The 69,000-nt window shown below is 36.2% G+C and overlaps 11 protein-coding genes and 1 long non-coding RNA gene across 15 annotated transcripts in view; 1 reads left to right on the forward strand and 11 right to left on the reverse strand.

Moving 5' to 3' along the window:
• Nucleotides 1–10,745, reverse strand: part of LOC114526486 (cubilin-like) — a 15,117-nt gene extending 4,372 nt beyond the window's left edge. Inside the window, exons 1-12 of the mRNA XM_028548100.1 lie at nt 10,697–10,745; nt 9,902–9,952; nt 9,074–9,403; nt 8,544–8,885; nt 7,317–7,682; nt 6,889–7,251; nt 5,749–6,102; nt 5,232–5,582; nt 4,228–4,605; nt 4,088–4,123; nt 3,207–3,323; nt 98–427 (exon numbers count right to left, since the gene is read on the reverse strand). Coding sequence (XP_028403901.1) covers nt 98–427; nt 3,207–3,323; nt 4,088–4,123; nt 4,228–4,605; nt 5,232–5,582; nt 5,749–6,102; nt 6,889–7,251; nt 7,317–7,682; nt 8,544–8,885; nt 9,074–9,403; nt 9,902–9,952; nt 10,697–10,724 — 3,046 coding nt within the window. The 5' untranslated portion in view covers nt 10,725–10,745. The remainder of the gene's footprint in view (nt 1–97; nt 428–3,206; nt 3,324–4,087; nt 4,124–4,227; nt 4,606–5,231; nt 5,583–5,748; nt 6,103–6,888; nt 7,252–7,316; nt 7,683–8,543; nt 8,886–9,073; nt 9,404–9,901; nt 9,953–10,696) is intronic.
• A 570-nt stretch (nt 10,746–11,315) lies between these two features.
• LOC114526404 lies at nt 11,316–16,695 on the reverse strand. The gene is made up of 7 exons (XM_028547998.1): nt 16,373–16,695; nt 15,066–15,299; nt 14,258–14,653; nt 13,638–14,006; nt 12,655–13,147; nt 12,173–12,232; nt 11,316–11,792 (listed from the first exon to the last, which is right to left on the reverse strand). Exons 1-6 carry the CDS (start codon nt 16,446–16,448, stop codon nt 12,178–12,180), a joined length of 1,623 nt encoding a protein of 540 aa, XP_028403799.1. The 5' UTR covers nt 16,449–16,695; the 3' UTR covers nt 11,316–11,792; nt 12,173–12,177.
• Nucleotides 16,696–18,564: 1,869 nt separating this feature from the next.
• LOC114526399 lies at nt 18,565–22,829 on the reverse strand. 2 transcript variants are annotated; one of them, XM_028547988.1, is made up of 7 exons: nt 22,768–22,829; nt 21,758–22,003; nt 21,186–21,572; nt 20,631–21,008; nt 20,370–20,499; nt 19,991–20,062; nt 18,565–19,602 (listed from the first exon to the last, which is right to left on the reverse strand). In XM_028547988.1, the coding sequence occupies exons 1-7, from the start codon at nt 22,796–22,798 to the stop codon at nt 19,476–19,478; spliced, it is 1,371 nt and encodes a 456-aa protein (XP_028403789.1). In that variant the 5' UTR covers nt 22,799–22,829; the 3' UTR covers nt 18,565–19,475. The 2 variants fall into 2 exon arrangements, with proteins under 2 accessions (XP_028403789.1, XP_028403791.1); XM_028547990.1 differs by lacking the exon at nt 22,768–22,829 and adding an exon at nt 22,270–22,331.
• Nucleotides 22,830–24,506: 1,677 nt separating this feature from the next.
• Nucleotides 24,507–25,063, reverse strand: LOC114526487 (pectinesterase inhibitor 10-like; the record flags this gene model as incomplete). Its single annotated transcript, XM_028548101.1, has 1 exon — nt 24,507–25,063. A coding segment is annotated over exon 1 (531 nt), but the record flags the coding sequence as incomplete, so codon positions are not given.
• A 3,129-nt stretch (nt 25,064–28,192) lies between these two features.
• On the reverse strand, nt 28,193–29,256 carry LOC114526282. The gene is made up of 3 exons (XR_003687334.1): nt 29,088–29,256; nt 28,867–28,944; nt 28,193–28,680 (listed from the first exon to the last, which is right to left on the reverse strand). It is a non-coding gene; the product is annotated as an uncharacterized LOC114526282 (long non-coding RNA).
• A 1-nt stretch (nt 29,257) lies between these two features.
• LOC114526280 lies at nt 29,258–32,362 on the reverse strand (the record flags this gene model as incomplete). Its single annotated transcript, XM_028547837.1, has 5 exons — nt 32,040–32,362; nt 31,020–31,262; nt 30,337–30,726; nt 29,788–30,153; nt 29,258–29,454 (listed from the first exon to the last, which is right to left on the reverse strand). Coding segments are annotated over exons 1-5 (1,449 nt in total), but the record flags the coding sequence as incomplete, so codon positions are not given.
• A 531-nt stretch (nt 32,363–32,893) lies between these two features.
• On the reverse strand, nt 32,894–37,361 carry LOC114526488. Its single transcript, XM_028548102.1, has 7 exons — nt 37,150–37,361; nt 36,105–36,341; nt 35,293–35,676; nt 34,240–34,620; nt 33,721–33,868; nt 33,310–33,390; nt 32,894–33,170 (listed from the first exon to the last, which is right to left on the reverse strand). The coding sequence occupies exons 1-7, from the start codon at nt 37,235–37,237 to the stop codon at nt 32,894–32,896; spliced, it is 1,596 nt and encodes a 531-aa protein (XP_028403903.1). The 5' UTR covers nt 37,238–37,361.
• Nucleotides 37,362–38,555: 1,194 nt separating this feature from the next.
• On the reverse strand, nt 38,556–41,880 carry LOC114526281. The gene is made up of 6 exons (XM_028547838.1): nt 41,676–41,880; nt 40,939–41,340; nt 40,135–40,512; nt 39,625–39,793; nt 39,256–39,324; nt 38,556–38,975 (listed from the first exon to the last, which is right to left on the reverse strand). Exons 1-6 carry the CDS (start codon nt 41,803–41,805, stop codon nt 38,708–38,710), a joined length of 1,416 nt encoding a protein of 471 aa, XP_028403639.1. The 5' UTR covers nt 41,806–41,880; the 3' UTR covers nt 38,556–38,707.
• An 873-nt stretch (nt 41,881–42,753) lies between these two features.
• On the reverse strand, nt 42,754–46,043 carry LOC114526490. The gene is made up of 7 exons (XM_028548103.1): nt 45,956–46,043; nt 45,450–45,677; nt 44,787–45,194; nt 43,989–44,333; nt 43,469–43,580; nt 43,330–43,368; nt 42,754–43,257 (listed from the first exon to the last, which is right to left on the reverse strand). Exons 1-7 carry the CDS (start codon nt 46,041–46,043, stop codon nt 43,038–43,040), a joined length of 1,440 nt encoding a protein of 479 aa, XP_028403904.1. The 3' UTR covers nt 42,754–43,037.
• A 494-nt stretch (nt 46,044–46,537) lies between these two features.
• LOC114526279 (cubilin-like) lies at nt 46,538–53,454 on the reverse strand. 3 transcript variants are annotated; one of them, XM_028547836.1, is made up of 10 exons: nt 53,431–53,454; nt 53,277–53,327; nt 51,351–51,590; nt 50,688–51,074; nt 50,011–50,379; nt 49,367–49,723; nt 48,658–48,838; nt 48,211–48,270; nt 47,867–47,902; nt 46,538–47,647 (listed from the first exon to the last, which is right to left on the reverse strand). In XM_028547836.1, the coding sequence occupies exons 3-10, from the start codon at nt 51,493–51,495 to the stop codon at nt 47,365–47,367; spliced, it is 1,818 nt and encodes a 605-aa protein (XP_028403637.1). In that variant the 5' UTR covers nt 51,496–51,590; nt 53,277–53,327; nt 53,431–53,454; the 3' UTR covers nt 46,538–47,364. The 3 variants fall into 3 exon arrangements, with proteins under 3 accessions (XP_028403637.1, XP_028403634.1, XP_028403635.1); XM_028547833.1 differs by lacking the exon at nt 53,431–53,454 and having other exon boundaries at nt 53,277–53,382; XM_028547834.1 differs by lacking the exons at nt 47,867–47,902; nt 53,431–53,454 and having other exon boundaries at nt 53,277–53,382.
• A 775-nt stretch (nt 53,455–54,229) lies between these two features.
• LOC114526332 (G-protein coupled receptor 143-like) lies at nt 54,230–59,322 on the forward strand. Its single transcript, XM_028547915.1, has 8 exons — nt 54,230–54,730; nt 55,987–56,105; nt 56,182–56,270; nt 56,750–56,842; nt 57,442–57,548; nt 57,980–58,085; nt 58,269–58,368; nt 58,668–59,322. Exons 1-8 carry the CDS (start codon nt 54,499–54,501, stop codon nt 58,947–58,949), a joined length of 1,128 nt encoding a protein of 375 aa, XP_028403716.1. The 5' UTR covers nt 54,230–54,498; the 3' UTR covers nt 58,950–59,322.
• Nucleotides 59,323–62,371: 3,049 nt separating this feature from the next.
• Nucleotides 62,372–68,961, reverse strand: LOC114526215 (non-specific lipid-transfer protein-like). The gene is made up of 18 exons (XM_028547735.1): nt 68,827–68,961; nt 68,406–68,460; nt 68,248–68,319; nt 68,106–68,170; nt 67,814–67,877; nt 67,545–67,609; nt 67,130–67,256; nt 66,736–66,799; nt 66,471–66,557; nt 65,985–66,138; nt 65,635–65,686; nt 65,238–65,333; nt 64,898–65,005; nt 64,574–64,718; nt 64,335–64,422; nt 63,851–63,986; nt 63,542–63,618; nt 62,372–63,002 (listed from the first exon to the last, which is right to left on the reverse strand). Exons 1-18 carry the CDS (start codon nt 68,869–68,871, stop codon nt 62,907–62,909), a joined length of 1,596 nt encoding a protein of 531 aa, XP_028403536.1. The 5' UTR covers nt 68,872–68,961; the 3' UTR covers nt 62,372–62,906.
• Nucleotides 68,962–69,000: the final 39 nt, after the last annotated feature.

Raw genomic sequence — 69,000 nt, forward strand, 5'->3', positions numbered from 1 at the left:
TTACTATAGGCTTAGCTTATTTTACTTAAGCATTCTTTATATCTCTTATTCAATGTCAAACAAGGTATAAAATGAATTTAAAAATCTAAAATCTAACCGTCCATTTTGGAGACATTCTTATAAGATGCAGTAAATCCTTTATCTCCGCCTATTGCATCTGTGTGAAAAATAATCAGCATACGACGCCCTGTGGAAAACAAACGTATATCTCCTTTACAATATCTTCCCAAGCTTTTTGTTCCATCAGAGCCATCAAAGATCTCAAGGTAATCACAACTACAGCGGCTGCATTCCTCCAGTTCGAGATTTTCAGCTGTGAATTGAATGATTGTGTTGCTGTCATTGGATGTGAGAACCCAAGAACAGTTTAGATTCGGTGGATACGTTTTTCCATAATCGGGACTTTGAATAACTTGGTTTGAACATTCTAGATATTAAGTAGTAAAAATATTTGTGATAGGGAGCTTTTAATTAGATCAAAGGCAGTGGCGCCGCCAACTCGATAGGTGGGGAGGGGGAGGGGCATATTCATATATTCGTTTTGTACATTAGGTATTAGTTTCTTTTCAAATTGATTGTTTTTATGGTCAGTTAACAGGAGTACTGTCGGCGCCATTGTGGCGATTATTCGAAGCATTTATTTATAACCACTGTATGTAAACAATTCAAGTGGTAATACTGGAGAAGACACGTCGCCTAACGACGGTTGAAAAGGCATGCCCAGTTAGATTTGGACCACAAAGAAAACGGTGACATTCATAGAAGACAGTGGACACTTTCATCCTTAATTGGCTCTCTTGCAGTTGATTGCACAACCTCGTATCTCGGGTCGGTTAAATTGCGTTTACATTACGCAATACATTTGTTGTTGTTGCGACAAAGTTCTCTCCTCCCGCGAATAAACACCGCATCTCGAGTGCTTAAATTTTGATAAACGCCGTGGCGTTTACTCAAAAAATTACAGTATACTATGTTCCCCATGCTGGTTACGCCACAAATACCACAAATCCAAATTGATTTAGAAACTAGAGTACAACTAAAATAATAAATTTAACATCCGATGCAGTTTTTGTTGCAACTACCAATAAATTTGTGGCTTGGCAGATTGCATGCTATTTGATTGAAATTAGGTAAATTACGCGTCCAAGATGCAAAATTTTCTGGTGAATTGGTTTGAATGAGACATTTTTTTAGCAAATATTTGCATAATTTTCACGAATGTCTGTTTGAAAAGTGAAAACCACGCCATCTTAGATTTTTCTAGAAAGTCATTGCAAATGTATATTCTTTTCACTCCTAATCTGTAGATTATCGGAACCGCTGTTTTGTGTTTACTGAAGTGTTTAACGTACGTCTACTATGTACGATCATCTAAAATCATCAGTCAGTCAGATGATGATGATCACACGATAAAAAATGTAAAAGGCATATCTTTAGTCTGAATTGGAAGTATTCTTTTGTAACAATATTAATTCTAATTTTAACATTTAAATTTTACTTTAATTTTGCAACTTACCGCTACTTCCAACAGCACTTGAAGGACAGTGGTGAAGCAAAAGAAAAATAGCTACAAAGACAACAATTGCTACATGAATTCGATCACAAGTGATTTCTTGCGATCAAGGCGTTTCTATTGTAACTGCATGTATGAGTATAATACGGAGAGTATATAGTACAACTTTTTCCTGGGATTTTATGGGATTCGGAGTCAGTTCTGGTGGCTACAGAGAAGATCGATATTAACTTGAGACACAAAAACAGCGTCGCTCAAAGAAATCTGTTTTGATACATGCATACAGTCTGTGATTAGACAATATAGAAATATTTTTTGTGCATGCATGGCTGCCTTTGTTATGTAAGGCCTATTTTACGAATAGTTGTGAAATATCACTCATGTCGACAGCTTGGCGTAAGGATAGTGAGATTTAGCTACATAGAATACTAATGAATTTAGCTATATGTAGAATACTATATATATTTTGGTAGCGAATTGAAATTGAAAGCAAAATTCTTGAAATTTTTCCATAACATCGGATCAGGTAAAACAGTATTAAAATCAAAAGTAAAAGAATTGAATGGAGTTTTCATCAAGTATATATAAGTTTAAGTTTTGAAGAAAAATAGCCTCATGAAAAAATATTTCCAATAAAAATAAACTTGTGTTTGAGAAAGCGTATATGATATATTGGTCAGTATTGAAAGATTTCTTTGCACTTTTAGTCGCAAATAACTTGATCACTAACTTACCATTTAGAACGAGGACCAAACTGTCCATTTTAACCGATTATTTTGTCGAATAAACTTCTAGACGTTTCTTATCAAACAATTTCGTTCCTGGTCTTTGTTCTATCAACTTGCTTTCACGACAGTTTAAGTACGAAAAGCCCAGTAGGAGGTTGTTAGCATATCTTATAGCATATGATAATCATTTAGGTATATGGGTATAAATTAAGAAGTTTGACGAGGACATAGGGCGTGAAACTGTGAGTTTATTATTTAATCAATATAATCCAAAACTATAAACTTGTGAATTGAATTGTAATTGTACAGCAACTACTCTAAATTCCCAACACGTAGAGATTATGAAAGTGTAAGTGGTTACTTTTGCTCCGAATAGTATAGCTACATAATTTATATAATTACCCGGCTGAAATACCGATATACATATATACATATATACAGCTATATTGCTTGAAAGCGGTTTATTTTGTGACGCGTGCGCGTGAATGATATATTATATAAAAATGTCAATTGGGCTGGAACCAGTTGTATAAAACTCTAAACTAAAATGCATGCATGTAGTAAACGCATATATTCCTGATTGCGATTGATTTATGCATGTTCTTTGCACTATAGTTCCAAATATCATCAGCTCGGCCCGTTAGAGCTGTACGTGCAAGGATTCTAAAGCCCAGGTAAAACGTCGGCGCATGTTTTCACGTACTACTGACCCTAAAGATTGGTCTCCATTTCCTCTTTTTTCTATACTCTCAAAGTTAAGTTTCGTACTTTGTCCAATCAACCATTTGAGGAGCGTATAAAGTTGACTAATTATATTATAATGTTCCGATAAGTCTTTTTTAAGTCGGAGCTAGCGATAGTCGAGCGACAGCCTTTGTTGCATGAGCGACGTTTGACCCGGGCCGGATTCTTATAAAATGGCATTTTATTTATGTGCATGATTTCTTTTGTTTACTAAAAAATACGATGGATTAAGTTCATTAGGACCCGGCATATTTCATTTCGGTAATAGAACGTAAGCAATGCGACAAGCAAGAGGGTAATAATACAGCCTAGTATAATTCCAATAATAGCTCCAGCACCTGTAAAATTACGGAATAATTTAGTATCAATAATAATAATCGATTCAAACTTAGGATAGATGAAGCTGAAGATTGTCCTCTCTTCGTCAAAGAAATGAAATTTTCTGAATTTTTTTTCAGTACCATGCAAATAGCAGTTTATTTTCATTTCTTCACTAAAGGGACTCAGTTTCATGCCACTTAATTTGTTTGCTTCACTTTGTCTTTTTCTAGTCTAAAGAAAATTTTTTAGCGTCGTAGAAAATTTTTGATTTCACGGCATGCAATGCCAAACGACCCTTCCGGTAATTACGTCACAACTTTACCGTTTCCAGTTTAGAACCACCTTAAATGAAACGGATTTCTTTCACGAGCTATGTGCAAAGATGTACAACATCTTTCTTCAACACATGCATCAAAATAATTTTCATTTTGACCATTTTGTCTTATGACGTATTTTCACATTTATTGGTCAAAATGAAAAATTCTTTTGACGCACGTGTTGAAGAAGGATGTTTTACATCTTTGCACATAGCTCATGAGAGTAAAACTTGAAATTTGTTTCATTTAAGGTGGTTCTAAACTGGAAACGGTAAAGCTGTGACGTAATTAATGGAAGGGCGCATTAGATAGCAAAAAGCAACACATCATTTTTAAAATCTCTTTTAACAAAGTTGAATTTTTGAAATGTAGCTATATTGGATGCATCCTAAAATAATCATTCACTAGCGTTTGGGGATTAGGACGCGAACCAAGATATATTCAATGATGTCTGATATACCAACCTAATGAACTCTCTGATTTCGTGCCTTCTTTTGCATCTATAAAATTATATACGTAATTAGTTTTTATTCAACTGTGCAAACTTACTGTGTTATGTACTGTAGTCTGTAGAGTATATAAAAAATTATAAAATAATATATACCTGGTTTTAACATTAACTCATAATCAGCTGAAAACATTGGCCTTTCATTTGCATTCAAGTTAGAATCTACCCAAAGCATAACATAGGTCGACGAACTGCTGATGATGATCGTTTGAGAAATCATAGTTTCACAGAAACGACCGAGTGATGTATTCGTCGGATATGAGCCGTTAAAAACTTCAACAAAATGGTTGAAGCATGTGGAGTTATAATTACTGATAATAGAAGTGGTCCGGTATGTCAGGGTAAGACGAATGTTGTATTTCCTAGGCGCTTGTATCAACCATTGGCAGAAGAAGATTTGATGCTTTCCGTACTGATATCTCGGGCTTTTCATGTTGCCAGTACTCTTTGTTAGTGTCCCTGTCCCGTCACAGCCTAAAGAGAAATGTTTATTTCTAGTTTATTTCAAGTCTGTTTTATCGATGGAATATCGGTAATATCACCTGAATTAAGTCTGATTAATAATTAGTCAATTCACCTTATCGTTCTGGCTAGTGCATGTTCTAAAGGGTCCGAGGGGGATTGCTCGATCTGTCTTTGATTATATGTTTTTCGAAATGGTAAGCGTACTGATGTTTCCGTGTTTATTATATTGGCCGGGTGCCAAGGTAAATCAGGCTAGCAGGAGGTGGCGTATACATACAACGTGCATTTGGCGCCACGAAGGCGAATATCATAGCCGTATAGCGGGAGCCGTAGTCAAATCTAAAGTTCCCTATTATAAAAAGCGCGAAGAACGTGTGAATAAAAAAAAGTAGAATTCTAAGAAAGTAGAGTCCAAAATCAGACTTTTCTATGGGTATGAAAAGGAACGAAAAAAGATAGAAAGGATTGAACAATTGGCATTACACGATCTTGAATTTAATTATGAGGGGGGCGGATGTGTCAATCCTCCGAACTGAATCTTGACATGCTTGCAAGCTCAGCTTTGGACTGAAAATTAAAATTTCAAAAAAAACAACAGTTGTAAGATCATAGATGAACTCAGACAGATACGTAACCCGTATTCTTCTTAATAAAGCGAAATGATGCCTTGAATCCATTCGAGTCTGATTTTACGTCTGTTTGAAATTCTACTTGCAATCGTGGACCAGAAGTGAATATGAAATCGGGGAGGTCGTTGCTGGACCATCGTTGGAAAGGAAGCCACTCTGATGAGGGACCTGAATCGTAGAGATTCAGAATGTCCTTGTGACCAATTCGCGAATCAGGATCGAATTGAAGTCTGATGACATCATCAGATTGACCGTTAATACGCCGTATACAATTCATGTTGCCAGGGCATGGATTTGGATAATTCATGGTGTGAATATTTCCATTGGTGCCATCTTTTGACATACTCAATGGACATACTAGAAGTTTGAATATAGTGAAAAGTTAACAAGAATCATTGCATGAAAGGGATTCCATCTCTTCTGTGCATGTTCACCCATGCATGTTATTAGATACGAAAAGAGGCAATGTAAGAATCCTGGATATATATTGATGCATTTTGGATTTGCCACAATAATTACCCACCTTCCTCGTCTTTAATTGAGACATATTTAGCGTGAAATCCTCCACCAATAAAATCGAAATTGCTTGTGAAGACAATATGTAGATCTCGCTCTCTTGAAATCACATTTAAAGATGACGTGCACCAATCTCCAAGAGCTTTGCCATTTGAAGAATTACCGTCATACATCGTAATCTTATCACATTCACAACGTGCGCAATCTTGTAGATTAAGCGTTGATGCAATAAGATAAACTTTGTACCCTGGATTAGCGATTATCGTCCATTCACACGACAGACCTCCCGAATAGTGATTAGGGAAACCTGGACTTTGTATTGAACCTGAGGCAGAAACGCGTATTCCACTTCCTGGACAAACTAAAAGACAAAGTAAAGAAGGTTAAAGGAGCAAGTAGGGGATGGTAAGAATATTTCTCATCCAGATTCGGATTATGTCATGAATGATAGCAGGCATATAAACATCGTGTTAAATTAGGTTCTGTTGTTCTCATACGACTTAAGGCCTGGTTACATATGGTGCAATTTTTCTTGCAACTTGCAATGCTATTCTTCTTTTGACAGATGTAAATTTGGCAACTCCCGAACTTTTGTCAGCCTCTTCACTAATTTACAACTCTCAAAAGTAGAATTGCATTGAGAGTTGCAAGTAAAAGTGCACCGTGTAACATGGCCTTTAGGTTCCCGCAAGACCGACCATAAATGTGAGACCTCCCAAATTTGTCCTGTTTCCTCTGTGAAGCAGTTTCCCTAGTTTTCATCCTTTTAATTCCTTCACGTATTTGAGCTGGCCAATTTTCCAGCCACGATTTTTATGAAACGGACGGGCATTCATATAGCACCTGATATATTCATATATCATTATATGTATATATATATTCATATAGACGGGCATTCATATAGCACCTGATGCGTCATATAAAACCTTATGCCCCAACGTTTGGAACAGAAAAGCCAATACAAAGCTGTAGCTTTATCATCTAATTTAGAGCAAATATCCTGGAACCTGAGAAGGTGTTAGAAATAACAGGGAAATTATTCATTTTCAGAAATTATACACATGAACATATGATAATGTTCGGGAATAATTGATAATGTTCGGGAATAATGTTCGAGTTATGGCTGCAAAATTGAAACGTTATTCACCTCTTGATTCTGGAATAGCCTTATAAGTAGCTTTAAAACCTTTATAGGACCAAAATGTGTCAGTTTTCATCACAATGTACATATTTTGACCACTGGAGAGGAGCTCGGCTGTATTTTTACACCACCTGCCAGACGACTTGCTTTGATCTGTTGTACCATCGTATATTTCAATATAGTCACATGCGCAATCTTTGCAGTCTTGAAAATCAATATTTTGTACGCTAAATCTGATAACAGATCCGGGTTCAGTTTGGATTAGCCAAGAGCATTTCATGTTACCCAAATAATGTTTGGGGTAAATTGGGCTGGCGATTGACTTTTCCATGGTTGCGCTTGCTCGAAGTATTCCATCCCCATCACAAACTACAAAAAGAGCCAAACAATTACTAACACAGTGGACAGAATATCGCGTATTTTTTAACACTTGCCTTTATCCTTAGGAATTGACTCGTATGTTCCTTCAAATCCTTTACTTCCTTTCCACGATTTCGAGGTAAATTCCACCAACAACTGGTTCGTACTTGAAATCAAATCGACTGTTTTGGGTAACGAACACTGAGATAATTTTTCAATTATTTTTTTAGCGAATTTAGTGTCGCCATCGTAAACATCAATGTAGTCTTTCGACGATTCTGGAGTTTTACAAGACGGGAAGGAAACTGTAGCAATTGTTAATCTAATCTCGTGGTTTACTGGAGCTTGAAGTGTCCAAATACATTGAATATTTCCTGGGTAATTCAGAGGATATGCATAGGTTTTTATTTCTCCTCTATTTTCTTCAGGTTCTGGGCAAACTACAAATAGAAAGAGGAAAAATTAAAAGGAAAGGTAGATTAGTTAAATTTCTATTTCCTTCCAGCGTATTACAATGCACGTTTAAGCGGTTATGCGCGGACCATTAGTAACAAATTACATATCACTATCATCTTCAATCTTGTGAATACATCACATGCAATAATGTACATTCATGATAATCATATATATTCTATCAAATTATGAGTTATAAAACATACTATTGTTGGCTCTGATTGGTTCATATATAATTTCCAGTCCATCAGTTTCTGCAAACTTATTTGTAATGAATCTAACAGTTATGTAATTTGAACTCGACACGAGATCTGGTTTTTCCTTTGTCCATTCACCAAGCTTTGTACTAGATTCTGTTTGACCATCGAATATCTTCAACAAACCGCATGTTTCACAACCACCAAGATCAATAATTTTCACAGTTATGCGAATAAAGTAGCCATTGTCGACTCTTAGTTGCCAGAAACAAGACAAAGTATTTGAAAGGGAAATGTATTTGGACTTGTAGTCGTAACTCTTCAAAGTACCATTAGAATTTTGTGATGCGTGAACATTGGAACACACTAAATGCGAATACACGTAGACACTGTTATATAACGTAAATAATTAGGGGACTCGACATCGCCAACTGAAAGGCTGTTAGCAAAAGTAGAAAACTCTGCACAATATCCTTGGATCTCATAGTTATGTTCGCCTGCACTGACCAATTTTATTTGTGTTGCCGGGCGAAAGTCTATATTTAGGAAATTTTTTAAAATTTATCAAGTGATTAAAATCACTTGATAACTAAATATTTTAATGACACAAGCTTAACTTAACTTATGTCCATTACATCACAAACATTATACCTTTATTTTCTTTAAGTTTTTCATAATGCGCTTCAAAGTCATGACCCGAGGAGCGGTATTCCACGACGAATTTAATTAATAAATAACTGCCATCAGAAATTAAATATTTCGGAACCTCGGGATGTGTACACCAGGTTCCAAGTTTTACATCCGATGAAGATTTCCCATCATATACTTCTACACTTCCACAACCACAGTCTGAACATGCGGATTGAAAACTTAACTTCGAAATCTCTAAAGCAACTTTGCTGTGTCCTGGCGATGCCTTAACTAACCATTCACACATTATGTTTCCGTACGCTGGGTATTGAACTGTGATCAGTGAATTGGCTCTTGAACACACTGCCAAAAGAAGTGAGTCACATAAATTAGAGGCCATGCATAAATTAAGTAGCAATAAATTCTATAACAATTCATTTGTGATAACTAAACCGAGCTAGTCAGGCAAAACAGTCCATGATGCTATCAGGCCTTTTCGCGTTTATTCTTAATAATGTCAAACAAGTTTAAAAACGAATTTCAAATCTAACCGTCTGTTTTAGAGACATTCTTATGAGATGCAGTAAATCCTCTACCACTGCCTCTTTTATCTGTGTGAAATCGAATTAACATATTACTCCCAGTGGAGAACAAACGTATATCTCCTTTACAATATCTTCCCAAGCTTTTTGTCTCATCAGAGCCATCAAAGATCTCAAGGTAATCACAACTACAGCGGCTACATTCCTCCAGTTCGAGATTTTCAGCTGTAAATTGAATGATTGTGTTGCTGTCATTGGATGTCAGAATCCACGAGCATCTCAGATTCGGTGGATACTGTCGTCCATAATCGGGACTTTGAATAACTTTATTTGAACATTCTAGGAATGAAATAAGGGAAAACATAAACTATATGTATATAAAGGTCATGCAGAGCTTTTGTTGCGCGTTGTCAGTTCATTGAATACCATGCAATTGATCACTGCCCTACGTCACAAATTCAGTTTATCCCCTGTGAATGACTAGCTTAAGTGCATTAGCAAATTGCGTAATCGCTTTATTGCGATCTTTTAGGACATTATTCTCAATGTAAACATCATCTACAAATTTCGTTGACTTTTCTAGCCTTTTTTTAATTTCTCTAGTGAGGGGTGTTTTTATTGCATGAAAATAACTTTCCGCTATTTCAGTTGTTTATTTTGGCGTAATTATTAATTGTACTCTAGTACAATTAATGAAATAACTGTACTCCTCTTGGCCAATCAGCATCTAGTAATTTCGTCATGCTAACAATACGTTTTTTAATCACAATAGGTTAACGAGGAGAACAAGGAATTGGTCTTTGTACCACCTGGTATTCTACAACTTTTACAACTTACCGCTTATTCCATGAGCACTTAAAGGGCAGTGATGAAGATAAACAAGAATAACTACAAAGACAACGAAAGCAACTCGATGAGTTGGAGTGATTTGTTTGCCCATTGCCATTGGCTGTCGGGATATTCATTATCAGAATGTTATAATACAAGATATATGAGTATTGAGTAGACTGATACGGGAAGTGCATGCAATACAACTATTTTATTGAATTTTTTAAGATCACGTTACTCAGTAATCTGGCTACAGAGAATGATCGACTGTATATTAACTTTCTGTACAATGGCAACAAGAAAATTAATTTGATTGTTTACAGTTTTAACAGCCGGACTTTTGCATGCAGTCAGTGATTGTATATGCATGGCTGCCTTTGTTATTTAAAGGGCCCTTTTTTCACGAAAAAATTGTGGAATTATATGTCGACAGATCGCGGTACAGATAGTAAGAGAGAATACTAACAATTTCATTATATTATGGTAACGCATGGCTGTAATAATCGCACGCGAATTGATCATGAAACTGAAAGTAAATTAGTAAGTTAAACTGAAGTAAATTCTTGAAATGTTTGCACAACATGATCAGGTAAACGAGTATTAGAATCAAAAGTAAAAGAAATTATATAAGAAATGGATTTCTCATGAAGTTTTCCTGCGATCTCTAAACTATAAGTTTCAGTTTTAAAGGAAACTAGTCTAATTGAAAGAAAAATTTTCAAAACGTTGTTCGAGAAAACGTATATGGTGTTCGGAAATTTCTTTGCACTTTTATAGTCGCAAATGACATGATTAATAACTTACCATTTAGAACGAGGACGAGGCTGCCCATTTTAACCAACTATTTTGTCGAAAAAACCTCTACACGTTTCTTATCAAACAATTTCGTTTCTGATCTTTATTTAATTAAACTTGCTCTCACGACAGGCAGTTTAAATACGAAAAGCTCAGTAGGAGGTTGTAAGAATATGCTTAATATTCTAACACTACTTAACATGATGACATTCAAATCGACATGCGGAGAGACATTCTTTGCATGTCAGTGAATTGCGAAACTTCGCGCTTGTGTCGTGAGTGTTGATGAGGATGTAAGACGTGAAAGAGACAAACCTTTTGGGTATATAACAACGTTTGGGTGTTCTAGTACAGCACATCTTTTGGGAGTGGTAATCCAATAACATATATGTTAGGCCAACTGTGTGTGTGCTAGGCCAGCACACCTTTTGGGCGCATTTAATACCTGAATGCAACGTCATATGTTTTTCCACTAAGGCGCCTGGGTACGAGGCTGGTGTTATCCGGTTATCCGGGGCAGAGACGTTTTTTGGTGGCGCACGTCTTAGAGAATAAAATATTTTAATTCTTTTTTTATTCCATGAGAATTACGAGAGTTTATATATATAAGCTGAACATGGCATTAATTTGATGAATTTACCAATCACTCACTACATTATTTATAAATATAATCGATTTCCTGTTACAATTAAATATTTTACTGATAATTAGGTATAAATTGATTACTTTGCAATGTGAATGAAGGTTACTGATAAATATTTGAAACAGAGAATCCTTCCTTGTATGGCTTGCCTCTAATTAACTTGTTGAAACATTTTTCTAAATGCGACGACCCTCTCTCTGTGGCCAGGATTGGCGACAATGATTTTCATTGCTCGTCAGCCTCGTCTGTCCTGTCATAGCTAATATACGTAGCTATATATAGGGTTGATATTGTGGAGTTCGCTTCTATGCGCTATATTCACGATGATGATAGAGCCTTTGGCTTTGTGGATGATAGAAATGACATCGTTAAGTTCGCTGCATCACGTACCCATGCAGGAATACGTTTGAATGTCTACTTTCATGGTGCGTTCAATACGACCCTACGTTTTCTACGGTACACCTGCGAAATGGGAGAATTTGAGTGATTAGAGCGCCATGGTTGAGGCAAATGTTAGAGAAGAATTAGAGGAAAATTAGAGAAGAATTATTAAGAAATAAAATTAAATGTCAATCATCTCGTGGTTATTCCACGTGTAATGCACAAGCATCTCTACACTCTCTATGTAGAAAGGGCCGGAGTATAAAAATAACCACAGAGGAGTCAAATAACATAGAATATTTCTCAAAAGCAGAACTTGTAATCCAAATAAGCTGGACTTAGTGCAAATATATATGAGCTAAAACAAGAACCTTTGGTTACTCGAATTATATTATATAGGCTCATGTCAAGCACAGAGTTAACTAATATTCAACAATGTTGTTATTCTTTCATTTAAATACCTGTTTCATACTCTTGTCCCATTTTTGTCATTTATTGGAGCGGTGTCTTTCTTTTTGTGCCTTCAAAAAGAATAACATCTTTCGATCATTTTTCATCATTCATAGATTGCTCAGCCATGTCAGTGTTCATGGGCATTCGTGGGCATGAGGAATATCGATGTTGCTAAGAGTATAACTTTATAAGAGTTGTAACTTTATAGGGAGTAAACATGAAGGATATAACAAACGTATCCGTAGCCAATCTCAGGGTCTTCGCGTGACAGCAGGCCTTGAAGGGATCGGAGTTGATCATGCAATCGCCTTTCGATTTTCATGCTGGGGGTGAGTGTGGGTATAAGCGTAAATAATATGGGTTTCCGAGTTCCGAAAGAAAATGATGGGCATGATATAGAGAGGGCTATAGTGATTATTATCTAGGAGACGGATTGTATGTGTTAAATAATTATCTACAGTCAAACAACAATGACGAAAAAGATGCCCACCTTCTCCAGTAAAATATTGTTCCAACAACCACCAAGAGTATCAAGGCTGCAATGACTGGCAGGCCTATTATCATATGAATAATCGAGATTTCATTGCTGGAATGTTGTGCTTCCACCAACCCTGTTTTGTACGTATAAGGCGTTGAAAACTCTGTAGTTGACAATGGTTTAGGTGTAGCAATTACAACCTTATTCTTCGTTAAGATTTCTTTGGCTTCTCCTGGAGGTTTTATACCCGTACTGACTGGTGTAGTTAACGATGTTTCTGTACTTAGGTATTCAATCATATTTGATGATTTTCTGGTTGTAGTCGTTGTAGTCGGCATTGATTTAGATGTAGCAATGAAAACTGAATTAGTCTTCATCAAAATTTCTTTTGTTGCTGCGGGAGTTCTTATTTCTGCAGTGATTGGCGTGGTTAACGATGTCTTTGTACTTGAGTATGCTTTTGATGATTTTCTAGATGCAGTCGTTGGATTAGTTTCTTGTATTGCTGCATGTAGAAAAATGAAAATATGCAACCTGATTATTATAAGTTTCAAAATTCAAATTATAGTCTGGTATCAATTGTATTTAATCATTACTTTGACTGGCGTGGTTTTTAATTTTGTAAAAGTTCATTAAGGCGGTTTTCCACGAGGCTGATCGAATTATTCGATCGAGCGAAATGTTTCGCCTGATTTTCTTTTCAAGTGTCAGACTGATTCGACCGTATAGCGGCACAGAATACTTATCTGAGACAACTCCATTGTTCAGTTTTGCGTAAGTGTGATTCGTCATGATTCGTCACTCAGCAAGTACCGTAAATAGAAGCATTCAAAAAACAATGAGTTGTTTCGTGATAGCGGATTTGTTTGACCATGGATAGTAAAATCAGTCTTTTAACTATCCATGGTTTGACTAATGTCCTGTCACAATTAGAAAACCTCCATCTAGTTGAAAACCGCCTTAAACTAATATTTCTCCTCATGTATAAACTATACCTTCGTATTTCGCGTGAAATTCCAAACGTTTCTTCAAATCCTGAATGACGCATTTCGCGCCAGTATTGTTGCCAGATTTGAGGACAATGAAAACGCGATTGGTCACAGATTTCACCCAAGCTCCTGAAGTAGCATTCTCTCCACAAAACCTTGCTAAAAGTGCTGTTTCCTTTGCGCTTTTCCCTTCATAAATATCGAGGGAATTTTCTTTGCAGTTGGGAACAAAGAGTTTTTGAAAACTCAGTAAGATTTTTTGAGGCTTATTCACTTTTATTGACCAGGAACAGAACTGAAAATCGGGATAGGAATTGTTCAAAAAGTTTGGCGATGAAAATGATCCACTTTGATCCCTCAATTTGTGTTGGCAACCTATAATAAGAAACACGATATTATGAGTCGATTTATTCTCTCGCCCCACAAGTAATGTGTATTTAGATAAATATACATACATGTCATGGCAGTATAAATTTAGTATGAAAAATTTAGTATAAAATTTCTTATGAAAAAACATAATTATATCCACTTCATTTCAGTCATGTGTATGACTTTCATTTCGTTATATATATCCTGATAGGAAAACACAAACTCAAAGGCTTTAATATAGATAGAGTATAGCGTACCTTCATAATAGCAATAATATACTTTAGGCAAACTCTTCGATTTATCTGTAAAAACATGATGTCCACTGAATTCATCATAGTTGTTCTTATCCTCAGTGTCATATACGATATATTCCAAAGAGCTGACAGCCCCAACCACACGCTGACATTTTTGTGATCCGTACGGTAACAGATAGAATGGCTTTTTCGTTGGCAGTTGAATAGATTTGTGCCATTTTCCTTTTGTGTGACAGCAATAAAGCATTCTCGTTGATGGACCAAAGTACATGCCATCAGGAAGAGTTAAATACCGATGATATTTATTTTTATTGTTAGTCTGCTCATCGAACCAATGTATGAAACCCTTCGTCATGTTTGGTGGACAGTAGTTTGAGTTCCTGTAGATGCAGTAAGAACCTAAAATGCATAAAAGAAGCTATTTTTAGTCTGATTTAATTAACATCGAAGGAGGACAACAGGAACAAACTATGCACAAAATATTGATGATTCGAGCAGCGAGCGCCTATTGGCTTCATATACTAAAGAAAAAGTGGAACTGACTTCCTAAAGATTTAGAGTTGGGAATACATAAACATTAGACATATAGTTTGCCGTCTCGAAAACATCGGCATATGCTCTATATAACAAAAGTTATTTAAAACTATACCGACTCAATTTGAAGCCAAAATGTTACGGATTTCGGAAACGCTTTTTAAAACCTTTTATGTTGTACGTTTTACAAAATGAAAACACAATTAATGTCTTCATCTTCCGAAGCTATTAGTGCGTATAATGAAAAATCTGTCTTTCGACACCGTAATCAGCTTACCATTTGGCCATGGTTCCTGTACTTCATCTGCGTTAGAAATCGTGCAAAATTTTCTTTTTATATCATTCTTTCTCATTTCTGCGTCCATGTTAAAACTGGACGAGAATTTGCTGCCCTGTCGGGCGTCATTCTCTAAATCTTGATAACGCCATGATTCTTGCCATGTGCCTCTTCTGGTATGAGGGCATCCTGACTTGGGTTTTGGCAGAGTGTAGGCACCAAGCGGCCAGTTAACTATTCAGTAATAAAATTAACATGGAAAAATGAGTGAGTGAAAACTGAACTTATTTTTCATCCTTTCATACTTCAATTACTGAGGTATGTCCAATGAAGCCATAGCGTTTAGGTATTACTTAATGTAACACCGGAGTTTAGGAATTCTACTTTGGAGAAGTTTATAGGTTCGTTAGGAGTTTAGGACTGAGAATGTTGAGGAAAAAACTTGACAACGCGATTGGTCAACAGAATTTACCCATGTCGTATAGATGATGATTTCGTAAAAAAATCAAACGTTGCATAGACATTAACATTGCGTGAAGCCGTGAATTGTTATTCTATTGATATCCGACTCATCAAAATTAACCGCAATACTATAGTATATTTAATATTTACTTCCGTTTGTATGATTTGCAGTCGGTAGAGACGTCGACAACGTAAGTGGAATTACAACTCAATGACGCTGGTTTGTGTTACGGAAATATCTTTCTTTCTTTCTTTCTTAAATTTCATTTTACCACAAATAGAAACTTCACTGAGGAGGTCATTCTGCTGGGAATGCAGAATGAGAAGGAGGCTTGTAACATGCATCATTAGTACCTGATTTGCATGCATTTACACGTTCATTGAAGCTTTGGAATATATTGGTGTTATCACCTTATAAGATGCATGTGGAAATTATCTAACTAATACGAATATCATTATCATTGTATCACGAGAATGAACTTATAAAATTCCAATTCTGTTTTTATATTTTATTTCTTTTAAAATTGGCTACCAAACTGAGGTAAAAATTTTGGGAAGCAGCCAGATATAGTTTCAAACTTTCATTGGTTTGGCGATCTATATAGCCATAATACTGCCGCGCATGACTGGAATCACAAAAGGGAATTTAGAAACTGTTATTATATGTGTATAGTACTTTATTTAGTAAGTAAAAAAGGTTTAAATCGAAATAGCATGAGGGTAAATCAATGGTACATGGTCTGGAAATTCCCATGCAGTTAGGTCTAAAAAAATAGTATACTGTCAAAAGCAGTAGTAACACATAATGCGTGTTTACACCTATAGTAATTTCACATGCCACTTACCTGCTGAAGAAATAATAACATCAAATTTCAATGTCCAAGAGATGGTGAAAACAATGAGGATTTTTGTCGCCGCCATTACATGAGATTATCAGTAACCGTTCAAGTTAACTATTCCAATGTGTGTCAGGCGATAAGCAAAGCAACATGCATGTCCTGGGTAGATGAACAACTGAATGACATGATATTCACACCAGACGGTATATATTGACATGTTTGAACCTGATATTTGTAACTTGAGATGTCTTGAGAAAGGATAGGCCACAGTGTTTTCACGACGAAATCGGAATCATGCAGGTGCCCAACTGGTTTATTTCCTTAATCAAGTACACATTAGGCGGTATTATCCGCCCAAAAAAGGAAAGTGCTCCAATATTTCCTCAAAAATTTCAAAAATCTCCATTCCCAAAGCGTTTCGCTATGCCCGTCATGCCCATATATATACGTGTCAAAGTGGCAACGAAGACACCAGAACCATATTTTAATACTATAGTCCAACATAGGCAGATATATTATATACCCACACTAAGCCAAAGGCCGAGCCAAAAGCGATCTTGTTGTTCATTTATTTTTGTTTAAAAACATTAATGCTGAATGTCGTAATGCATGCAGACATTCCTCTGCATCATCGTTTCCTTTCTGGCAACATTTGGGTAATCATGATCCGAAATATATATTTATACATATAACAGTTTTTTTCCCGTTTTCGTTACTCTGCATGCACGCAGGAAAACGTAATGCGTATATAAGTAAATTTGTCAAAAGGTCATGCTATAATTAAAAGCATGAACTAGGCTTGTCGCTATTTCCGTAGGAGTTTAATCTCCCGTAGCTAAATTGCTTTCAGGCGGCCTGAATGCACTATGTGCGGACTGCGGAGTGCTGCAGTGCGGCCTGTGGAATGTTTACGAAAATGGGCGCGAGAGTTGGAAATGTAGAAGCGTTGAACATAGTCGATTATATATGCGCTATATACCCGCGGTTCTCTGCGAAACGCTAACCGAGTTTTCTGGGAATATACGTTATTAACTTCGAAGGTAAAAGTTAGGATTGTTTGGTAATAATCAATATCTAGCTCTAGCTAATGTTTCGAATTAAAAACTTGACTTGGGCGGAGCAGGGAAAACGTACGTGCGAATATGCGCTCGTGATAACGCACACAAGTGTGCATAGTAGACACTACAATATCATGAAACTATATCGTGTACGTAGACTAGCTGATTCAGCCCACGTCGGACTGTTGGCTTTTATAGTTAAACACGCGTATAAATTAAACTATACCGCATTGATGTTAACGTTAATTAAGAATTTCAATTCCAGGAAACCGTACATCGTGATACGATTGAGACAAATTTTCGGCATGCGGAATGATTGTTGTCGGCATGGAAGAATATGATTGCTTTTCGAAAATGCGGAGGCGGACCGTACTGGCGCAAATAATTCATATAATTACTTATCAATTTGCCTGTTGGCATACTTTACCGGCAATCAAACGGCTACTTTATTCACGATTTTTAAAAATGGAAAATATTTTATTCTTGAATGCTCTAGAAAGGAGTTAACTGACGCATATACTGAACCTTACGGTGAAATTAAGGTCGTTTACGTTATTACGTATGGTACTGGCCGTACTGCAAATCAACTGTTGTATAATAAGTTCATCTGTTCATGCCGTGCGGGGTGCTTACTGAAAAACGCAGCGTGCATTGACCGTCTTATCTAGATATTACAGATACACCAGTTCCGGCAATGTTAGCGGTCCCGCCTTGGCACCGAGTATTAAAAAAAAACGCAATTTGAATCCTCTGGAAAATATTGTCATTAGGGAGTCACCCCACTTTCGCGTTTTTTAAGTTACCAAATTGAGCGATTCGCTGTTTTCGAATCCAAAATATTACTTTCTGTTCATTTTTAAGTACACACTTTCACATTTACAAGGACACATTGGCCTTTTACAAATAAAAAAAGTGTGTACAAGGACACGGTGGTTCGGGGCAGGCAATATGCCGTGCTAATATATTTGTTCAAGCCGTCCAATGCAACAAACAAACAGACATAGGGTCAACATCGTCCCACCCTGACTGGTTTTTCGTCTGGACTCTTCCCAAAACGAGTCACTCGCGCGCATTCGAGTAAAGCACCGTCCATAAATCATAATGCGAGAGAAATTTAATCTATTTTTCATTCTTGTGGGATAATGGTTTTATACATATTTTCCATCTTAATCTGACAGGTTACCATTTACAGGTATTTATTCTACTGTTATGAAGGTCACCTTGGATATTTTGCTTGATTATATTATTATAGTTAATTTACATAAGACAGGACACCTGTGATTAAAGCTTTGACCTTTTCAAAATAATAAACAGTGGGTATATTTTTTGATATAATGGTTTGCATGATTATACGTTTATTTGATTCCTATTAACCTTCACTGCATGTGAAATACATCGCTGTAGTTCTTCGTACAGCCGAATATCCTAATGCTAATATGCTATGCCATGAAGATAACTATCAGAAAGTTTTCTACACACAGGCTATTTTCTATATAGCTGTTTATTGTATAAAAAAGTAAATGACATGCGCATATTATGCAAATCATCTTCGTGCGATGAAACGTGTGCATGTAAGTATTCCTCGGGGAAACGCAGAATCACCGCGACTGCACGTCTTCCCGAAGATGTAATAACGCTGTCGTTGACCTCTGAACGACGTGGGCTAACTGATGAAATTAATTTGATTTAAAAAATTCCATTTTCATGCGCAATTTTATTAAAATAACTTCAGGCTGTTTCTTGTCAACAAACACTTGTAACAAGTCATCAATTATAGCTTATTTTCACCCAAAATACATTTTACTATATCACGACTAAAATCCGAACTCAACTATAAGAAGGGCTGGAGTACTAAACTGCAACTACTTACTCAATGAGACACACGTCGTGATATAATCGTGATATAATCTAAGCCTCTGACAAAAGGCAACTCTTCTGTTTATTTCCTATAATCTACTAAGTAACTTAATATTATCATGCGTTTCAAAACGAATACTGATCTATGAAATTAATAATCCTTTTCATTGTCACTGTAAACAACTGAAACAAGTCTACATCGTTGGTATTGCATATGTTGGATCACAATCATTTTCATCAATTCCCTGGTAGATCGGATTGACTTCAATCACCTGCATATCGGCGTCATTCTCGTACGCTGAATTTTCTGCAACACCGAATCTGTAAACAACATTACGCCGGCATTATATATATATATATATAGACTATGTCTGACCTTTTCACAGTCCATAACATTGATCATTCGTTTGATAATTTATAGGAGAATAACGCAAACACGATATGTAAAACAGGCTGTCTATAGGATTAGCGCAGATAAATCAGATTCCAAACTATACTAGAAGGCATTCAGGGACACGAATGCGCAATTTTTAGGGGAGATTCTCTCCACTAATTATATACTATGTTCTGACCCCAAAATTTAACCTGTACTAAAACTCACCTAACCTACATGCTGTATTCACTTCTTTCCCTCCCTCTTCTCTTAGCATATTCACATCCAAAGAAAAATTAATTACTAGCCATTAAAATACTGTCTTAACTTTCTTACCCTTCCACAACAGCAGGATCATTCTGTGGTTGTTCTTCTTCTGTGTTAACATCTTTTTTATCTTTGTGATGTCTTTTAATTAAAAAATATTAATAATCAGTTTGAGAAGTGAAATAATAGCATACTTCGAAATTAGGGTTTCGAATAGACTATTCAAAAACTGACTGGACTGACGTGTGTACCACTTCGGTTCTTTTATAAATTCTTATAGATTGGCTGCCAAAGTTGACAAAATTTAAAACTGTTTTCTGACTGATCCTCACACTGACTCTGGTAAAGAGCCGTCGCGTGCGAAGGAAGTTATAGTGTCGGTTTTACTCACTGGTTTTACTGAGATACAGGAAAGATTTAAAAAAGCATGTAAACCGAGTATACGAACCTTCTCCAACAAATTATCGTTACTGCCACGAGCAGAAGTATCAGTAAGAGCAGGAGTGGTAAAAAAGTTACTAAATAAATCACCAAATTTCCAGTATGCCGTAAGTGACGGTTGTTATTCAAAGCTGCTGCTAAAATGTAAAAATTAAGAAGAAATTCCCTATGTGACTGAGCAAATTAACTGAATGAACTTAGTAAGAAGTTAGTTATTGTCGAACATGCAGCTGCAACTCGGCTGTCTCGGCATGAAAAGTTGACGTACCTGTGGGGAAAGATTCATACACAGCATAAAATTGTATACGCTTCGACAAATCTTCATTCCACAAAGAGTTGTTGCCGGATTTAAGAACAATGAATAAACGATTTGTCCTCGATGTCACTTTAGCCCCAGAAGTGGCATTAACCCCACAGAATGTTGCTAAATGTACTGTCTTTGAGGCATTATCACTTTGACCATCATAAACGTCAATCGAGTTTTCCTCACAGTTAGGAATATTTAGGGATAGAAATTCCAGGGAAATTCGTAGAGATGCATTAACTGTTAGTGACCAAGAACAGTACTGAAAATCTGGATAGAAACTGTTGATATAATTTGGAGATCCAAACGAACCAACGTCATTTTGGAAATAGTGTTGGCAACCTTCAAAATGACCAAAATACAACAGCATTTCTTAGCTATTTTCGTACGCAAAAGGGCAAATCATATTATAACAACTGTATTAGGCCCACACTAGACCACAGTTTCAAACTCAGTTTCTAAAACGAGACCATGCAGATGAGCATGTCGAAAATACAGCCTTAGATGAAGGAAACATACCTTCGTAATAGCAATAATACATTTTTGGCGAACTGCTGTTTTTGTCTGTGAATACATGATGTCCGTCAAAATCATCTCCATTAAAAATATCTTCAGTGTCATATACGATGTATTCCAAAGAACTGACAGCCCCAATTACACGTTGACAGTTCCGTGATCCATAAGGTAGAAGGTAGAATGGATTTTCAGTTGGCAATAGAATTGAGTCATACCATTTCCCTTTATTTTGACAACAGTAAAATAATCTGGTATTGTCACCAGAATCTAAATCGGGCAAATGGCCTTTCTCGTCATTTCCATTATTTTCATCCTCATCATCCCATATAATTGACCCTCCTACCATGTCATTTGGACAAAAACCCTGCTTTCTGTATATACAATAAGAACCTACAAAAATATTGTGAGATATTTGTTACCGCAAGTGCATTTAACATTTAAACAAGAAGTTGAATCAAATGTTTGTTTTAGATTAGGTAGGCCTAATTAACAGCATGTGAAAGAGATCCCTTGAGCTTTGAACTTTTGAAGCTCAAATGGTAGCTAAATGTTTCATTGTTACCGGATAATCATACCTCTTCCCCATGGGGTCCGCTGTAGGTTTTCCGATCCTTGAGTAAACTTAGTGCAAAATGCTCTGTCAATATATTCTCTCTTGACAATGCTTGCATTCATGTGAAAATGAGAGGAAAATTTACTGCGGGTAGTATTGCTGGATAATGCATCATCCTCAAGGTCCTGACGTAACCATCCTTCTTTCCAAGAATCCGGACAGCCTGATTTCGGTTTTGGAAGGCTGTAACTTCCCGATGGCCACGGGTCTGAAAGAGACAATAAGCCGAAGTCGGCATATGCATTGGTGGGGTTTGAGTTTACAGCAAACTACACCTGAAGGCCAAACTCGCGATCATGCAGAGTAGAAATGGCCTGGTAAACAGTCACATTATACTCCGGCTTTGAAGTATCAAGTTTAACACTTTCAGAGAGTATTCCTGCGTTAGAGATTGCATTTCTAACCGGAACAACTAATGCAAAAACTTCGGCACACTATAGTTGGTGGAGTTAGGAATTTTTGAATCTCCCGAACCTCGTGAGTTATTTTAGTTGACTCTGAGCAATGGCCATCCAGACAATCCATATCAAGGAGTCTTATACGCCATGATTTCAAATGTTGCTATGGCTTTCATACCCTATTCACTGATTATCACTTACAGATATTTGATATTTCGAAATGTAATATCCACTTATATCCAAAAATATCGCGCTTTTCCAAATTACGCAATGAATCATTTGCGAGCGAATTCATCTCTCTGCTTCGTTGTCCTTGTCCACGTCCGGATGGAAACGAGTCGCAGGCTCTATTATCTTTTTTATATACGTGCTTAAATGTGAAAAAAACTCTGTTTGACCATGAAATGAATTTTTCATATAAGAGATGTATGTATCAAGTGCATGTGAGATTGCTACAGTTTAAAAAATAGTTTGTTCGTAGAATCACGATCTCCTAACCCTCCCCGGTAGCTAAATTAAGAGGAGACTATTTTCAAAAATATGGAACAGACAACTATTAATTTCCAATACTCACCTTTTGAAGGAGAAATAATATCGCACCGCATCAAAAAAATGATAACAACAACGAGAAAATGAATATTCGTCATTATATCGACTTGTTCTTTATTCTTAATAATCTGAAATGATCAAAATTAGGCCAGCCGAATGTTGGCGTTACGAAGTGTTAGTCCCATTGCACGACTGCAGAAGTCCCATAGTCAGGGATCATTTTTCTTGACATATGAATTGCATTTTAGCTGTGCAAAGAAAGCTGTGTTGATGTGAAGAAAAATATCGACAGTGTAAATTATCTTCAACAATAAATATGCCAGATATTTGTGAAATATAATATAACTGCAATATAACTGGACATAAATGGCTGATACCATAGAGACAAGTTCACTTGTTTGTATTGCCTGAATTTGCTATAAGACGTTCACACTTTTGATAAGCCACATGCATAATATACAGTTTTAGATGACGTCATATGCCGGGGGGCGGAACGACGGGAGCCAATAAACGGAGGTTGGTTTTCTTAAAGAGCACGTAATTTACGTAGCCCAAAGAGTGTTTGAAAAAAAAGCTGCTGAACGTCTGCTTCTTCTAATCTTGTTTTCCCTTTGTTAGATTATTTCATTTCTGGGTTTTTATACCGAGCTGAGCTGTTAACCTTGGTGAGAAATGTGTACAACACACTATTTTTCATAGTGTGGTAAGTATACGTCCATAAAATTTAACAATTAAGACAATTAGCTTTCAAAGTGCGACCTTGCACGGTTAAGTACTGGATGCATATATTCCGGACACCATGCACGCACGCTGTTGTCTCTGCCTGCAGGGCACAGTTGTTTTTGTATGTTTCATTTCTTCTCTTCTCAAATGTTTCGAGATACGGCTGGACTTTGGCAACGCATCGAATACACAACTGCGCTTATATAAACAGCCTAATACTAACGTGTTTGCACCAGCGACCAAGCTCCTATATAGGTTACTGACGACCATAAAACAATATATCCAGCTAATTTGTCTCGTTTTCACAAAGATCGATGGTGAAAGATCATGATATTTTAATTACATAAATAACTATTAATTGCACATAAAACTAATTATAATTGAATTTTGTATATATCACGTTCAAAATTTAAACGGTTTTATTTGTTTGGTTCCTCATAGGTTAAATCAATATCATCATCAACTCCTTGATATAGAGGATTCCCCACGTTTACTTCAATCTCTGATGAGTAAAGAATATTTTCACTTGTTTCGTGCAACTCCGATGGTTCAATGTAGCTTTCATACGCCGGCTCATTCACTCCAGACTCGTAGACTGGTCTTGTGGTTGTTTTTGATTTGCCAATTCCAGTTGTCGGTGAATGATCCAAGTAACTAAAAATCAAATTATGTATATTTTTACATAGCTGATTAATAATGTTATAATAGAAATAATTGATAACATGTATATAGATATCAAGGTTCTTCAGTTCTGTACTTTGGTTGACTAAAGAGATGTAACACTGATCTATGTGGCTAAACGTTTTCAAACTGCACGGTCAAAATTTATAGAAAGAGATTTGCATTGCAGTCTATGGGGACGAGGACACTACTCTCTACGTGTAGGATATAATCAGGAAACTATCGTAGCAAACCAATGTACCTGAATCTTCTACGACAAAATACTGCTACCAGCACACCAGCTATACTCAGTATTGAGAGCAATGGTAAAATAACTGATAAATATATAAGTAAGCTATTCTCATTGCTCTTCTTTTGTAAATCCTTTCTTTCAACATCCAAAGAATTATTCATGGTCACTGTTGTTGGAGGTGATACGGTTGTTAGAGGTGATAAAGTTGTTTCAGGCGATAAAGTTGGTGCAGGTGGTAAGGTTGTTGCAGGTGATAAGGTTTTTGCAGGTGATAAGGTTGTTTTAGGTGGTAAGGTTGGTGCAGGTGGTAAGGTTTGTGCAGGTGGTAAGGTTTGTGCAGGTGGTAAGGTTGTTGCAGGTGATAAGGTTTGTGCAGGTCGTAAGGTTTGTGGAGGTGGTAAGGTTGTTGCAGGTGATAAGGTTGTTTTAGGTGATAAGGTTGGTGCAAGTGATAAGGTTTGTGCAGGTGATAAGGTTTGTGCAGGTGGTAAGGTTGTTGCAGGTGATAAAGTCGTTGCAAGTGATAACGGTGTTTCAGGTGATAACGTTGGTGCCGGTGGTAAGGTTGTTGCAGGTGGTAAGGTTGTTGCAGGTGGTAAGGTTGTTGCAGGTGGTAAGGTTGTCGGAGATGACACCGTCTTTGCTGTAAGGCAAAACATGGACTATATTTAGAAAAAGGTATCATAATGAGGAGACGCTATGGTGATCGTTAACAAGACTATTATAACAACCTAGTACAACAACCTAGAAATATTGCAACTTTTAAAGGCGAAATGATTCATTAAAAAAATTCACACTTAATTAATTGTTAAAATGTCAAATCACTTTAATATATCTTGAATATCAACCTTGATACCTTGATTTTAATTGCAACATGTTTAACACGTATAACATTTTTCCGTCTACCACTAAGATCAACTTTAAAAATACTAATTTATAACTAGTGCCCATAACTAATGATCATACGCAAGGCATGCAGTTTTTTAAATCTATCTGCAAGGGTACAGACAAGGTAAAATTGATGTAGCTACCTGGTAGGAACGATTCATATTTTGCAAAGAATCCAATCGTTTTCGCCAAATCCTTTCCATTCTTTCGTACCGTGTTGTTGCCAGATTTGAGGGAAATGCCCAAACGATTAGATGTTCCTATCACTTTCACTCCCGAAGTGGCATTCTCCCCACAAAATCTGGCTAAGGTTGTTGACTCATCTATAGCTCCGATCCATCGAAAATATCAAGATAATTTTCTTCACAGTCAGGAAGATAAAGAATGGGGAATGTTACAACAATTTGCAATGTTGTTTTAACTGAAACTGACCAGGAACAGAATTGAAAATCTGGGTAGGAGTTGCCTGGAAATCCGGGAGAACAAAACGAGCCATGGTCAGCATCATTTTTGATTTGGTGCTGACAACCTGTAGGAAAATAAACTAATGATAGATAAATACGCATTAACAAGATTTATGTATAGTCAATTAAGGTGGCTCACTAGAAATAAATTATGGAAAAGTATATTTTTCCCTCTGAAACGTTTATTTAGGAAATACCAGACCCCTGCGGGTTCAGTCCCGTATCAGACCTCGGTCTGATATTTCTAGTGTATAACGACGCCACGCTTGGTGTGAGTAAACGGTTATTATTGTCGTCACATATTGAGAATTGAAATGAAATAAGAAAATTGAGTATACCTTCATAGTAGCAGTAAAATATTTTTGGCAAACTTTTGGTTTCGTCACTGTACACATGATGGCCTTCAAATTTATCTCCATTTTCAAAATCTTCAGTGTCATATACGATGTATTCCAAAGAACTAACAGCCCCAATTACACGTTGACAGTTCCGTGATCCATAAGGCAATAAGTAAAATGGATTTTTATTTGGCAGTTCGATAGAAATATGCCATTCCCCTTCATTTTGGCAACAGTAGTATAGTTTTGTATTTGATAGTTTGGTGTTTAAATCAGGCAAAACACCTTTTTCTTCATTTAAATTACCAGCATCTTCATCATCCCAGACTATTGATCCTTCCACCATGAAATGAGGACAAATATGATGTTTTCGGTAAATACAGTAAGCACCTAAAACAGCAATGAATAATTTAATTGAATCAATTTACAATCGTAAAATTTCGTTAGCATCGTGGTAAATCCGCAAAAAGAAGTAAACTTCAGTATTCAATTAATGAAAAACTAACTTATACAAACTCTTAATTATTCTGCATGTAAAGGTACGTTTTACGTCAAGTTTAGTGCACAAACCCAAAGCTCAATGATATAACAAGAGGGAGACGGAATCGATATCACTGACATTTTTTTTCTTTTGGTGTGAATATTACTTATACCTTTAGGCCATAACAGATTCTTGTGTACGAATCTTGTGTTTTCAGATTTGGTGCAAAACGTTCTGTCAACGTACTCATGTCGGTTGTTCAGACTGGCATCCATTATCCATATGAAAAGATGAAGAAAATTTACTACGTCGTTTGTTTCGTTCATCGTCCTCAAGGTCTTGTCTTAACCATCCTTCTCTCCAAGAATCTACAGGACATCCTGAGATTGGTTTTGGAAGACTGAAACTTCCTGATGGCCAAACATCTAGATTTCGATTATTTGCAATAATTCAATATATAGTTAGACGACTGTGTTGACATGCATGCGGTATATAGTTTATGGCAACTCGCGTAGTAGAATATTTACCATTGGCATTGCTCATGCTGAGTTGTACAAATGGGCATAGATTTTTTAATTCTTTACTGCTGTAAACTCGTCAATTTTTATATGGCGTTTGGGAACCAAGTGCCTAGTGTGACAATTTTAACGAGAGCTATGTATTATTGCTTTATAAATAACGAGAGTTAGCATGTAATATCACTAATATGTATACACAAACACAAGAAAATATACGAGGCGAAGTTTTAGGTTTAGTACATTAATCCTATTTTCCATGCAGTTCATAATACCTTTTCTAGCATGAAGTATCGCACATCTCGTCACAAAAAATGTGACAGCAACAGCATAAACTTTGATCATCAAAATCATCTTTTTCTTTCGCTTTAAACTGATTAGAAGTCGAAGCTAAATCAGTATATAAAACTAACGGAAGGACATTTTGGTTTGGACATTTTTGTCAACTTTGACATGTTGAGTGCTTAATAATGTCAACATAATTGAAGTGCATATGACATTATTACCATTTTTTCACCAAAAATCGGCAAGAATGGAGCGATTCGAATTATATGTATCATTCCATGATCGCGTTAATACTTCCATGCAGTGATATTTTCGATCAAACATGGCAAAAATATCATAATGAACTTACAACTCTAACTCGTTTCCCGGCTGCGTATTGAAAATACTTTCGGAATGTTTGATCAAAATTATCCCCGGACGTATTTAAACAATCAAGGAATGAAAAATCAGCACTTCAAAATCGTTTGAAACTGAGCGTTACTTAAAGTTACTGAGAGTTACTTTAAAAGGTAATCGGAACTAAGTCAATACTTGTGTAGGTCTAGTTCAGTCGTTTACGAACTCTTCGCTCTGGAAAGATCATGCAGTTAAGCTTTTAATGGCAGTCATGCAGGTTTCGCTGATAGAGCATAGGCACAAATGTGTTTTAAGGAGATGTCTGGAGGGTAGTTCAGTAGTTTGTATTAATCTACTGTCAGTCTGTCAACCGAGACCGAATAAATGCATAAAATGGAAAAAGCTATACAATTTTCAGTTTTATGGCGAAAAAGTTTTCTCATGACTTCACAGGCGCTACGCACGTCAGTGTTTCAATTCAAAGGATTTTTTAAAAAACTGCCGGTTTAATCAGAAGCAGCTGCATGACCACAATGGGTTCTGTTGAGGTGGTACATGAATGACAGCACTCTACATATAAATTAAACATAACATTATAACATTTTTGTACCAATATACAAGATGCAGTGGATAAAAATCTAGCGATGTATAAAAAATATAATTAGCTCACAAAACGCATTCGACTAAATTTCTCGACTTTTATGTATGTATGGATACATGTTTTCTTTAGAGAGAGAAACATATTCTTGCCTCTCTACTTGGTTGGCTCTGCATAGATTGGATCGACATTGTCGTCATTGGCCTCAACACCAACCCCTTCATAAATAGGGTTCCACTCGAATAATTCCGTGTTGCCAGCAATGCCTGGTTCATAGAGAATATTGTCCGTGGAATTGCCCCCGGAATCATCCCCGTACGCTAAATTATCGTGAGAATCATAGGATGGATTTGTGGTGGTTTTCAAACTAGCAGCTGGTGGTGTATAGCCGTCATACCTACGGGAATATTCAGTGAATTAATTGAATGAAATGAAAGTGTGAACTGTGTGGTGCTGGTTGAAACTGAATCAGACATGCACTGATGCATTGTATTGAATGAATATTCAAGGCCAGTCGTATATATAAAAACATACTTTCATGCAGAAACACACTATATAATTTAGTAGCTATGCATGCAGTTACCTTTGCATGTCAGACTTGTTCTGCTTTTTCTCCTCTAGTTGAGCATGACCATCAGTGTTGTAATTTCCTTTGTCTCGTCTATAATATGTTCAATTACAACATGATTTCATTGTTACCCATCGACAGTAACACCGCCCATTGTCTTGCCCATTATATATATTATGTGTCAAAATCCCATATACAAATACTGTATCAGATATATATTTACGCAATGGACTAACCTTCTTCTACAATAAAGTATTCCTGCTATCACTCCCAACAGTAATAGTATTGCTAGAATTGCTAAAACTATTGCGTATACTTTTGATTTTTCGTTGCTAGTGTTTTGTATTCGCTTTTCTTTATTACTATTCTGAGTATTCTCAGTTGTTGGATTGGTAAACGATGGTGGATTGGTAAACGATGGTGGATTGGCTGTCTGTGATTCGCTAAATATCAGTGGTCGATTGGTGGATATTAATGGCCCACTGATGGTCATTGAGGGTTGATTGGACGAAATTGCTGGATTGGTGACAGTTGGTAGCTTAGTAAGTGTTGATAGTTTGGTAAAAATTGATGGCATTGATGTTGGAGGTATCGCAGTCTTGGCTAAAGGATAGAAAAATATGAACTGTATAGATATGAAAAATATGTATGCATTTTGAGTTTTAAAAGCAGATGCTTTTACTAATTATAATACCCTTTGCTGTATTGGGAGGGGTAAAAGGGGTGGACGCTTGGGCACGGAGACCCCGACTTCCAGCTCTGGGGGGAGGTGTCCATGTCATGCGATGACGTCATAGATTTTTTAACGATTTTACTTCTTCACCCTCGTAAGAGAGCCCCCCCCCCATGCGCGCCAATCCTACCATAAAAGTACAATATAGATAATTGCATGCATGCTGAGTTTCCTTCTAAAGAGATTTGCCAAAACAGACGAACCTGCAGGTAGAAATGCTGTGTAATCTGCATAAAATCGAATATGTTTTGGGAAATCTTTTTCGTTCTTCGCAGAGTTGTCTCCAGACTTAAGAACAATGTTTAAGTGATTTGCATTTGAAATCAACTTAGCTCCTGAAGTGGCATTCTCGCCACAAAATCTTGCTAAAAATTCTGATCCGTTATAAATATCCAAAGAATTGTGATTACAATCAGGAACGTGAAGGGTTTGAAACCTCAGTGAAATTCCTAGAGATACATTGACTGTAATTGACCAAGAACAGATCTGAAAATCTGGATAAATATCCGCGAAAGGAGATTGTGGAAATCCAAAAGAGCCATTATCATTTCGTAATTTGTATTGACAACCTGTAAAATAGTAAATAATCTTTGCAGGAAAACGTGTTGGAAGTCTATAACGTGCGGTAAATTTGCCTTCTATTTGCTCTGTTCTTTCAATAGAATTCATTTGACAGAGTCAGTTACCATTGACTTAGCGTTCAAAAAGGTAAACAGTTTCAATAAAAAATTCAAAGAAAAAATTATACCCACCTTTATAATAGCAATAATATATTCTCGGTAAGCTTTTCTTTTTATCAGAGAACACATGATGCCCTTTAAAATGATCTGCGTTTAAAAAATCTTCAGTGTCATATACGATGTATTCCAAAGAACTAACAGCTCCAATTACACGTTGACAGTTTCGTGAACCATAAGGTAAAAGATAGAAAGGCTTTCTAGTTGGCAATTGAATAGAGTTATACCATTTCCCTTTATTTTGACAGCAGTAGTATAATTGGGTATTTCCATAAAAAACATTCAAATCAGGGAGATAGCCTTTTCGATGATTGGCATTCAAATTGTCCTCGTCATCCCATAATATTGATCCGCCCACCATGCCGTTCGGGCAAAAGCCGTTTATTCTGTATATGCAATAAGAACCTAAAATAAAGGTAAGTAATGTGTCAATCAGTATTTTCTTTTTACTCCCCTAGGATTAAAAGAGAATAGTATGTATTTCGATTTCAGTCGTCATTGACAGCAACAAACGAAAAATACGTAATGACTTGCAATGGAGAGGATATAAGACCCGGTTTCAGACATCGAATTTTTCATGTGCCGAATCAAATGCAAATTAACTTAAACAATGACTTTAGGTCATCAACCATTAGGTTTGGCACATGAAAAGTCAGTCGACGTCCGAAACGGGCCTAATATTATAATCTAATTCATACCTTTCGGCCACGGGATGAGTTTATGCGTGTCGAAACTATTGTGAAACTTGGTGCAAAATCCTCTATCAATATGTCCGGGACCATGTTCTACTAGATATGCATCCATGTGAAAATTCGGAGAAAATTCACTTTTGATTGATTTTGCATCATCCTCAACGTCCTGACGTAACCATCCTTCTTTCCAAAATTTTGGGCAACCTGATTTTGGTTTAGGAAGGCTGTAACTTCCCGATGGCCAATGATCTAAATTGAAGTGTTAAATGCGAACTGAAATTTACATACTCCTGAATTTATATAACTCTCACATGCAACTGGTAACTTTACAATTTGTAGTTAGTTTTCCCACTAGAGCACCCGCAAAAAACATTTGCTAATTAATCTACGAGGTAAAATGTAAGGACGAATGCAAATACACTGTAATGTTTCGGCTGCCACATTCGTATATCATACTTCCGGTTTTAAATTGTGCGATATATCTCATTTTGTTTGCCATCATGGTCTTTTATAAATCTTAACTATACTAAAAAGTTTTGACAGGTTCAATGCAAATGCATTTGTTTTCTAAAGGACTTTTACACTTGTGATTTTTGCGACCTTTTGACTCTATCACATATATGCATATCTTTATAGAAAGGCATATCGATCCTCATATTTCTTTTGAAATTCAATCTTAAGGGCATACATTTGACTCATTTGACTGTTTTAAGTCATTTGCTTTAAAACTAATGGCTGCAATGTAAGTCTTCGCGCTGTCGTAATGTCGTATCTGTTCCACACGATTGAATCATAACAATTAAATCTCAGTACTGAGCTGATACAGACTTTAAGGAAGCACTACTTGAATTACTTGACAAAATTCAATTTCTACTGTCGATTCATTTTAGAGTCATATTTTGCTTTATTGACCAAAGATTTTACTTATTTTTTTTTATAAACTGCGCAAGCACATTCAGCAGATATATCATTTTGCGTCAGTGAATGTTATCGACCGGATCATCAGTATTGGCGTATAATGCTCACCTTCTGAAGCTAGAAGATTATCACATCTGAGAATCAATGTAATGCCAATAGCAACAACAGGAAAGGGGCAATAATTGATTTTCGGCATAGCTCTTTCATTAAAACTTGACTTCAGTGATGTTAAATCTGGTTTGCCAGGTGTTAAAACTTGTTGGTTAGCTGACTTGACTCCATATAATACCGTCGGTAATGTAGTTGCAATTGTTCTAAACAGTTCACTTTCGGTTCGCACAGGAAGTTTAACAGAACACATTTGATAAATTTACATATAAATAAGCCGAGGTATTCATCATAACAATTGTTGTCATTATAATAATAATAGATGTAGACAGTATTTATAAGTGGAGACTGGAGATTGCAATATTACTTGACCAATGGCATAGATTAATTTTTTAAATACGAGAGTTACAATGAGTTATAGTTCGCCGACGTACAGTTTTACAGATTATTTTACCTCAATCTTATTAGCTGACTGTATGTTATATCGTATCGATAACAATTAACAATGAAGCAAAATGACTGGCCGTCATTTGGAGAGCTATTTGCTAGAACAAAAAAGTATATACATACATGCAAGTTTTCTCCTTCAATTCTCTTCCTTCTATAAATTTAAAACAAATCCAGTGACGCCAACTGTTACTTTGCAGCATTTTGCAAACGACCCATCGCATAATCGCATTCTTTGATGATTATAAGAATATAGTGTAAAACTGATAATTTACGGTTGCAAATCATCAAGGAAATAGAAATACATATAAATTTACCTTGTCCGAGATTTCTGGAGATGTCATTAATGAACGTAGGCCCAAAATCATGTACCTACAAATTTCTACTTAATTAAATATTTTACAGTTCTACTTTATTGGTTCCGAATACGTTAAATCAACATCACTATCACCATCAATCCCTTGATATATAGGATTAGCCTCGAATATTTCATTTCCAGCGGACTCGTAGACTGCACAACCTGTTTCATTGCCAGATTCATAGAGAATATTTTCTGTTGCGTTGCGTATCTCGATTGTCCCAGGTTCCAGTTCATACAATGAATTCACGTTGGACTCATAAATTGGGTTTATGTTTGATTTGGAGGTAACGCGGCGTCCAGCTGATGATGTAGAACTCGTATAACTAAGAACACAATATTTTGCAAAAAAAACCTCATGTGTTGTACAAAAACGAAAAGTAAGCTATCTACTAGGAAAAATTTTCACTGATCTTTATTGCATGCAATTATATATTTTCCAATTCAATATTTCCGTTATATTACCTTTTTGAGGTAGGTGCAGTCTGCATATTTTCTATTCGCCCAGCAGATCGGTTAGCAATAACATCCAATTTCAGTTTACACCTATAAAAATATGAAGCCGGCTTCAATAAAACTCGTGCATCAAAGCGCTCGTAAAATACACCAGATTTTTTTTAAATATAATTTTTAAAGAAATGAAATCTAATGGATTCCAGATGGATGTTAGCTAATTCACACTTAGCAAAGGCAATACGGAAAATATAACTTAAATGTCACATTTGAGTGCGTAAATCAAAAAACTTGGAGAACCCCGTGCAACCCCTATTGTACATGCAATATACTACTTATTTGGATTGCATCTATTGTACATGCAATATACTACTTATTTGGATTGCATTTATATATAATGCCCGCCATGCATGTATACCTTACCTTCTCCGATAAAACACCGCCGCTAAGACTCCCAGTATTACGAGGATTGCAATACTCGGCAGAATCACCGATACATATATAACCGTGTTTCCACTGCTGCTGTTTTGTAATTCCTTTCTACCGCCATCGACGGTATTATTAATTGTCGCTGAAGAAGAAAACGAGTAACTTGACCTTGAAGAGACTATGACTGCACATGCATAAAAGTGAAATAAACAAACGAAAAAGCATTGTCAAGGCGAATTTTTCTGTCAGGGCTTAAGTTTATTTACGATTACATGACAACAACACTGGATGACATGAATGCCATCAATTTTTACCGGACAACTCAAACCGGGCTGGAATTGAGCCCGGGCTGAAACTCTTGTCATGTAATCGCGTGCGTGATTTTGTTAGGATTTTACAATAACCGGTTAGCCGGGCTGAAACTCATTTACTCAGCCCAGGCGGAAAACACTCCATGCATGTAATCAGCTCCTGAATGAGGAGAGGATGAGACTGAATGAGATGACGACGAACCTGTTGGTGCAAAGGCTTTATACTCCGCATAGAATCCTAGAGCTTTTGACGAGTCTGTTTCGCTACTAACGGTGTTGTTCCCAGATTTAAAGGTAATGAACAATTGATTTGTCTTCGAAGTCAATCTGGTTCCTGAAGTGGCATTTTCGCCACAATATCTTAATAAACGTGCTGATCCATTGGCCTGATCCATTCCATCATAAATATCCAAATAATTATTATTACAATCAGGAACGTGGAGGGTTGGAAATCTCAGTGAAATTCGAAGAGACCCGTTGACTGTAATTGACCAGAAACAGAGCTGAAAATCTGGATATGCACGGTTGAAATAATTTGAAGATGCAAACGATCCTTGATTACTGTGTAACTTGTGTTGACAACCTATAAAACGGTAGTAGGTAAATACTTGACGCTCGATGTTGTTTCATAGAAAATTGATAAAATTCGTCTAGGGGAAGAATGACAAAATTAGCACAAATATATCTACAAAGCTTTCTAAATTTTCGACTCTCACTATCTGATGAAATGATCTTTTTTAATTGTCTAAAAGTCCTGCATGCGTTGATAGCATAGCCGGTAGATAAGCATAGTGATGTAGTATTATAGTATAGAGATTATATAGTATCAAAGGTCTATGCCAGGATAGAAAATGAAACAGGATGGTATGCATTTATAAGTAAAACATGATTACTAACAAACAGGGTCTCAGAGACTAGTGTTCTCATTGGTGAGGTCTATGCCAGGATAGATAATGAAACATGATGGTAGGCATAAGCCAAACATATAGTTACTGACAAACAGGGTCCAGTTGTATAAAAGGCTAGTTAACTTTTAAATGTAGTTAAGGACATAGTTGGCCAATTTTCTGAGTACTTCTGAGTAAACTAGGACTTAATTATGCAAAATGCAGTTAAAGAATTTTATACAACCGCCAGAGCCCCTATACATTACCAAATATACCTGAGAGCCCCACAGACCTCAATCCGTTACATCACTGAACACTACACTATATTAACATACTTGCTATAATTCACTCAAATAGCATGGTCGCACCTTCATAATAGCAGTAGAATATTTTCGGCAGACTCGTGTTTCCTTCAGTAAACACACGATGCCCCCAAAAAAATAATGATTGATCTTTAGTGTCAAAAACGATGTATTCCAAAGAGCTAACAGCCCCTAGTACACGTTGGCAGTTTCGTGATCCATAAGGCAAAAGATAGAATGGCTTTTCAGTTGGCAATTGAATAGAGTTATACCATTTCCCTCTATTTTGACAACAGTAGAATAATGATGTATAATAAAAGACCGGATAATAATCGGGTGTAAAGCCTTTCGTGTCATTTTCAATATTTTGATCTTCGTCAAACGAGGCCATCGTTCCATTCGCCATGCCATCTGGACACGAGTCTTGTTTTCTGTATACACAGTAGAAACCTAAAAATTTAAAATATAGCTGAAGTTTAATGAACTATATCACAAGATCTAGACTTTACATTTAACTTTATTCATGCAGTTCACTGTTTTTTTCGCGCATTTTTTGCCTGGCCGATCGGTTGGATATTTTCCAACTTGATATTAAGTAAACTATTTGGAAATTTTGATTTATAGATTTCAAACCCAGGCTAATACATGCACTGTATACCAGTCGGCCGCTCTACCTTTTGACCTGTAAATTGCATATGTTTGCATAAAACGAGCAGGTTGCACCGTTGAACGGCCCTTCTAGGACGGCCCTTCTTGTTTAAAGGTGGGGAAGCAGAATTAGAAGTTTATGGTAGGAGGTTCGTAATATGAATACAAAATTTTACTTATTGAACCCTCTCTTTTTGTGGGGTTTCCGATAAAATTTTACAGTATTATACCTTTTGGCCATGGAATGTTTTCTTGCGAATCAGGATTTGCAGAGATTTTAGTGCAAAATTCTCTCTCAAGAAATACATTCCGGACTAGAGTAGCATTCATATGAAAATTTGAAGAAAATGAACTCTGCATTGCTTCGGAATGTTCGTCAAGATGTTGACGTAACCATCCTTCTTTCCACGAATTTGGACATCCTGATATTGGTTTTGGAAGGCTGTAACTTCCTGATGGCCACATGTCTGAGTAGAATTTTATAATATATTTAAATATCTTAATATCGGTGAACATATATAACCAGGAAGCAGCGTGGCAGCGTCTTTAAACAACTTAGCATCAAATGTGTTATAACAACTGCCTAAAATAGACAAAACACTTCTCGACGACACGTTTCGCCGACCAGAGGTAAACATAGGTAAGCATTTCACTGTGGTCAAGACAATAGAATCTGGGTCTGTGCAGTCATAAAGAGAACTTAGAATATTGATCGGAACTGATACAGAGAGTAAATACACATGCATGCATATATACATATACATCGCCTATATATAAGCCCCGTTTACACTACACTGAATTTATCGGCACGGCACGGCCAAAATTGGTACCCGTACCCAATTTCAGTATAAGTGTTCAGGCTACCAAAACAAAGGCCGAGAACAGATGAAATGGGCACAGGTACCCATTTTAGCCGTGCCGTGTCAATAAATCGAGTGTAGTGTAAACGGGGCTATAGACTGTTGTCCCAAAGACTTGTTTGCGATAATAATAGCTATATAAAATCTATTTATTTAAATATTGAACAACCAGGATGTGGTATGACAAGGCACAGTACCTATACTGGAATAGACAAAACTATAGACAAACGCCGTGACTTTTTTGTCTATTTTATAGGCAGTTGTTTCCCTACATTTGATAAAGTGATTTCAGCACTAGTACTTTCTAGGTCACATCGTTTTCTAAACTCTTCCCAGGCATCTATATAGCCTACCTACGCCTTTACGCATATCGAGAACGGGTCAAGTGTCTAAACATCGCAACCGATCTGCTTACCTTCGGAAGCACGAACCCAAATATCGCACCTCAATATCAATGACAATGTGGTAATAAATGCAATAAGAAATTTCAATATTGTCATCATTAATTCATACTATATTGCAAGTGAATTAGATGAAGACGGAGAAATTATCTTTGACTTTGATCTGAGTATAATATGTGTTATGAGGCTAATATATGTTGGGACATGTCTATCTTTGTAACAAGATATGACTGCTGCATGATATCGTGAGCAATAATTAATTGCTCTGTTTGAACTTTGAGCAGGAAGCTTAGCGACTCGACTTAATTTAGGATGCTATTATTGTATATCGCAATTGAATTTGACAAAGACAGTGTTTTTGTGTTGTGATCAGTAAAGGACAAATATATATTATTTTGTTTAACTTCGTAATAGGATAAGACCGCGTGATATCTAGTGTGTCTAATAACATTAAGCGTTTGCAGGATGATTATACAACATTAGAATAGTTCCATGCTTATCCCTGGGCAAATACTGATATAAAATGTCATGACAAACTAGCAACATAACACGTAGCGACTCATTTTTATCCCGAAACAGTACAACTTCGTACCCAGTGTCTTTCTTTTTGGGTAAACACCACTGACCAATACTATAAATTACAGGTCAGCAAAAAACACTGGTAATTTTAGTATGCCTCAGTTTCGTATGCGCTGATATAGAGCTATAGGTATTATAGTCAGTATAGGTACTACACTATGAAAGCATTAAATGTAAACACCAAAATAGTGAAAATACTACATATTTGTCAACGTTTGGAAAAATTACTTTCACGTGACCTGAAAGTTTAAACGAGTTTCAAATTCAATTCGATCAGCCTCAGTGGCGTAGCCAGCCTGAGGATTTTGTTCCGCTATGTAAATTTCGAGTTATTATAATTATTCCTGCCTTTAGAAATCTATTGTTTTCACAGTCAGTGAACAAAAATAGTGGCATAGCGGGACAAATCGACAGGCTGGCTACGCTACTGATCAGCCTACAGAGCAATGCAGCAGTTACAACGAAAATCTTTTCAAAATTAAAGTTTTTATACTTAAACTGAGCTTTAACGACCAGTAAGATCATTAAAATTAAAAGTGTAGACTATAGCAGAATATATATACTTTTACCAACTCTACTACAAGGTCTCCCAATTCAAACCAGACCTTTTATTGCGAAATGCGAGCGTGCGTTTAGTCATACCTTTGAGAATATATTCTCCCTACAACATTCTCCCTGTGTGTGTTAACTGTGTTTACCCCTTTTTTTCCGAGTCGCGCCATCTTTGTTACGCCTATACGCTTGTATTACGTCTTTTTGTCTCGCCGCGCGAAGCCCGTCAGACAGATTATTTCTGTTAATGACATGCATGTAAGTTACAAGACTTGCATGACGTTTTTACCGGTTGATTTTTTTTCCATACCATAATAATATTCAATTATTTTATGCAATTATAACGGGATATTGTTAAGTTTTGCATTATAAGTTCATTATTTTTGCCTCCTATTTTTGTTATTAAGTCAGTATACAATCTAAATATCTACTGTATAATTTTTACTTGTTTGGTTCCGAATACGTTAAATCAACATCACCATCACCATCAATCCCTTGATATATAGGATTCGCCTCGAATATTTCATTTCCAGCGGACTCGTAGACTGCGCAGTCCTTTTCATTGCCAGATTCATAGAGAATATTGTCTGTTGCGTTGCGCGTCTCGTTTGCCTCATTATCATCTCCATACAATGAATCAGCGCCAGGCTCATAAATTGGGTTTAATTTTGATTTCGAGGTAACACGGTGTCCATCTAACGTACGACACCTAAATGACATTACATGACACGGTGAAAGAAAAGAATCTCATTCAACGCAATTTTGTTTCAAAACTGAGGGAGTAGTAGATTGAGGGAGGCCTACCTATTTATTTCTTTAGTTATTCAGATTAGATGGTTAGACGTTTGTTGTAACGAATTAGAAAAAGAGTTATCTACTGGCCTAAAAAATGATTTCTGTATTGACCATTTCTCGGGACTTATAGAAAAGTTACCCAGTTATTTAGTTAAAGATATTTTCGTCATAATACTATAGTTAATAGTTATTACCTTTTCGAGGTTGGTCCAGATTGCATATTTTCTTTTCCCACCGGACTATCATCTAATTTCAGATTTCGTCTGTAAACAAATACAGCTTTAATAAAACCAACGCATTTATCAAGCATTTCAGAACTATAACAGATCTAATAATAATTTAATTCAAGAAACAAATAAAAAACAACACGCAAAATACAACAGTGAAGTTAAGAATTGGCGAAATATTTTAATTGTGCATTTATATCTCCTTCTTAACGAAATTGCCCTAGTTACGAGGTTTATCCCCTTCGTATAGCTACATGCCGTAAAACAAAAACTATATATACATGCAGTATTCACAGCAAAGCTATACATTAATACATATACACACGATGTACCAACCTTCGATAAAATACCACCGCTAAGACCCCCAGTATTGCCAATGTTGCAATGATTGGAAGTATTACAGATAAATATATAACCGTTTTTCCACTGCTGCTGTTTTTTGAATATTTTCCTCTTCCATCAAAACTTTTACTTATACTCACTGAAAGTGATGTCTTTGCTGAAACTTATAAATGTGTAAAACTATTAATCTTTTAAGCTTTTCCTGTATACGATTGATATAAGCAGCCGCATCATGGTAGTGAAAGTGGATTTATACGGCTAGAAGAGACATTTTACGTGTGTATGATTGTTGCGGCTTAAAAAAATATATAAAGAATATTTTTCCGACGAGCAACCAAATAATCCCAGAACACTGTTTTTAGTCACATAGACGTCCATTGAAGTCTAACTGCATTCATGATATTCAAAGAATTATCCAGTTAACATTTATTCGGCGGGAGAAAAAAATAATTCATTGGCTCATGCACTAGTAGAATTAAAAGTAATGGATCAGTTATAACAAACCTGTTGGTAGCAAAGATTCATACACTGCATAAAATCCGAGGGCTTTTTGTGAGTTTTTTTCGCCACTGACGGTGTTGTTTCCAGATTTGAAAACGATGTACAATTGACTTGTTATTGAAATCAATGTGGTTCCTGAAGTGGCATTCTCGCCACAAAACCTGGATAAAAGTGCTGATCCATTGGCAGTTTGTCCATCATAAATATCCAGATAATTATTATTACAATCAGGAACGTGGATGGTTTGGAATTTCAGTGAAATTGGCAGAGACCCGTTGACTGTAATTGACCAAGAACAGAATTGAAAATCTGGATATGCACCGTTGAAAAAATTTGAAGATGCAAACGTCCCATGATCACTTTGTAACTTGTGCTGACAACCTATACAACAGTGGTCAATACAATCTTGCATCAGGGCGTACTAGGTAAAACTTGAAGACCTTTCGAAACCCCATTTGATAACATCACTCCAGAGCATGCATTTCAGAGGTAATCTAGACATCACATGCAGGTATGGTTGTCATATACAACAATATTCTCCATTAGCAAAATGGGTTGTGTAAGGTTGTAGAGAGGCAATTTGTGTCACATAAGTTGAAATGATAAGCCGACAGTTTCAAAACGTTTTCTTTAGGACAACTTTTCATAGAATCGTTTATAAATAAAGAGATGGAAGCAGTAGGAAGTGACTTCGTAAACATCGCTAGCGTCACTTAAACAAATTTGTTGTGTCTGAAAGCCAAAAAGAGCACAAATTCATTGCATAGTTAAACATAGTTTGACCGTGAGTAGTTTAAAGCATCGTACCTTCATAATAGCAGTAGAATATTATCGGGGTACTTTTGTTCTCATTAGTGAACACGTGATGCCCCCTAAAATAATCTACATTGCCAGTATCTTCAGTGTCAAAAACGATGTATTCCAAAGAACTAACAGCTCCTACTACACGTTGACAGTTTCGTGATCCATACGGTAAAAGATAGAATGGCTTTCTAGTTGGCAATTGAATAGAATTATACCATTTCCCTTCAATTTGGCAACAGTAATATAACACTGTATTTTCAGAGCTATGGCCACTTATACTAAAATAGGGGATAACGCCCTCCACTCTATCGTTTCCAACATCGTCGTCCTCGTCATCCCACTGTATTGATCCTTTTACCATGTTATCCGGACATACATAGCGTTTTCTGTAGATACAGTAGGAACCTGAAATAAAATCATATATTCAAATATAAATCATATAATTTACATAGAGTTGCATACATGATATCTTCATCATTCGATCGAGAAATTGATATGGATTTCTTTTCAATCTATTACCAGAAGTGTCACCCGAGTTGGAACCTCAGATGTTTTTGTTCTCGCTGGTGTGACATCACGTATGTTGTCCTTCATCCATCTTCCAGCAAGTCACGAAGCCTTTTTCTGGCTCGCATATTTTTGCATGTGCAGAAATTAAACAACTCATGCACGTTGCATAGCTTAGTGGCCGTTCCACATCGCTCCATTAATTATTTACGTATATATCGACCATATTATACCTTTTTGCCATAGAATATTTTCTTGGGTATCGGGACTTGCGGATATTTTAGTGCAAAATTCTCTATCAAGAATTTTTTTTCGGACTAGAGTAGCATTCATATGAAAATTAGGAGAAAATGAACTCTGCATTAATTCTGTATCGTCTTCCAGATGCTGACGCAACCTTCCTTCTTTCCAAGAATTTGGACATCCTGATATTGGTTTTGGAAGGCTGTAACTTCCCGATGGCCACATGTCTGCAACAAAAATATTTGTAAACATACAGTATCTAAACAACCTGCATGAATATTTTATTATTTATAAGTATGGTATAATTTTATATGCATATGTATGTTTTTTAAATATATATATATATATATATATATATATATATATATATATATATATATATAATTATATATATATATATATATATATATATATATATATATGTAGCCACCCGACTGCACGCATGAGCTATGTTTTCACTCTATTCATCAGCAATTATTCAGCATATTTCTGTGGTCAATGCATTATGATATGAATACATGTCACATGTATTATAACACATGTCAGACCAGCCAAGACAGAATAATAAAAAACCTGAAAACTTGGCCCGGATTACGGGGCCCCTTAATTATGCTCCCTCAAACCATCATTATAATCAAAGAATCAAAATTATCTGGGAGCAGTCAGAGAGACATTGCACCTCATTAAATTAGAAATGAAATTGCGGCACTACAAGATTTAAATTGTCTTTCAGCATTTTCGGACGTGTAAGTACGTATACTGACAATTAGTCAAAGTATACAAACATCTCCCCAAATTCTAATGCAATAACCAAGCTATGTCTATGCTTACCTTCGGAAGCAGAAAGCCAGACATTGCACATCATTATCACTGCCGTGATAAAAACAATAAAAAAATTCACTATCGTCATTATTAATTCATATGATGACGCCGTAATCTGCTTTATGAAGGATTGAAGGTAATATACTTTAGAATGTGTTTAGCTTTGCAACCCGATATGACTGCGGGATATTCAGTAATTAAACTTTCAGTAATTCATGTTTGAACAAGAAGGTAAACTTTGCAGGATGATTTAATTATATACGGATATTAATAGTTGCATGCCTATAGCTACGAGCAAATGCTGAAAAACGATATTATAATGACATGACCAACTAGCAACATAACATGTAGCGACCTATCAGTTTTTTATCTTGCTGAAACAGTACAACTTCGTGATCAGTGTCTTTTGTCGTGGGAAAACACCATTAATTTTAGTATGTCCCAGTTTTGTATACACACTTACTGCTATGGACTTTTTCTTGTAATTATAGTAAAAAAGACAGCATTTACTGCATGAAACAACGATGTCTTTATGTCGTATGATCTACACCTGGGGCATCCATATACCCATGATTCAGTTCAGGCGAGGTGACGTATGCGACATTATCTGATGATCGAGATAAACTCGAGTCATCCCACAATTTTGCCGTTACGTAGTATGGATTCCGCGTCTCTTTACAAGACGACACCCTCTCTGGTGGTTCTACTGTTCCTGTCATTTCCAACGATATCGTTGATGGAACGTGGAATCTGAAATAAGTATTCTATTTCCTTATGACGTCATAACTTGTAATCAGAAAGGAAATAATATACCTAGTGTACCTGCTCTTAGGCATCTTACTCCTGGTCTCAATTTTAGACCTATAAGTAAAAAAATGAGCCGAAAACTGAGTAGGAACAAAATAATCACTGCATACCGGAAAGACTGGATATTCAATTATAAAACGCATTATAATTATACCTGCGGTAACCAATGGCAACTGCAACGCCAATTAAAATCAATAGTAGAAAAGAAAATGTTAGAGCAATTGCCTGGACATTGTGCGGTGTTCGACGTGGAGTTTGAAATACTTCTAAAAATGGAATCCATGCAGTGAAACAATATACTTCTCGATTACAGTATCAATATGCATTTCCATGAAGGTTTGTGCACCAATAGCGTTATTTTTTGTTAAATTTACTTTTGTAAGGCATCCCTGAAGCATTATTGTGTGCTGGACATACTTATGGATCAACCTCAAGTAAGGAATAAGAAGGAGTCGAAAAGGTCAGTTTAACCCAGCTAAAGCAAAGGAAACCTCGCAACGAGGCTCGGCCGGCTAATGCATGTTGGTATATCATTCAACACTGTTTCAAGTTGTGAAAACCCTGCACTGTATAGACAACGGTTGGAAAAGAAATTTGAATGAACGCACGAATTCTATTTTAGTAGAGAAAAGGGTGGAATATGAAAAAGGAACAAATGATAATATTAAACTTACTTTGCGGACCATACTGGGCTTTGAAACCAAAACTGTAGTTACCAGTGTGTGCAGATAAATTTCCTGACTGTAAAACTATGTAAATATTTTTTCCACTTGAAACCACCTCGACATCTTTAGGTGTCGTTAACCCACAGTGTGTCTCAATCACTGGCGTCGCATCGCTCGCTCCATCGTAGATGGTTAAGAGGTTTTCTTTACAATCAGTAATATATAATGATGTCAGGTTTAGAGAAACAACAAATGATTCTTCTACAGTCAATAACCAGGAACATGATTGGTAGCTTGGAAAAACTGATGAATTGAAATTACCACGGGTTTCATTAAGACGCTTATATCGGCAACCTTAAAAGGAAAAAAAATGTTTCCGAGATGATTTGCACGGCACAGATTATAGCACAGCAGAGCAAGTATTTAAGAAAAAAAATGTTAACGAGAAGATTTGCACGGCACAGATTATAGCACGGCAGAGCAAGTATTTAAGGCCCAAGGAATTGATGTTAATCAATCAATCGAATTGTTGTTCACCAAGGACTTATTTGAGGGGGCGAGGAGGGAAATTTGCAAAGGGCAGCCAGGCTCAGGGTGGTTGAGGTGTTGACATAATACATTGCATAAAAAGGGAAGAAAACCGTGCACATCGGAAGTGGACCCCCCAAACTTTGCGCTGGACAAATTGGGGGTCCTGCCCGTCCTGGTGTCAATTAATATTGCAAGATAATGGCGAGATAGGGCGAGTTAGAGCGATTAAGGTCACACAATAAGTGTAAACGTGATGATTTGGCTTGGTCTACCTACTTTCATAATAGCAATAATAAACCTTTGGCATTCCTCTAAGTTCGTCAGTAAGGATATGATGACCGACGAACTCGTCTTGATTGTTATTGTTCTCGGTATCATATGTTATATATTCCAATGTTGCATGCGCCCATTTAACGCGCTGACATTCTTTAAAATTCTGTAAACGTGATTTATATGGCAACAGATAAAAAGGTGACGTATTTGGTAGCTCTATGACGTCATGCCAGCTACTTTGATTTTGGCAGCAGTAAAAGATTTTTGTATTATCATCATATTTGCCTTCGGGTAAACTACCAAGGTTCTGATTCAAGTTTCCTTCGGATTCACTTTTGTCATCCCATTTTATGTATCCATTCACCATTCCCGATGGACACGTGCCACCGTATTGGTAGATACAGTATGAACCTACAAAAAATACAACAAGAAACAGTTCGTAGAAAAATTGTGATTGATTTGTGTGAATAACAAACTGTTTAATTTTTTTCCCCACTTTTATGCAGCATCCATATTCGCCTATTCGGCAAAGTTTACATGCATTGGTGGAACTTCTGACTGTAAAATTGTCTCTATAAAAAGGGCAGATACTTGCTGATATGACGCTAGTCCCCCCCCCCCCCGCAGATCAAATCTCACGGAAATGAAACTCGCAATGACGATTACCTTTCGGCCACTTCTTTGTCGTTAAAATTTTACCATCTTGTCTTTTTATGCAGAATGCTCTCGACAGCAGAGACGGCGAAAGTGCCGCCAACATGTGAAAGGATTTTGAAAATTCACTTTTCTTTTCCATGTTCTGTAGCCTCCAACCTTGATCCCAAACAAACTGATCAGTTGCAGGGCAACCAGATTTTGGTCTTGGGAGACCAAACGTTCCTTCAGGCCAAATAACTATAAAAATACACATGAATTAAATGGATCTTTGTCAATACACCGATACTGTATTGGCAACACACTTTTTTTTATGGACGACGTAACAGTGCACCATATTCTTCAACAAAAAAGTGCAACTTTGTCTATTTTAATGGCCAATGTTGCATTTGTTCAAAAAATAATCGAATTTATAATTAGTCTTAGGAATGTTTGACACTAGAAATGTTTGAAAAACAACTGGAGCATCATGGATGCCTTTCATCGTATGCTCTAAACAGGTGAAAATGTCAGCTTACCTTCATTTGTTTTGTGGCTTACTGTTGTTCTGATACGAGTGGTAGATATCAAAATTGTCACAAAATTAAATGTCTGGAAATGGGACATATTTGAAGTATATAAACCGCGGTTATAGACACATGCAGAGTGCAGAGGATATATGCCAAGCCAGAGTTTGGTGTATATTTCGAGAACCGAAATTAATATGATAGCTCAGAGACATTTCCTCAGTTCAACAGCAAAGCCAAAGGATGTGCAAATACGAATGTTTCCGTCAGAAATCGATGTTATCAATCATCTTAAGTTTGTTTAATAAACTAAAATAAGCAACGCTGAATGTTTTTTATTCGCGAAAGCTGCTAACATATCAATAATGTCATAATAAGAAGGAAATTTAGTTTTTGCTTAAATGGTGTTGACCTTTTGTTGTCGGTATGCGTCGATGTGAAATGAAAATACAGGTTTCATTATGACTTTGGAATTTAATTTCCTTTTTTCCGGTATACAAATGAAGATGGAATAAAATAAAAAATGGATCGACCATCGTCCTGGGCCTAAGATGGCGAACATCAATTAAGGCAGCAAAATATTTTCTCCAAAACATTTTATATTTAATATCATAAAAAATATTTGTCAAGGCACTAAAATTACTTGCCTAAATTCTAATTAAATATCGCCTAAATAAATAAATCACAGAGTAAGTAAAATTCTATACTACAAACTCTATCATCTCTATCACTTTTTAACGCATATAAAAAATGATTATAAGAATAGATCAGTGTACAGCATTTTAAAAAGTGGGTTGAGTAAGTTTTACAGTATTCAATTATTACAATATTCAAAATTACTATCAATAGAATATATATGCACCTCCAAGATAACCATGAAACTTGTAAATTGGATCATATAGTTCTGTTTTACAGTATAATGCATTATATAAAAACTCACCCTAACCCTGATCCTACCCTAACCCTGACCCCACTCTAACCCTGATCCCACCCTAACCCTGACCCCACCCTAATCCTACAATGCAACGTTCACGATAAATAGCGACAACGTCGACTAAGATATAAATGTCATTTTGCTGTGTACTGCACTACAGACGAGTGAAAACGCGAAGGTTCATTTTGATTTCTCGGTTGATCAAACAATGACTCAGCAATGTGTGCAGCACCTCACGGACATGGTTGTTACTGTCAACAATGTTGTCTTAACTCGTTGATAACCATGCATACAGGTGCAGCATGATATAGTTTTTAGTTCAGTTTAAAACAACCGGGAAAACATATATCATATGCGTCTTCACCTGTGTACTGCGTTTTACGTGGTAAAATACTACATTACTTCAAATGACATGCTCAATTATGTTTGACTCCAATACCTGACAAAAACTGTACCTTCTTGAACTGAGAGGCTCCGTGGAATGATACTAAACTCGAGGCTCGTCGTAAACTATCCCCTTTTTCTGCTCGTTCGGCTCGGCATATTCATGTGAAACTAATGTCACGCCACCCACATCATACAACGGATTATTACTTTGAGCTGCACCGGCTCCATTTTTGACCAGCGGTTCGTTCGTAGCATCCACTGAACAATACAGAGCAACAGGTTCTTGCCCTTCTGCTGCTTCGTAAATGGGATTTTTACTCTCCTTACAGACTTTGCGGGAACTTCCAATCCAAATTCTCTCTTGTGGTGAAGGATTAGCATAACTACAGAAAATGGTGGTGCAATTATTTGTTTGTTTATAGGTTTATTTATAGTTTAAGTTTAGATTTTCTCGAGGAATGGAAGAGGATATCTTGCAGTATTATAAGTGGGAAATAAAGCAGCAGACAAAAGCAAACAATGTATGTTTTTTAGTTTCGATCAAAAAGCGGAATAGATGGGTAGCAAAACTCGGAATTAGAATAATGTGCATGGGCACTTACTGCACTGAATCCTCATCATTTGTTGAAACATTCGTCCTATGCAAAGAATGTAAGTATTATTAAAAATGATGTAATACCATGAGTGTAATGATGAATATCACGAATACTATGTCGCGTGCATAATTTCCAGACCTCATTTCGAGGTAACTCTTTGTTATTCGGTTTTCGTAAGTGGGACAAAGACAAAGGTGAAAAACAGCTGCAATTCGATTACAGTTCACTTGGTTTTATTTGATTTGTTTTGTGCATTTTGTTGTTGTTACGCATTTTAATTATAATGAACCGGATAATAGAAAGTACATAAAACAAGTTACAAAAGTATTAAAAGGGTACTGCATGCTTACCTCAAGCTGTACGCTCGATTCATATGCAATTCACCTGATGTCTCAGCATTTTTCTTTCTCCTAAAATCCACTCGTGCTTAATATTTTTTGACGCTTAAATTTCCTTCATTAAAATTTTACTGTAATATTATGAGCACTTCTACAACACACTAATCACGGGTATCAAAGTTATGGGAATTTCCGAAATTGCCCAGGTAATCAAGCGGTTTAACTACCTGAAATATGACCAGGAGCAGCGTCTTCAAACAACAGAGTTATACTAACTCTCCTGACGAAGGCCCTGAGGTCGAAACGTCGAGAAGTGTTTTGTCTATTTTAGGCAGTTGTTATACCACATTTGATGCTATGTTACCTGAAAATGACTAAAAGCCAGTTCCTAACGTTCAAAACAGAGACTATACCGGCAGTTAAACGATTTGAAGTAATGAAATTGAATGTATATCTCACCTTCTGAGAAAGACGAAGAGGCCAACCAACAATAATATAAAAATCACGCTGACAACAATAGCAACGATGATATAAGTAGTCTGGTTGTCTTCATTTTGCTTTGCCAAATCTCTGTCAGGTGTTTGTGTGGTCACATTGGAAATATGAGACGTACGTGTTAGTTCAAATTTCGTGATCTTTTCTACACAAACAAAGGACATGTTTCACGATAAATTAATAAGGTGAACATCATGATAAAAACCATGATATATTTTAAAATTAGCTGTTAGATGTGACGTCATAATTTTTATACCAAACACACTTTGTAATTACTCAGAAACAAGGGGGTTCGGAACCAATAATGAAACCAATAATGGAACCAATCCTTTCAAAATTCAAATGAAAGTTATTTCAAATGAAAAATATATATTCAAATGAAATTTATACCAAACACACTTTGTAATTACTCAGAAACGGAACCAATAATGAAACCAATAATGGAACCAATCCTTTCAAAATTCAAATGAAAGTTATTTCAAATGAAAAATATATATTCAAATGAAATTTATACCGAACACACTTTGTAATTACTCAGAAACAAGGGGGTTCGGAACCAATAATGAAATCAAGAATGGAACCAATCCTTTCAAAATTCAAATGAAAGTCACTTTTACCATTAGAAAGTTTTTTTGCCAAAATCATTTAAAAATATCAAGTTACTTATCTCTACCTGTTGGTTTAAGTTGTCGAGCGTAGTGAAAAATAAACTGAGTGCTATGAGTGGAGGATTCTCCGAAGGTTAATACAATGTAGATCACATTTGAGGATGATACAAGAGTGCCATTCTTGATGGTATCATTGGAGTTTGGATAGCGAATAAGCTCCGGTGTATTCTCATTACTACCATCATAAACTTTGATGAAATCATCATCTTTAATACTTATCGAAGTAGATTTTAAGTTTACTAAATACGCCTCGTCAACAGTAACCAACCAGGAACAATTGGAATAGCGGGGATAGTGTTCGGGGGCATTAATCTCCGGTGATCTTATATAATCAGCCATTCCAATAATTTCATCACGACACCCTTAATGATACAAAAAATCCAATACATACATGACACTAATGATACTTAGAAAACGAACACAATTTAAAGATTTTTAGGTTTAATTTGCCAGGGGACGTTTATTCGAAAGGCGTTTAGCTTAATCGGCGGGTAATGCAGAGCTTAAAAATACATATGATATAAAAATACAAACTCATACATCTTGTGATTTGTGACCTACATGCATTAAATATGTACTTCAATTAAAAATTGAATTATTAGTATCGAAATATCACAGATCAGTAAAAGTAGATAACAATATTTATTACCTGTCATGTGTTCAGCATTGTATTGGGCGTCAAATTTGAAACCATTGTTATTCCACGGATTTCCAGAATTGGACACGATGAATAAATTATTTGCTGACGACTTTATCTTCAGTTCTATTGTTGCGTTTGAACCACAGTATGTTCCAATTAACGGAGCTGTGTCGTTCTTACCATCGTACACTCTCAGAAATGTACCATCACAACTTGGTATGGTTATTTCTTTAAAGTTTAATGATATAATGTATGTATCAAGAATCGTTATTAACCAGGAGCAATATTGTGAGCGTTTGTCAAACTTGGTTACTGGTGCTGAATGTGATTGAAATGAATCGCTAGGAATCTTGGGGTCAGTCAAATAACGACGACAATCTGAAAAACAAAGAAATTGGCTAAAACAAAAACACGGAGGCTGAGAAGGTTATGTCCACCTTCATTCCACCCACGTCCCACAAGTCATGTAGACTTGCACGTATATCCAAACACATGTGATGTGTGAATCCAGTTTAATGTATGCCAGTCAGAAACATTAAAATCAGTCGGCTGTTTGTATCATGAAGGCAACACATGCATGCGTAGGGAAAGAGATAAGCCAATGGTGCTGGAACCATAAGGTTATTAGTTTAATGTGGACTCTGAAAATTTAGTGTATTATACAAATGTCAAATAATTCAATGTACCTTCATAATAACAATAGTATATTTTTTGTCTATATTTCCGGAACGCATGTTTTCCTCCTGCATTGTCCGCATTGTTCTGATGATTTGTATCAAATACGATATACTCCAAGTAACTAAATGCCCACTTGACCATCTGACACACGGGGTTGGCAGTAGAGCTGGATGTAAGTAAGTAAAATGGTTGACTAACTGGCAGCTCAATTGAATTATACCATTGACCCTTCGTTTGACAACAATAATAAATTTTTGTATTTCCGTCATAGGAACCAAACGGCAGTGATCCACCATGACTATTTCCATTTCTGTAATCTTCATCATCCCAGTAAATCCAACCGTCGTCCATACCCTCCGGACACGATGAGCCTTTTTTGTAAATACAATAACTACCTGTCAAAAAAGTAACATATTTTACATTAACTCCGTGAAGTGAAAGCAATTAATAATTAAATGTCGGTTGCCCGCGATAGCTTTCTTTATTACACAGTACCAATATTTGTGATTATATTTCTTATAGGTTTCGCAGTAATGCATGGTTATGATAAAGATTATGTATAAGGTAATTCTATATATACATTGGATTATGGGTTCCTATCTGCTCAATCACATGTGGCGGTCTATGTTTCTAGAATAGTAATATAACTCCAGTTTACTGAAAATATAAACCTTTTGGCCAGTTTCTTTTTGGTGTTCCAGTCTTTGCTTTCATGCAGAATGTTCTCTTTATATCCTTTTTATCTCCAATAAATTTAACGAGCATATGTGATCCTGCAGATACTCTGGACCGTGTGCGGGATGGCGAGTCTTCCATATCTTGTAATCTCCAGCCAGTTTTCCATACGCTCTTTGCCGTACTCGGGCATCCTGTTTTTGGCGAAGGGAGACCATAACTGCCACTAGGCCACTCTGTAAACATGAATATGGGTGTACTGCTCAGATAAAAAATCAAGGGTTTTAGCCTTTTAATTTAATTATTTCGTATTGGTAGCCTGTGCACAGACGCAACGCTCCCACGTTGGGTGAGCACATCGATAACAGATACATTGATTAGCGGGAGCTTACAGATTAGCGGAAAGCTCGTCAGACGACGCATGAGCACATGTATTCCACGGATATTTCTCTCTATGCATCGTCTGTAAAGGAATTGCATAGTTTAAACGAAATCCAGATAACGCTAAAGATGCCACAATTTCGCCTTGCAGAAAACCGCCTTCAGGTTTTATGCATATCTAAATGTTCGACTTTGGTACCAATTTAAGGTTTGACGTTGTGTAGACTAGTTGATACGTATAAAAAATACGCGGAAAGAGCGACCTTCGGTGTCATTCAGATGACAACCTTGACCTTGAAATAAACAACGCACCTAGAGCCCTAGGTAAAGACATTTCGTTTTTATTTAACGTCAATTTCACGGGAAAAATATACTAAGCTATATATCTCATAAATTTCGTATTTCCACAAGTAGGTCAAATAAATCAGCATAAACTAACAGGTCTTATTGTTTGGCTTATATGACTTGTTGTTTGTCAGATTTGCATAGTTCTTGGTTTCATATATTTGCAAACCATGCAAATGCAATATTTTCTATCATTATTACTTTTGCGTCTGGTACGTAAATCAATTTCTGCTAAATCAATTTATCCTTTTAGGTGAAGAAGAATATAAAATGTAAAAAAAATTGAGAGGAGGATTAAATTGTGAAAGCAGCTGCTTTCCAAACTTTGATTATCATCAGCTTTTTGCATTCCAAAATTGAATTGACTGCCCCTTAGCAATCATACATAAACAGTCCTGGCAAGAAGAGTCAGTGAGCCAGTATACTTAGCAGTTACCATGGATACTAAATTAACAAAGATTGGTAATCTTGGTCTTAAAAGGAGGGCCTTGATTAGACTCTAAACACAACACAGTCACTGCTACTTATCTAATGGTGTATTATATAAGACTCATAATACACCCTTGTACTCCATAAAAGTTTAAATTGAAATAAACAATTAACCCATTCAAAATATTTTCAAACTATACACCTTTCTGGGTAATAGAATTGCCGTAGAAATAGTTTGAGGTAATTATTGAGTTAGCATAGTTATATTATAATAGTATGGGTGAATAAAAGCTTTAAATGGTTGTTGGATTGACAAAATGAGCTTTAGAAGTATAATTTAAATTCAACAGCTTCATTTAAAGCACATGCTTCTGATTAGTACCATTTGCTTTTTGGCAATGTTCAAGCACTGGCAATACCGCACATGAAAAGTTGCATGAGCATAAAACATCTAGGTCTTTGTTGAATGAATTATGTCATCCAGGTTCAGTCTTTACCTCAGGCTAAATAGTGCTCAAAAATCATTTAAGATAGGGCATTGATTTTCTTGTTCTTCTAGTCTAACATTTGTTTTATAATCAATTCATTGATACAATTCACAACATTAAATGGCTGTAATAATTCACAGTATGTGTTTATATTTGAGATAAAGGTATACATTTTTATGTATTTTAATACAACCAGCGGGTTTAATAAATTAATACTCAGTATTTGTACGTGTTAGTATTAACCAATACTATTCGTGCTGAGGTAAAGTCAAAACATACCTGTATATTGAGATGAACTCTGACAATCACTTCTCGTTACAAACAGCCCTGCTAAAAGCAACAATATCATGATTATTTATCCAACTAAGATAGTGGAAAACAAGGTCACGCGGAAATTAAAGCGACAATAAACGTCATAGAAAATTTTACTTACCATATCAGAGGTCCTATGATTACGATTCAAAATAGGAAGTGATAATGTGAAATGTTTACGTAAATACTTCCGGTGTCACAGGAAAAATACCCCGCCCGGTCAAATTTTCCTGGGTTTGGGTACTTGTCGATTTTGTCCTTTTCGTTTGAAATTTTTTTCTCCCCCTTCTTGAAAGCTGAACTTAAACCTGACTGATCAACCGTATTGATTTTTTTCCGTATTGATTTTTTCTGCCGTTCTGCAAAGATTGAGCGAGAAACTCTCCAAGCTGTAGCAAGTAGGTCGGAGTATTTGACTGGGAAATTTTCTGACTTGAAAATTATGGCTATGCTTATCCAGGACCCGTTAGGTCTCAATTAGACCCATTTATTAAAGATGGAAAAAGAAGGGCCGTAGCTGGAAGCCCTGAATGATTTATTTTGTACGCTATTGTTCTTGCACTATATATATAACCCCCCCCCCAATTAAGCGGTCTAGCTACGGCCTTGCCAAAGTCGGCTACTTTTAGGAAGCGGATTGAATCCTGTTATAATAAAAGTGAATCTATTGTGAGGACGAAAATCGGAAAAAAAACGGAATCTGACGAATTAAATGCATCGCGTCTGTCTTATTACTGCTCCAATCAGTCCAGACTGAGCTTGATCATAGCTGGATGGAGACTCTTTAGCCTTTAGGGCTGTCATAGCTTTTTGGGGCTACAGTATCTAAACCTCTGACGCAGATCACTCAGGTCTCACTCAATTTCCTGAGATACTGAATATTTATTCTCGTGAGTCGTGAGTCTATATCAGTTCTAGCATGAAAACGGGTTAAGTAAATTTAAGACGCTGGTAGCGTAGAATTGACAATTGTTACCAATCAGCAACTCTGAATATCAATATTGCTAGTCTATATGGGCATGTGGTTGTACATAAATGTGGACGTATATGCAAAGTATGCGATTTCTGGTGTTGTGTCATGTGACGATCATTTGTTGACATTTGAGTATTTGATAATTTTGATTCGGCTCAATTGTTTCCCTGAAGTAAATCTACAGTACTTACAAACCCAGACGGCCAGACTACATTTATGGCATTTTTACGAGATAGATCAATCTTTTGTATTCCAAACACCACTCTAGATCACAATGAAAGACTGACAATTAGTGGAATTTGTATACCAACATCAATTGTAGGTTTTACTGGAGCAGCTTTGCAATTGAAATATTTATGGCAATATCGTGATAGACAACGAAGAAGACCTTCAGCAGATCCACGTATAATTTTCTATTTAGCGTTATCCGATTTATTAACATGTCTAGGTAAGAAATTTTCAACAATTTTCACCCTCCTTCATAGGAATTCGGCCTCGTTCCCATTTAGACGTTAGTGTCGTGAACATATCAGGGTGGTTGATGTGATAGAGCATTTCTATGTGTAAAAGTCACTAGAAGAGTCAACGATCACCGATTTGAATCAGTGATTTGATCATTTGAATACAGAAAAAGAGACAAATTTACAACCCGGACTATTTTTCATCGGTGAAATGATTTGTTCACGACAATCACGACTAAATGGAACCAGACGTACATTACTTCGGAGTTAAACTGTATATTGCTCACATATAATATGCCATGGATTATTACAACTACAAGAAACAGCAAACTGTACAAGTTTACCTAAATCTAAATTTTGGAAATCTACTTAGTATTTATATGTATGTATATCTAACATGAAGGATGCATTATCAGTTCAGATTACAGTTCGTATCGATAAAAATTCAATTTGTTTCCTTTTCCTTGTTTATTTGCATTCGACCAGTAACCTTCTTTGACCTTTGAAACTTTTTGCATTGACTTTGACAATTTTAATATTCTTATATAGGTCCGTTTGCCCTATACCGTTTTTATTTCAAATCCAGTGCTGTACCGCCTGTATGAGGCCCCGCTCTATACAAAACCTATACTACTTTACCAGAAATAGTACAACGAAACTGGAATAATATTAATCAGAAAGGCGCGGGTTTTCACTAGGCCGAATCAGTTTTCGGTTGAACGAAATTTTTCGATTGATTTTCTTTTCAATTGTGACGGGGTAAGGGAATCAGCTATGGTCGAATCCTCGCACTGACTGGAAAGAAAACCAGGCGAAAAATTTCAGTCGTTCAATCGGAGGAAAACCACCATAATACTGTCACCGTTCTGTGTTGACAATCATTCTTATTTAATAGTTTGTTGTAACAGACTAATTTTCCCACCCTCAGTCTAATTCTTTTCTCACGAACATGCGACCAAGCGCACATATCTAAATGCATGCATGAGTACCAGAGTTACCAGGGCGCCTGATGAGTACCGAGTTCTGAATATTATCATCATACGATGACGTCACGCATATATAATAGCACAGTTTTGAAAACAGCAAAAATAATTATGAACTTATGCCTTATGGTCTTGTGCTTGCACAGAAACGGCAGAAAATGACACGCGAACACCGCACTAAATGAAAAAAGAATCGTCAAGGCTGTTAACCACCGTGTATATTCAAAACTGTTCGTAAGGCCTACGTTGTTTTTATATAGGGTTGTTATCGTTAGGGGTATTGTTGATCGTACTGGAAGAACCAGTTAAAAATAGCAAGGGTTATCGACCAAAGTCCGAACATGTAATCGTTTATGAATCGATAGGTACTTCTGTAGAGGCAAGTGGAATATTTTCGTTTTCCCCTTAAATTTTCAATCAGGGTTTAAGCTTTAACCTGCCCCTTGCCTCTTTAGGTAGTTGCACTTTTTGGATTTCTTGCCAGCGTTGTATGGACATTTTCATTTGCCCTGGATATGAGCTTTCAGTTGTATGGAATTAATTGGTATGTAACAGGGGCGGATCCAGCATTTTTGCTGACTGATGCGATGTTAGAACCCGTACTGAACACCTCTATGGGGTTTATATTTCGGTATATTCGACTATGCAAAAGTCAAATATACCATATCTCAGTATATCGAAACTTATACTATATATATTCCGGTATATTGGACCATGGTCGAATGTACCGGAATATGGTATATTCGACCATGGTCGAGTATACCGGGAAAATTTGTATTCGACCATATTCTAGTATACCGGAATATGGTATATACTAAGGTCGAATTCTGGTATATTCGACCATGCCAAGGTTAAGATTAAGTATTTATAGAGGAAATCTTATGGAGAGTTAAACCCTAATGGAGTCAAGGATTAGAGCCGCTTCCTGCAGCAAAATCAAAGAAAAGAAAATTCACTTTTTATCAAAGTGTGACTGTCAGGCAGCATTATTTTCGCGCACTTTAAACATTTTATTTCTTTTAGTCCTATGGTGGTTTATCATATTTTGTCATGGTGTATACCAATAGATATTATTGTTGTTGTCCAGTCTATAAGTTATGGAATCTGGAAAACAGAGTAAGTTTTTGATCACCTGGCGTGATATAACATATTACAAAAGTAGCCGGCCATGCATGTTGGTTGGTGAGCTGTACAAACCCTGTGAACTTGATGATGTCTCATTTGCCATGAAACACAAACTAATTTAACTTGCCAACAAAAATGGCGGAAGCCGGAACTCGAAAGGTCCCAAATTTACAAGCTATGTCAGTTGCCAGTGCTCAATAAACAGCCACTTTGACAAATTGGTGTATATATTAGCGAACTTGACCTGCATGAGTACGAGCTCTGAGAAACCCGATGCGAAAAACCTTGTCGTCTGAGACATTTCACACCTACACTGAAATTGTCACGGTAATATAACAACCATTTGAAAAATATGATTTATGGAGCTGTGCTTAGTTGATCTTCAGTGTCACGAAACCTGCTGATTCAATTGACGACACTATCTGGTTTTTTTTTACTTTTATGAAGCACGTTGGCTTATAGACATTTAGAACTGAGATGTTGACCGTAACTTTGACTGAAGTCAAAGTTTGGAATTCTTTTGTGCTGCTTAAATGTGGCGTGATGAATTTTTGAAATTGGTTTGTTTTACATTGTTTTAATGATTGCAGATGTGAAGGAATCCTGGGAAGACGATCAAGATTAATTGTGTCTTATTTACCAGTCATGGTGGTAATAGTTGTAAATCCTATCTTATTCATAATTACATATCAAAAAGGTGACAAACTATGATATTTTTGATGCATTAATATACAATATATATATATATATATATATATATATATATATATATATATATATATATATATATATATATATATATATATATATATATATATATATATACACCCATTTGCAAAAACGTTGGCCGGAGATAGATATATAGATAGATACTCGAAGTCTAATTAGAATTGTATATGATTACATTTGCATGGGATTTCTATAATATTACACAACATATGCAATTCTAATTAGATTTCGGGTATCTATCTATATATCTATCTGCGGCCAACGTTTTTGCAAACGGGTGTATATATATATATATATATATATATATATATATATATATATATATATATATATATATATATATATATTTAATCAATATATATACTGTAAACGTTATATATATATATGAATGTTTTTCAGTTAAGAAATTACTGCGATGTACCGGTAGTTTTACAGTTGAAGATAGGCAAGTTCTACATGCTTGCAAATGGAAGTTGTTTTGGATGGTGGCGACGTTTACAATATGGTATTTTATATGATCGTGTGAATTTTATCTTTATGGATGTGCTCTTGTGTCGTAGGCGTAGTGCATGCGTGAGCTGTAAGCATATTATCCTTGCATGGCTGCATCAGCCTGCATGCATATCGAAAGTGGCATACTTCAAAGGATACTGTCTGTATGTTAACACCTTTTACCTTTTCTTTTTAGTTGGTTTCCAAATGTCATTTCAGCGACATATGATCTGTTCACTGTAGGGTTTTCTAACGAAGATAAAATGACGAAAATTGATGTATTGTGGTATTTAGAGGTTAGATAACGCAGCAGTAAAGTCGTCTGATCTAGTTTTTGACGAATTGTAAGATCGAAATGGGCCTTTTCGGCTCCGTTCATGCAGTTCTCTTTGTATCGCAAGTAGTATCGCAAGTTGATACTTCATAGTCCACATGTTAATGAATATAGTGCTGTCTACGAAGAGATAACTATAGACCTGCAAAACACTACTAGTGTTTAGCTATAGTTTAAACAGCAATAGCCGAATTCAACGGTTTCCTGTCCAAACATTCCCATCTCCCGCCCTTTTCTAAATCTTAATTGCTTTCGTTACAGGCGTTGTTGAACCCTCTACAAGGTATAATGAACTATTTTGTGTATCGGCACTCGTTCAGGGTATCACCAAATGACTCAACATTAAGCCCAAGACGTCTTCCGCGTGTGGCACACGTGAATAGTGCACTTGAAAGTTGTCTTTCAACTTCGTCAGTGCAACAAGAAAATTCACTACTACATTCAGGAACAACGATAAATCAAACAAAACCGCATACGAAATCAAAACATAATTATGTTGCTAGATTACTGGGAGAGTATAATGTTAAAAAAGAACAATTCTGATGGTCAGTGATGTCCAATCGGGGATAATTCAAAGAATTCATCACGAAACCACACACTCTCACAAGTAATTTCTGGAGTAGCAATCGCAAGGGAAGTCGCAAAACAAATCAAACGTGATTACGTGACTGGTTTATTCATGATAGCCGGGTAGTGCCAATAAATATATAATATATATAGATTTGATTATATATACCTTCTGTTATGAAAAAAGGACAAGGATACAAATTATTGAACTTTAATATAATTAGAAATATCAAAGTTTTCTCACGACAATGCTTGGCAATTGAGAAAATGGCAGGCTTTTATGCGTGACTGAAATGAAATTACGTGCTATAGTATTCCAGTAAATATTTAGTTGCAAACATAATTTTCCTGCTCGAGTTGAAATATTTTAATAAAAAATTTATAAATTTATGAATTATTCTTGATAAATTTATAAACTTGATTGCGTTTTTTACTTAGATTTCCAGCCGGCAGTTTTTGACAAAAATAACAAAAAAAGTTCGGACCTTGTTTTGAATCATTATGCTTAAAAGGTAGACATAATATATTCGCACGCCCTCAAACAACCGCCTCCAGGTAAATGACAGGATTTAACAGGTTTAAACTCCATTCCTAGTGTTGGCAGGGAATAGTTGTTTATCATTGCGATCCTCATCCTATACAGGCCTTGCATAGCTTTCAACTAGATTTATTTTTGTTATGTTACGAATTACGAAACCGCGTAAGACCATGCCCAGAGGTTTGGATTTCGTGGCGAAAGTTCTGTCGAGCCCGCGCGTTAATGCTGCAAAAATCAAGTTCAAAGATGAAAGATGCATGGGTCTTGGCCCGTTTAATGTTAAGACGGCACATGACTGCAAATTGATTGGTTTTTCTTACTAAGTGATATATGATACCATACAAATGTCACATGCATGGTAATGGTAGACTTTGGCATTTGGCAAGTTACAATCAGTGTTAGAGGGCAGGGCTCAAACTTCAAAGTGAAACTGTGAAAGACAGTCGTAAAGGATCCCATCAAGATAAAACCAACGAAGTCTAACGAGTTCAGGATAAAAAACTGTGAAGTAAGCGTTTATTTCGTTTATATATGAAGTGCATGATTATAAACTAGCAATATTTGATGAGAACTACATAGACATGGTACATAGGCACAGGTGAAATATCACTGTTGACGTATACAAACAGCCTTTACGAACAGCAGATCTAGCTTTCGAGGAATTAACGATGGGAGAAGAATACTAATTTTTACTGGTCTTCGCAGGATAAACGTTTTAAATAAAAAACAGTTCCTTGTCGAAATTACCTTCAGGGAGTTTTTTAGTATATTAGCAGGTAACAAGACACTTGCTTGTCTATACTGCCACCTATGCATATTTTGTAAAACGTTAGTTTCGAAATGTCTTCAAACATTTTAAGTTCTATTCCGTTCCGGCTTATATATATTCACTTCTTTCATATAGAGAAAATGATTTTGCACAATATCTTTTAGTTTTCAACAACAGATGTGTCCTTTGTTGCAACATAAGCTTAATTCATAAGGGAAACGAGTCTTTAAAGTCATGAGTTTTCCCTAATCAATAGCAGGCCCACACAGCGCGCTGACGTTGAGCGGAGTTAATTAAACAGTTTAAACTCATTGCGAGGTTGACCGTATATAGTAATGCAATCTTGTTCCCGAGCTGAGAAAACGAGATTGATGGTAATAATCATTTCATCCTACAATCCAAATTTCAGACGGAAATCCAAGGGAACTGGAACGAACTATTTCGTGTTTTAATATTTCATTTAGAACCAAATAACAAGATGATTCTATCTTGTTTGTTATCCTGCTTCACTCTTAATGTTTCAAGCGCAGATAAGTTATCTAAGTATATATATTCAGTTCACTCGCATCTTTTGTGCGCATTTGTAAATTCATCGTCCTAAACAACTTGCATTCACCATGGTCATGGAAATAACAGTTACCTTGACCTTACATACGCGACCAACGTTAAAGTGACTTAATTGGCACTTCAGCTTCCCCTGCGCGTTTAGAATTTTGTTTAAAATATTGTCTTCATAAGTTAAATAATAGTATTCCAAAACCTCGACGCGTAGTTGATCCAGTTTGATTAACACACAGTTTAAATTGATATTAATTTATTTTGAACTTTTGAATATCATTTTTTACTGAAAAGGGTTGGATGTTTAAATTTTTTAGATATGAAAATTTCTCAAATTTGCCTACTGGCGTTTTGCTTCTTGTGTGGAGTGAAAACTACTTTTTCCTCGGCCGTCTGTGAAAAATCCTCCTCCTCTGACCTGTGCAAGCAATTATGCGGGATGGGGGAATGCAGATGCAACACGACCAGTGAATCGTATAAAAGCTGTGATCAAACATGCAATACAGTGTATTGTTTCGACGCCCTTAATATCATCTGTGTCGCTGAAGAAAGCTGCACTCAGGTTTGCCAGCCCGGTTTATGTAATATGACTTGCCACGCCGAGCATTGCGACCAGAGAGCGGATAATGGTGTGAAGGTGATGTCTTGTTCCACTGGTAATGGGTGTAACCAGACTTGTGAGGATGGTAAATGTGAGATGATGCATTGCGAGGCTGAAAATTGTGCTCAAATATGTAGTAAAGGCGGTTGTTCGATGAAATGTACCGAGTCTGTCAAAGTGTGCTCCCAGAGTTGTGTAGCTAACGAGAAATGTGTGCTCGAGTGTCGTGCTGAGGTTTGCCATCAACAATGTAGCGGTCCTGGACCTTGCATTATTGTGAATGGCAAATCCTCCCGCGTTTGTGCGAGTTTTCTACTACTGGCATTTGCTTTCCTGTCTCTTATTTTGCAGTGAACATACAGCGTTTGACTTCTTGGTTGCACCAGAACTATATTATATTATTAGAGAAATTATTGTACATTCATTGTTGTAGTTTTTCTAAAAATTAGCAATTCCCGTTGCCTGTGGTCACTGCATGGTGTTTAAAATGATATGTCTGGGAGAAAGAAAATAAAGATGGGATAAAAGTACCCAAGAATAGCTGTGCCGTGAATTGGCCGTGGAAAACTTTAGATCTTTTTTCTAGGTTGTTAGTTGTTACCTGAGTAACCTTCCAACTAGTTCGGTCCAATTTACATTCATGATGGTGTCTGAGATCTCGGTCATCACTTCCATTCTTCCGGAAAGTGATTTGGCATTCTCAGTATTGCAGTATTATAACTGCAGTGATTTATCTTGGTGCTTTGTTTGAGATTCCGACAAACTTTAAGTCTAGAATCGTGTAAATTTAGCACCGGAACCAACGCTAAATTTAGGTAGAAATCCCCCCCTGGGCGTTGTATAGTGAAAGATGGGTTGCACAGGAAGGGATGCGCTTTGCTACGTACCAGTTCACGTGACTCACAGCCACAGGACATGTATTGAGTGTAAAAGTAAAACATGTTATATAATGCTGATTGTCACCAAAATGACATTTTCATATTATAGGAATTACGATTGCAGGTATACAAATTGATAGCATGCACAGCACCGTATATTAACTGTTTAAAAAATCAGAACTCTGTAGGTTCCGTTTTAGTTTGGTTTTCGACTGTTCGGAGAACGCTTTTTAAACGAATCATTCATCAGATGAATATTTGGTCCATATTCATTGTTATTCATTTGAATTATTCAATTATTATTTCAATTTACACTACATGCATCCACTCGCTTTCGTCAGTTAATTCGGCAGTTATAATATGCCATTTTCTATAAACCAATTTCTACATGATCATGTCATCATCATAAACAACTCGCGTGTATCGTATCAAAAATGATTAACGTTCATGACGCTCATTGCAAGCTCATATACTGGTATAACTATCTTGAATTTAAAGAATTACAATGACGTGAATTAAAGCAGAGAGAGAACGAAAAAGTGTTATCGCTAAAGCCAATACATTTCGTGTCGCTGAATTAAACAATTAATCAGAGTTTTGAAGAAGAAACCCGCGGTAGAAGCTCTTCAAGCTTAAGACCTAGTATTGGATTTCCAGAGACTTTTAATTGCCCACGGAAATATGCCTAGAAAATGAAGTATTAACACGATAAAAGAAAATGTAAATATTGCACCCGTTGTACGAATCGATGATGTCTGCATTTAAAAAGCTCGCTCACACTCATTGAGTGTGACAAAGAAATTCTGTTATTACTGATCAATAAGATGGTTCCATCTTAACCAATGGAAAGATTTAAGGAAAAAAACAATGAAAACCAAGTGCTTATTGGAGTAGAATTACTGCCATGGAAACGTTATGAGGTGGTTGAGACCCCCACTCAATGAGTTTGAATGAGCTTTTAGTATACAGGTGTATGTATACAAAAGTATTAACATTATCAAACTATACGAGACCATCTATTTCATTACACATTCAGTTTGTCTTTCTTGCAAATATCAAAGGAATTTTTTGCAAAAACTTTGGATATAGCACATATGATATTGCTGGAAGATGAGAGCATGGCTGTTCTGCATGAAACTGAATTCTGTTTTAGAATGTTTTCATATCTACAGTATCCATCTTACATGGACTCAATATTTGGGATTCTTGTCAAAATATACTCACAGTTTGAGGATTCAACGAACCAGTGCCAAATTTATAAAAGTCTTCATCTTTCATTGTGATGGTACAATCAGCTTTGTCTGAACGCACGAAAAACAGAATTTTCACTGGATTATAATTATGAGCGAATTTACATTTTCAACAAGGATCTTCATGCATTCATGCAACTAGTCTTATTAGAGTTGTACGTAAAGATCGATAATTTAAAAATATATAGTCCGCACTAATAGTGAAAAATGTGATCAATTGTTATAACTGTAGCGTACTTACATGACGCATATACTTAAGAAATTACATGCAGTTAAAGCGTACCTGTTATATCGCCATACTTTAGGGAACCATTTCCATTCTTAAGATCCGCTGTCCACTTCCCTGTCTTTCCATTGGGACCATCAGTTATTTCGAATGAAAAGACAGCTTTAATTTTCTTAACAATTTCAGCCCCTTCCTATGTAAACACATGCACATACCTTCTATCAATCACCTGTTTACTTTAATGGCTTGCATCTTTCGAATAAAAGGGCATGTTTTTTCGGAACAAAACAGACAGCCCGAAATAAAGGGGTCATCTTGAAGCCTTTTTCATTCATTTTAGTCTCATTATTTTAGTTTGCTTGTCAAGATCGTATAATAATTCAATAATAATCCAACCATGCCTCTTATTCATCATCATAAACTATAACAAGACTATTTCGAGTATATTTACGGTCGATTATATTCTATAACTGATAAATGTATAACAACCAATAATCGTGCATTCTATAAGTTTTTTCAAGTGATACTCGACGTTGCTAACCTTCTGAAGTCTTTCTGACATAAATTTGAACACAACGGCAGACTTGAAATCACTTTCTTTAATGCCTGTTTCAGCATTGCCGTGATACCTACAGGATGGACAACATCTTAGACGGTAAAATAGCAACTATTAATCAGTTCCATCACTTTGAATCTCACAAAATTTACTTGAAAACAATTTTTGAGAGGACAGGTGACACTACGTCAGGTCGCATTAACAGGACTATTAAGTATACTAACCTAGGAAAGGCCATTCTATAGAACGCTACCACAACAGCTCCACCCAAGCCAAGGTTATGTTGTAGAGCAATGACGGCACCTGGAACCTGACGCTTTCCACATTCACCTCGTAACTGAGAGCATAATTCAGTACATTGCGCGAGACCTGAGAATTGATCATCCTTAATTCATTAGTTATTATTCTGTTTCAAAATATTGGTGGTCTGCCTTGAATAACCATTTAAAGCGACCAATGACAATTTTGCAAGTGTTATATTCGAAATAGTATTCTTTATAGCTTAGCATCGTACATTTCTTTTGGGACACGCTGTATGTATACTGTACCTGTAGCGCCCAGAGGATGTCCTTTTGAAATCAAGCCGCCACTTGGGTTTACAACGTGTTTTCCTCCATATGTATTATTGCCACTGTCGACAAACTCGCCGCCTTTTCCTAGAAACATTAAGGAAAGAAAAATTCGTTACCTAATGCACAATTCCAGCTAAAAGATTATGATTCTTGTATTATGTTACTCCTTAAAAAATCTTCGCATATACAAAGGGAAAAAACTTTCTCTTCTATTGGTGCATGTACAGAAACAGGGCAACGATTCTGAGTAGCGACGCCTTGTGATCATTTGGTTTACAATAATAATTATAACAATACTGACAAAGAAATCACATACCTTCTGGGCACAGTCCTAGTGCTTCATACGTTATCAGTTCGTTGGTAGAAAAACAGTCGTGAAGTTCAACAACTTGGGCTTCTGTTGGTTGTATGCCTGAATATTAAATAATGATGAATATGGGAAAAAGTACTCTACGCAGTGGAGCTTATTCTATATAAGAAGCAGATGCATGCATGAAAGTATTCATATTCCATCAGGTCACATGAGACGCATTAAACTATAAACAAAATAAGGAAACAACTATTATATTCTTTTTGTGCATGATAAAAGATGCAACTGAAAGAGGGGATATACGGTACTGGTAACAAATTCGCTGTTCTTGGATTCTAGTCACCACTTCTTTGTTGTTGATAATAAAATTTATGTAGAAGAGGTAAAAATTGGACCACATTACCTGTTTTATCGTATAATTTTTTAGCAGCTGTTTTTGTCATATCATATCCAACCTAGAGTAGAGATGAGATGAAATACAAAATATTATGAACTGGTGAAACAAACATGGTAGAAATATGTGTCGCCGTATTTCAACTTGTATTTCTTACGAGTCAAGTAATCTTCTGCTTCCAGGAGCATCAGCCGTTTGGAAAATGACATAACGCTTGCTACTTGCTACGCTTGCATAGCTATACTTCTACTCGTTCAAGAAGTTCACATATAGAAAACTTAAAGTTTGTGACCTGTATATTGAGCTCTGTATTATATCGGCCCAAAAACGTTAATTTAAGTTATTTATCTAATCTTTACCATTTTAATGCAGCTTTTTTCATCAAACGTGCTTGATAGATCTGTCGCCATTTCCATGCCAAGTATTTCTACACATCGTGAACGGATGGAAGGATTTTGTTTGACGAACTCTTCATTGCATATCACTGCTGCGGCGGCTCCATCACTTGTCGGGCTAATTAAATCAACGATACGTACATACTTGATCGCAACTATTCATTTAAGGCCAATATATGTTACACGGTGCACTTTTCTTGCAACTTGCAATGCAATTCTACTTTTAAGAGATGTAATAATGTAAAGAGTTCTCAAAATGAAAGTGTAAGAAGGGCCATAAAGTGTAATAAAGACAAAAGTTCGGTAGTTGCAAAATTTACATCTCTCAAAAGAAGAATTGCATTGCAAGTTGCAAGAAAAATTGCACCGTGTAACAGGGCCTTTAACGGGTAACATCGATCACTATTTTAATGTTCATTAGTATTAAAGCTTATTCTGTGCAGTACTTACCAACACTGTAGTTTTGTTAACGGCTCGTACACCATACGAGAATTCATGATTTCTTTTAACGTGTACTCTTTTTGAAACTGTGATAACCTAATAAAAAATTAGAATTAGCTAGGATTTTTCATTCATGTCATATTTGAAGCAACGTGATATTACAACCAAATGAAGATCGAAAACATGTACAAGGGAGCTAGGGGATGTCAAAACCTTGTTCCCTCGTTCTCTCAGGCCCACTGAGTGCCCAGGCCTGTATCGTTCGAATACTTACGGATTGTTTACGGAATGTTTATGATTCTTATATGCAATCTTTGCAAAGTGTTCTGGTCTTGTTCCTGTAAATAACGAACGATTCTTGAGAATTGTCGTACTCAAAATAGTATATTAGAATAGAAAAGCATCGTTACTGAGCAACACCGTGCTATCGTAAAAAAAGTAAGCAACAGCGTTCGACATGTTTCATTCGATAAATTACAAAGTAAAACATATTCTGAAGATTAATTTATATCTTGCCAAGATATTTCGGTTTTTCACAACAATCGATATATTACAATAAACTTATTCTTGTTTTCTTTTAATATATCTTTCTTTCTCAGTGTATTTTGGGTTTCAAGATGTCAATCTTTTGTTTCTCATTCTCACTGCGGATAAACAACAAAACTTGCCATATTTTTCCATATGTTCTCTTCCAGCATTGCCGAACATTTGAGGTGTAACAGGTGCTGCTGCTATACCATGAGCCTCTGCCATCACACCAATGTGCTTCTCGACTGGAATTGCTCGGTCAGAGTACTATGAGAAATATAGGAACTTTTTTATTTCTATATCATTTGTAGTAGGACAGCAGGATTTCTACAAGGACAGGGACCAGTAATTATTATATTCATTGTAGTGGAGTGAACAGTTGATGAATTGAAACAGTCATAATGCTTATTAACATACTTGGGTGATACATGTACAGTGACCAACAACAGTCAGTTTATATATGGTATACCGTGATAAGATATTGGTAGAATAAAAGTACAATTTGTTTCATAGACATAATCATCAGATAGGGTATAGTAATTTAATCAAACATACTTTCCCCTGAAGAGAACCCTTCTCCATTTTTTCAAATCCCAGCGCTAATACACAATTAGCAACACCTAAATATATTAGGATTTGACATATTAAAGGCATTATGAAAATGGCATGGCAAATATGAGATTTAGTTAGAGATATACTCATCATTATGTTGATTGATGCAAATTAATGAAATTGGTTATGGTAAGGAATCCTTTAAACTATAATATGCTACTATCCATGTAAATATTTCAAGTTCTACTAATAATATCACACCTTTACTTTACCTCCTTCAACAAGTTGTTTTGCAAGAAACAATGCAGAAGAACCAGTGGCACAGGCATTGTTCACCTGAAAAATTCAAAGCAATAAAAATAATGCTCAAGAAAGGACTTCAGCACACCCATCAATTAATTAACTTAAAATTAAAAAAGAACTCTTCTAGCCAGACAACAATTTCCTCTCAAACTGTTATATACAGTATAAATAACACAACACCACACAATTAACCGCAGTACTTCCCCTGACAAAAAACCTAATCTTTGCTGCAAGTATATGCATCAGTTAATAAATACTTACATTATACACTGGCACTCCAGTCATTCCCAATTCATACACAGCTCTTTGTCCACAAGTAGAGTCACCTATAGATGTAGGTATTTAGAGAGATTTGTTAAACCCATATTGATTTGCAAAATATAATATATGGCCTTTATCATACCATAGACGTAACCACACACAACTTGTTCAACATCTGTGTATGGAATTGCAGCATCCTTCAGGGCTTTCGTAGCTGGAAAATAATTAATTTCAAATGCAATTATACAACCAATTGATATGTTGCATATGTTGTATATGATGTTGGACAATATATTGCACCTGCTTCTTTGGCAAAATCAGGATAATCCTTATCACCTGAAGCAGGTTTCTCAAACTAGAGCAAAAAGAAAAATTTGTAGTGGATTAATTACCACATGGAAAATTAAACACAGTGATTATTTATTGGAAGTGAAGTTTAACAAACTCTACTCCCACCCTCTCTACACATCCCCTCCCCCCATATGCTCCTGCAATCCTAATGCAAGACCCTTGAGTTTTAATGTAACAACATGCAGTTAATAACCGAGTCAAAGGCACAAAGGTAGTAAACAGTAAGCTACAGAACAAAAACAAGACATATAAAGCCAATTACAGGAAAAGGTTAGCTGCAAAGTACACACAAAGTCCAAGGATATAATTTTGCATGCCTCAGTCCTGTCGTGTTCTGGAATTATATTCACGTATTTGTATTTATACTCACTTTTGTCATTCCAACCCCAGCGACGAATACTCTTTGTTTTCCCATGGTACAATATGAATGGCGAGAAAACCAACTATTTAAATTCCTAATCTTTGCTATAAATCGTACTGGCTGATTCAACTGCGTACATATTGAGCAATATACAATTCTTTGTCATTCGATCGTTCCTACGAT

Source organism: Dendronephthya gigantea, unplaced genomic scaffold, assembly GCF_004324835.1.
Source record: "Dendronephthya gigantea isolate DGI-Jeju-01 unplaced genomic scaffold, DenGig_1.0 000038F, whole genome shotgun sequence".
Lineage (NCBI taxonomy): Eukaryota > Metazoa > Cnidaria > Anthozoa > Malacalcyonacea > Nephtheidae > Dendronephthya > Dendronephthya gigantea.

Excerpts from the sequence above, each read along its gene's own strand:
- LOC114526281 (XM_028547838.1), bottom strand. The coding sequence starts at position 41,805 with ATGCAGAGTTCATTTTCTCCTAATTTTCATATGAATGCTACTCTAGTC. Across the intron at positions 41,341-41,675 it reads AAATATTCTATGGCAAAAAG|GTTCCTACTGTATCTACAGA; the intron begins GTATAATATGGT and ends ATTTTATTTCAG. Across the intron at positions 38,976-39,255 it reads TCTGGACCAACCTCGAAAAG|GTGTCGTACGTTAGATGGAC; the intron begins GTAATAACTATT and ends AATGTCATTTAG.
- LOC114526488 (XM_028548102.1), bottom strand. The coding sequence starts at position 37,237 with ATGATGACAATATTGAAATTTCTTATTGCATTTATTACCACATTGTCA. Across the intron at positions 35,677-36,104 it reads AAACATTCCATGGCCAAAAG|GTTTCTACTGTGTATACAGA; the intron begins GTATAATACTGT and ends TTAAATTTTTAG. Across the intron at positions 33,171-33,309 it reads ACTGCACCTACCTCAAAAAG|TTATACGAGTTCTACATCAT; the intron begins GTAATATAACGG and ends TTGTGTTCTTAG.
- LOC114526332 (XM_028547915.1), top strand. The coding sequence starts at position 54,499 with ATGGCATTTTTACGAGATAGATCAATCTTTTGTATTCCAAACACCACT. Across the intron at positions 58,086-58,268 it reads GTGGCGACGTTTACAATATG|TTGGTTTCCAAATGTCATTT; the intron begins GTATTTTATATG and ends TTTTCTTTTTAG. Across the intron at positions 58,369-58,667 it reads ATGTATTGTGGTATTTAGAG|GCGTTGTTGAACCCTCTACA; the intron begins GTTAGATAACGC and ends CTTTCGTTACAG.
- LOC114526404 (XM_028547998.1), bottom strand. The coding sequence starts at position 16,448 with ATGGCGGCGACAAAAATCCTCATTGTTTTCACCATCTCTTGGACATTG. Across the intron at positions 14,654-15,065 it reads ACAGGAACCATGGCCAAATG|GTTCTTACTGCATCTACAGG; the intron begins GTAAGCTGATTA and ends TATGCATTTTAG. Across the intron at positions 13,148-13,637 it reads ATTTCACGCGAAATACGAAG|CAATACAAGAAACTAATCCA; the intron begins GTATAGTTTATA and ends TTCTACATGCAG.
- LOC114526279 (XM_028547833.1), bottom strand. The coding sequence starts at position 53,346 with ATGATATTGTTGCTTTTAGCAGGGCTGTTTGTAACGAGAAGTGATTGT. Across the intron at positions 47,903-48,210 it reads AATCGAGCGTACAGCTTGAG|GACGAATGTTTCAACAAATG; the intron begins GTAAGCATGCAG and ends TTCTTTGCATAG. Across the intron at positions 47,648-47,866 it reads AATGATGAGGATTCAGTGCA|TTATGCTAATCCTTCACCAC; the intron begins GTAAGTGCCCAT and ends CATTTTCTGTAG.
- LOC114526490 (XM_028548103.1), bottom strand. The coding sequence starts at position 46,043 with ATGTCCCATTTCCAGACATTTAATTTTGTGACAATTTTGATATCTACC. Across the intron at positions 45,678-45,955 it reads AAGCCACAAAACAAATGAAG|TTATTTGGCCTGAAGGAACG; the intron begins GTAAGCTGACAT and ends GTATTTTTATAG. Across the intron at positions 44,334-44,786 it reads TTATTATTGCTATTATGAAA|GTTGCCGATATAAGCGTCTT; the intron begins GTAGGTAGACCA and ends TTTCCTTTTAAG.
- LOC114526399 (XM_028547988.1), bottom strand. The coding sequence starts at position 22,798 with ATGCGGTGCGATATTATTTCTCCTTCAAAAG. Across the intron at positions 21,573-21,757 it reads GCGGACCCCATGGGGAAGAG|GTTCTTATTGTATATACAGA; the intron begins GTATGATTATCC and ends ATATTTTTGTAG. Across the intron at positions 20,500-20,630 it reads GTATGAATCTTTCCCCACAG|CAGCAGCTTTGAATAACAAC; the intron begins GTACGTCAACTT and ends TTTACATTTTAG.
- LOC114526215 (XM_028547735.1), bottom strand. The coding sequence starts at position 68,871 with ATGGGAAAACAAAGAGTATTCGTCGCTGGGGTTGGAATGACAAAA. Across the intron at positions 68,171-68,247 it reads TGTGTGTGGTTACGTCTATG|GTGACTCTACTTGTGGACAA; the intron begins GTATGATAAAGG and ends CTACATCTATAG. Across the intron at positions 65,687-65,984 it reads AAAAAAGCTGCATTAAAATG|GTTGGATATGATATGACAAA; the intron begins GTAAAGATTAGA and ends TCTCTACTCTAG.